This window comes from Ammospiza nelsoni, chromosome 1 (assembly GCF_027579445.1).
Source record: "Ammospiza nelsoni isolate bAmmNel1 chromosome 1, bAmmNel1.pri, whole genome shotgun sequence".
NCBI lineage: Eukaryota > Metazoa > Chordata > Aves > Passeriformes > Passerellidae > Ammospiza > Ammospiza nelsoni.
Genome location: NC_080633.1, coordinates 87,887,062 through 87,948,009, shown reverse-complemented (window position 1 = coordinate 87,948,009; position 60,948 = coordinate 87,887,062). Strand labels below are relative to the sequence as shown.

The window sequence follows — 60,948 nt, the reverse complement described above, 5'->3', positions numbered from 1 at the left end:
AACAAAACCTTAAGGATTCTGAGCTTCCTATTTTCACAAGCTGTGTGATACACAGATCAATGGTAGTTTTCTTATGCTGAAAAGCATTAATATTGACTATGAGAATAAGATATTAATTTAAAGCTAATAACGGAAATATGAAACATTAAATTTGCATCTAGCAAAGGGAAGTTAAGCAGGCTAAGATGGGGCACAGGGCAAACAAGAAGGAGATTTGAGAAAGAAAATGGCAAAGAGAGAAGGTCTAAAGGTTCAACTGTTCTCAAGCATAATCCCACATTTCTTCATACTCAAGTTTTCGGGTTGGTTATAGAACCTGATCCTTTCCTGAGAAGAGACATCAGAGCAGCTGTGTCATTATGGCTGCTTTTGAGAATGCTGTGAGGCCCCAGTTCATGGGGGAGATGGTGTGTGTATCTCACAGTTCATGGAGCTGATGGTATGTATCTTGATGAGCAAATGATTACTAAAGATCCACTCAAGTTACTCTTGTGCCAGTTGCTTTTCCAAAATGTCTACCTACCACAGGATATTCCTACCACATGTTCTGCAGTTTCTTTTAACTTTGTCATCAGAATGTGTTTCTGGAGGGTTTGCTATGTATGATACTTTCAAAATAGAAAAAAATTGTGTTTATAATAGGTGTCCAATAGAAGTATCTTGGGTTGCAAGGTAGCATTGAACAAGCTACCTACTGTGAAGTTGGGAAACCACTCTCAGTTACACTCTCCTGCATCTCAGTATCTTCAAGATGCAGCAGAAACTTTCCTTATTGAGAATGAATACGTTGCTGATATTGGTGAGAAGAGCAGGTGAAATACTGATTCTGTATCCTATGGTTCAGTGTGTAAAATATTGATATTAGCACATTCTGCGACTTTTTTCTTTATCTCTCTGCAATTTGGATTTCTACATCTGGAAAAGATGGCTTTTATACTTGGGTGTGCTTGGCTTTTGGACACTGATGGTGGAATGCATACATCATTAGAGTCCTTCCAACTAGTTTATGTATTCTTCTTCAGAGTTCTGGTGGTTATTTAGCTAGATGTGCAAAGTTTGCATAAAATATTAGATATTAAATTGATTTACTTTTTCTTGTTACTATTGTACAATTTTCATACCATGTAAATTTCATGTTCTGGGCTGATTTCTGTGAGGAGAGTAAGAAGGATAAAAATGATGCTAATGAGCTCCATAGGCTTTATTAAGGTTCTGACATCCCAGGATGCATATCAGTGAGCCCTTCTCTTTCTATAACACAGAGCAACACAGCAGTATGGAGAACAACCAAAAACTGTTTCCCCTGCTTCTGGAGTCCCCTGAAAGAACTTGGTGTAAACACCCCAGAAGGATGTTGAGGAACCTAAATTAATTGCTTTTGTGAACCTGGGACTGTCATGTTATAATGTTATAAGCCTGCTTGCAGGTTTGTGTGAGGGATTGGACATCCTGGGCCTTTTATCTCTCAGTGGTAATAATGAAAATGGATGTGACTGCCTCATGCTATCCTCTGACCTGAGGAAATCTTGCTTGGACCAGTTAAAGTAGCTTCAGGGCACCTTTCCTCTAAAAATGCTTCTTCTGTGCCTGCCATGCTTTGTTGTCTCAACGCATAAACTCAAACTGGAAAAGATCTTGTAGAGCACTGGGAGCAGTGATGCTCCACTGAGAGTCTTGCACATTCAGCATCTTTCTTCAATAGGTCCTGCTGTTAGATGAAACCCCAGTTCAAACAAGCTTGAGATCTGCTGGTCTAGGTATACTTACCAGTTTTTTCCTATGAAATGATTTTTGTCTCTTAAGTTTTATATTGGGTTCTGAGTTTTTACCAGTCTCCTTTCTTAGATTGTTCAATGTCTGCAGTATTTTTTTTCTCTCTCTCCTGCTTTTAGGCTATCTCTGCTTTTTGTTGCTTTTTAATGCATTTATATAGTATCTCCTTCAATTTTCTTCTATCTTTTTGAAGCATGCTGAATTTTAATGAGTATGTAAATTAACATTAGCCTTCCCTGTGTAGGAAGCTGGCCTGCTGCAGTTCCCTTCCTGCTCTCTTGACATTTTAAGCTTTACATCCAGATGGTGCTGGCTAGGAAAAGCAATTTCTCTCCTATGCAATTTTCATAGGGAGGAAAACATTCTGCCTAGCTTGTGGGGTGGGAAAAGTTGGAACAAGGAATTTTTTTTGTACCAAATTGGATCAAATGCCAAAAAAAATTTAGTATTTTTAATGTAGTTTAAATATTTGTGAGGAGAAACCCAGTGAACCAGTCAACAAAGAGAAATAAAGATTCTTTTGTTTAAAGCCATTCCCTGGGCAGCTGGCTTCCCAGGCCATCAGGGTGTTCAAGGTTATAGGAACCTGGATTCCAGCTTGGTAGGCAGCTGGCAGAATGCAGGTTTTCCCAAAGTTTTAAGTCAGCTTTATTTCTAGTAAATGCATAGTCATGTTTTTGCCTGCTTAAAATAAGTGGTTGTTTTAGAGCTCAATGCTCTAAATTTCCCATAGATTGATGTAAGGAATACATAGTTTTGTCTGGAGACCCATTTTTCTGGTAAGATGATGCAAACCCTTAAAATTCCTACCAACCTTTTTTTTTTTTTCCTGCATTATTCATACTTGGACTTAGCTTTGCCCTGTCTTAGGACAGAGAGCTTTATCCTGCAATCGGGCAGCCAATACCATCAGAATTACAAAACATCAGTATTTGTGTCCTGTGAACAAACTTACAGAAAGTTATGTCAGCAAGTGTTGATGGTTTCATGTTTAAGAAAGAAAGAAAAATGTAGCAGGGCCATGAAGTTTTCAAATTAAGCAGACCATGTTTTATTGGAAGGTCAAAGAACCTGCCAGCTTCCTGAGAGATACTGGGAATCCCTATGTGCCACCAAAGAAGATCCTGCCCTTTTCCTTGGTATTTAGCATACACTAGTATTTTCAAACTTGCTTCATGCCCAGCAAAACAGAAGGTTGGCTTTGAAGTGGCTCTTAGTGTTGCTGCTGGCAGAGCGACTGCAGCAGAACACTGCTCAGTGTGCAGAACAGCAAATTGTTTGTCTAGGTGTAATGAACAACACTGAAGGTAACTAAGGGCTGTGCACCACTCTGGGTATGCTGAACTTCCACAGAGTGCATCCTCTTTTGAGAGGCTCTAATTACAGTGAATTCCCTTTACATCCTTCATTGACCTTGATTAGCCTAAGGAAATTGGTGTTGACAATAATAAACATTCAAAAGGGGTAGTAGCAAGGCCATGCCAACTGACTAATTACTGCAGCACTTGCCAGAATACGAAAAATTCATATTAACCTAACCTGTGTTAGGTTTTTTGGGTTTGTTTTTTCCAGAGATCTATCCATTCTTTTGAACTCTCCATAAGGATCCTTGGCATAGCTCCAGTTAGTTCTCTTGATCTCCTTGTTCATTTTCTTGCCATTTTGAAGTAGTCTGCCTTTACAGCATTCACCACCAGAGCATGAAAAGTCCTTCTTAGTGGCTGAACTTGGATGTCAGTGTCCAAATAATCTTACTGCATCGAGTTTTGTCAACTTATTATAAAAGTATAGACCCCTTGAGAACAGTGCAGTCTTTGAAATTCTTAGCTTTTTTCCTTAAGAGTCCATGTTATTTTTTATCTTTGTAAATTACCATTTTGTAATAATTTTCTGACTTTTAACTAGCTTCTGGTCCTATTCAAGACAAGTAAACCTTAATGAATTTTTATTTTGCTGTACCTGACTTCAATATTATTTTAGAAAACAAGATGAGGCTGATTAATTTTGTTGGGAAGCTTTTACATGTTACAGTTGTAGGGTTAGCAGTGAGGATGAACTCATGCGAAGGTGACTTTCCTACAACAATCCTTTTTTCCACCTTATTTGCATTTACCTGTTATAAAAGTGTTCCTCATTTTGAAACTTCAGCAAATGGATGAGGGGGAGAAAATATACTCTATCATATAACACAACATAACATTCAAAGGAGAGTTGCTCTGTCTGATAAATAGAAGTATATTTGCTCCATCTAATAATACTTTTAACTTTGCAAAAAATATGGTTTTATAAAAAATATCACTCTTGCAATGTTTGCTCTATTTAGCAGCAGAGGCACAATGTAGAGGTTGCTCTTTACAAAGATATCAGGTAAAGCCCACCTGGAAAAGGTGTGTATATGGCTGTCTCTGTGCAAGTGTCTGATTTCTCAAGGGATAGTATAGAGCTTTCCATGCTGAACCAGAGCTTACTTTGCTCTAGCCAGCATCTCATCAAAGGTATTGAAATAGTGTATGAACTGAGGTTTATTGTCACCTGCCCTGTGACAGGTGAACAGCCTAGAAATCTGACCCCACGAGTCAGACTGTGATCTTCTCATGTGCCCTCTGGTGAAAAGTAGAGCTGTGATTACTTAGGTGCTGCCTTTGACATTCAGCTGGCTTCATTTGTCCTATTAAACACCACACCATGCTTGCAAGTCAGCTGTTCATCCCCACTTTGCACAGCAGAATGATGGCAGGCTTGTTGATGCTGAGGCTCTGTAATCACAAACTCAGACTTTTCAGACTTGGTTCTGTGTGTGTGTGTGCAGCACCAAGCATATTGCTGTGCTGTAGCTGTATTGCAGCAACACATTCGCAACTGAAGTTTGATTTCTTTGTTTGATACTTTTAAATTCTATACTTTGGAATTTATTGCAATAATGAGCCCTCCCATGAAATACATCAAAGCTATGTAGAGAAATATTTTGTGATACCAACGAGATACAGAAACCATTTTTATAATGAGCACATTAGCAGTGTGTTTGTGTGTGTGCTTTCAAACCTTTGTTTAGCTGGGTGTGTGATATTGATGGGGTTATGTCAATCCCTTGTGTGCATCAGAAAACAAAAATCTTTGAATGGTGTTCTCACCATATAACCAGACTGACTGATAGCACAGACTGTTGTTGTCAATGAATAAATTAGGTGATAAGTCTGTGAAATGCATGATTGATGGCAGTAGAGTATAGGGTATGTGGATTATTTAGTCATGATTTTGAAGTGTACTTTGATTTGTAACCTGATTGGATAATGAACTAGGAAACACACCAAAAAAAATACCCCACAAAATGCTCAAAAATATATCCTTTTTTCATCCACAGGAAAAGGCAGATGAGGCATAAACAATGGCATCCTGAGCATTAAAAGCTAAAGAAATGAAGACAACTGGTCGGTGGCCTGACATTAGCTGGAGGTGAGCAACAAAGGAGAATGCTGGAATGATTGGCCTTAATGGGAAGTGCAGAGTAAGTGTCAGTGCTTATAAAGACCTTCAGTTCCCACTGTGAAATGCAACTTTTGGTGAATTTTAAAATGAATGTGCTTCTGAAATTGAGTTTTGTGGCTTTATCAATTTCTGAAATCTCCCCACTGCTTTTGTGATGTACCAGTCTCTCAATAATTAAGGAAGTAGTCAGCTTCTCTTTATGAGTTATTTTTCCTTTTTCTCCCCTTGATGTATTGTGTTCAGAAATGGTTCTGCCAGCTTCAGCTGTAAATCTGAAGTCCATGACAATGGAAGTGATTTTGTGAAACAAATGGCAGTGTGAAAGATATGATGTTTACCATAAAAATGCCCACATTGTGCTTCGAGTTCAGATGTCACAAATCTAAATAGATGTAGAAAGAAGGAGTGAACAAAGTCATATGATATCATGAGGGAGGTTTTTTTTTGGTCTTATTAGAATGTGCAAAAGTAGTAGTAGGTCTGTGGCAAATAGGAGAAGCTGTTGCATCTTTCAAATAAAAAAAAAGTTGTCAGTATCAAAAGACCTGAATATTTGAAATTTTGTTGCTCTTCTCTGATAGCTGGGCTTAATTGTATCTTTGTCTGGGTAGATGTTGGAATCCTAAGGTGCTTCATGAAGAAGCTTCAGTCACAAGGGAGGCTGCTCATCATAAACAATAAGAGGGTTGTTATGGTTATAAAGCTGGCAATGGCTAGTGATTTTTCTAGTGTGTTTGTCCTTTCATCCTCATTTACCCATTAAATTCTAATAGAAGGATTTCTCTTTAGTCTCTTTGCTGTTATGTGTGATCTCATTCCTTGAACTTTCCCAGAAAAAACTCCACAGTTCAATTCCTGTTTGCTGATGAGGAGTGGAGAGCAATGTGTCCTGTTTGTCTCTGGAACTGAGCTTGCTCTGACTGTGCTAAGGAGCTCTGGCTTAGGTAGAAGGAAAGAAATTGGGAGAGGTTCTAGCACTCTGTAGGAGGTCACAGTAAAGTCCCTTGTGCCACTGGCTGTTCTGGGGAGCTGCAACACTTGAGAGGCTGTGAGGAGATTGGGCAGCATCTGAGAGATAAGTGAGATCAAGCTAGTATACAAGGGGCTCTTGAGCCTTGAAGTTTTACTTCCCTGGAAGAGCCAGGGGTTACAGATAGAGAAAGTCCACATCCAGCCTCAGAGGTGAGATAACATCCCCAGACTATAAATTTGCAAGAACTGGTGTATTCTTCAGTGGCAAGAGCACAGACCTTTCTATAATATTGACTTTCTCCCAGTCTGAGCTATATTGAAGCACAGGGGAGAGTTGCTATTTGCCTCAACAGCTCTGGGAAGTGTACTGAATTTGTGGCTCTGGACAAAGAATTTAGAGATGTTGACTTGTCTGCTTCAGTTGAAATATTGTTTTGTGTTGTCCAATTTCCTGTTGTCTTCTTCCTTATAAGCTTCCAATTGAAGTTCTGCTTTGTTTACGTTCATCTGTTGGTTTCTCTGTCTGTAGGTAGATAAATATTGCTGGTAAGTCGTAGCCTGGTTGCATGTCTAGGTTGCCAGTTTTCTAGACCAGAGGAAACTTGAGACTGTGCTTGTCAGTGGAAACACCTAGAAAATGCATTTTTGTAATGAAAATATATATAATTTACTGATCATGTTTCTTTTCAGTCTTTGCTGGAAGATGCGTTAAGGTGAATGATAAAAGTAAGAAGTTGTGCAGAATCTAAATAGAGCATTTCTATATTGTCCAGAATGTGTGTATTGTTAAGGTTTTCTGTAATATCAACTTTCCTTTTGAGTAGTGTATTTCACTTTCTTTGGAAAAAGTAATTAAAATGTTGCATTTAATTGTAATAGTGATATTTGGGTTCACTGTAACTGTTACTTATGGCTCCATTTTAGTCTGGAGATAGATGAGTATCTAATTTTTGCAGAATCATTGAAGTTGTCTACATATTCAGAGATTATAATAAGATCAGTTTTCTCATAACTATAGCCAAAGGGAAAATCAATGAGTGACCATGGCACATTTTCCTTGGGTATGAAAAATCAATGAAATATGCAAATAAATATTTCTCTAACATGACCTGAAACCATGTGTGCAGGAATGTGGGCCTAGAGGACATGCTGAGAAAGTGAAGGGCAAATTGTGGGGCCATGTACATTGACAGTTATCTGCGTTGCAGCAGATACAATACCAAGGACATCAGCAATATTATGATTAAAAAAATAAATCAATGACCAGACAAATTCAATTAGAGAAAAGGTTAAATTTAAAGTATGGCTATAGTTCATCCAGTTTTTGAGCAGAAGTAATGAGACATTACATTAAAAATTTAGTCATTAAACAATGTCTGGGTGGATACATGAAGAAGTCATGTAGCCAGAAAGAAAAGGTTCTTAGCAGGATACTTTTAGTCCTTTGTTAATGCCAAGGATTCTGGCTTTGCCTATGAAATAAGAGGTAATGGTGGATTATGTATCACTAGCATAAAAATTGTTTTTATGGGAGGAAGGAAGGACAAACATAAAACAAAACCATGGTTAGCACATTGTTAGCACAAGAAGCCTAGAAAATTTTAGGACTCTAGAGGACACTTAAATTTTGAGTGGAAGGAACTTTTACTTAAGGCCTTCTGTGTATCTCAGGACTGGGGAATTGTGTGCGCTCCTGAGAAAACATTGCTGAATATAATCAAATTCAAGTAAGCCTCTCGAATTCACGTACATTAGAAATTGTGTAAAATATTTTTAATTAATAGCAAGATTCTTCTGGTAAGCTCCTATCACTGCACCTCTTGGGTCTGAACATGCCAGTTTCCATACCACAGAATCACAGACTGAGCTGGGTTGGAATGGCACAGCACCATTCCCAGGAGTCACACCATGTACCCAAGAGAGTTGTTTTAACACTTCTTCAACTCTGTCAGGCTTTGTGCTCTGACCACTTCCTGGGGAGCCTGTTCCAGTGCCCAAGCACCCTCTCTGGCTGAACAGCCTTTTTCTAGTATGCAGCATAAACCTCCCCTGACACCACTTCATGCTGTTTTCCCAGGTCTACACAGGTATTTTTCTTGATGGAGGCAGATTTTTGCTCTGTCTTAACTGTAACTGTATGCTTAATTAGCAAAGCCATATTACATAGCATTGTTTGGGATGTGTACATACTGGTAGTTTTATTAATTTCTCTGCTGCTCTTTATCAAAAATTTTCTAGATGGTTATAAAGATTCCTATCAGTCACAAAGAGCTATGCCTAAATTGCTCCAGATTCTTTTTTTGCTAGCTATACAGCATTACCAGTCTCAAGGTTATGAATTTAAATATAGTTGTCCAGTGAGCAGTAGTCTATTTAATTTGAGGTTTTGTGGGTGTGCTTTTCTTCTGTGAAGTGATTTCCTATCACTTGAGGGAGACATGCCACACTTCTGTCTCTTATTGCAAGGCAAATCAGATTGTGCTCTCATTTAGAAATTGAGATTTTTTTGAGTGCAGTTTATTCATATATGGATTCTGGATTATTATTATTTTTTTTTTTTACTTCTGTATTCCTAAAAATGGCTTCATTTAGTACAGCTATAGTTTTGCTCCTGTCAGTGCCTGCACAGTGATTAGGAAGCACTGGAGTTATTTTCTTACCCAGGAAAGAAGGGACAAGTCCTGCTAGTCTCTTTTTTTTAGGCAGTGCAGTAGACTTTAATCCCTTGCAGAGGTTAGCCTAGGTCAGGCACAGGCTTACCCTGACACCAGCCCAGGGGAAGATCTCTTAATTGCAGTGACTTCATGTTGGAAGTTGTGAGAAGCCCGTGTCTTCCTGATTTTCTAGCACAGTAAAGCACCCCCCCCCCCACCCGCCAAAATGTTTTATAGGTTGTTTATGCAAATCTGCTTTCGGCAGGACTAGTTAATATTTTCTACATCTAAGGTGGTACATGTTCCTGGACACAGTGATGTGGAGGTCAGTTTCTGAAGCAGCATAGCATTTCTGGCAGGGGAAATCAGATTTTCTCGGCATGTACTTCTTGTATCTATGGATCATAGTAATGTTTTTTTCACAGACAGGGCCTTCACTCATCAGATGGCTCTTGCAAAGCAAGCAGAATCACTGTCATCTATCATAGGGAGAATCTGCTCAGAAATATGATTTTTATAAATAGTTTTGCAAATATGACTGGATTTAAAATGAGCAGTACAAAAACCTGGGACACTTGCAAGTCATTTGAAAGCTGAACTTTTAAGGAAAGCTGGGATCAAGTTTTTATTGCTAATCTCTGTGTCTCCTGTTCATCATAGAGTCTAACTACCAGGGAGTGGACTTGAAACTCTGCTTTGGTGAGGCAAAAATGAGTACAGTAGGAAAGCATCCAAACAGGAAGGCAAAAGATTGGAGCAGCTGTTTTTAGATAAAGCTTCACATAAGAGGCAAGGATGGCAGGTAGGAGGACTAACCTTAGGGAGGGGGTTTTTTGAAGCAAGAAGTCTTTTGGAATATCCGCTAATGAAGGTGAGTCAGTGCAAAGACAGCTACAAGAGAATAATGTAGGAGAAATTGTGGAATATTTTTTCACAGACACAGCATTAGACTGTTGATAGGACGACTCAAATTTTGTATAAAAGATGACTATTCCCTGAAGCTTAAACAAGGAAGTATAGTGTTCCTGTTTGTGAAGGGATTTAAGTAGAGTGTAAACAGCAATGCTCTGACCTGTTGAAATAGACAAATGGTTCCTTAGGGTTAAGATCTGATATAAGTCTGAAGTGGTGACTTCTAATTTTTCTCTTTCATTCTGACACCCAGTGGAAAGGGTGTTTGTGCAGGGGTTTGTGTTGCAGTATGATTGCTTTCTCAAGTATGATATTCACACTAGTGAATTCACTGTTTTCATCCTTAATTGATTTTTCAGTGATTTAATGCTTTTAATGAAGACTGGTGTTGTCTGAACAATCTTGGGTGCAGCTGGGAAAGCACTTGGAGAATCAATGTATTTTTGTTTTCCTTTTTTGGCATTTCTTTTGGTATGGCTATCTTGCCTTCTAATTGCTACACATCTAAAATTTTAGTTTGATTATTCTATTTGGCAATAGAATTATTCAGCAAATAACATTGTATCTGAAAAACCTAGCAAAATATTTTTTCATCATGACAGGCTTGAAAAATGAAAAATTGATGTGGTTTTTTAACTTTCTGTAAGGATAAATGAGGCAGAGACAGAGGCTACCACACTGTAAGTTTTTTCCCAGACTGCAGAAAGAGCAGACCTGGAATGGGTGCCAGAACAGATTATTTGATATAGTTCTCTTACATGGTGCAAAGTGGAGAATGATGATTTTATGTTTTTATTCATAGCAAGCATTTCCTTCCCTCATGCAGGGCTGTCTCTGTCCAATAAAAAAAAAAAGTCTGTATGTGGGTAAATGAGTTCATGCAGAAGAGACTGGCTATGTGTTGATACCTGTCTAAACCTCAAATTATCTTGGTAGTGGGAGAGTGTAATGATTAAAAGGGAAGCAACAAAATGGTTTCTTGCATGGAGGATTTTCATACAAATGAAGAAACTTGTACATACTGTAAACAATGATGAGTCTAAGTGTTCATCACTTCATGATTATGTTGAGATTGCTCTGGTTTTAACTCTAAGGGCTCCTAATATCTGAGTAACAGGCCTGGCTTTTGGAATTCAGCTGTTATTCTGGAATGCCTTTTGGGAACTAACAAAGAGCCATATTAAATACTTATCTGAACATGAGGTTTAGTTTCATTGAAAAGTCATCATCCTAATCACAGAATTGTAGCATACCATGCTCGTAGGGAACTCAAGCAGCATTTGAGACAAACTTTCTTGGCAAAAGCAAAGTCTAGAAAAGCCATCCCTTCACAGTGTCCATATGAATCTTAAAAATGTCTTATGCTGGGGAATTCACTACTTTCCTGGGGACGTTATTCTAATAGGAATTGTCCTTGTTATGAAAATTTTTTCTCTTGCCTCCAATTGGAATCTCATGAGTAACTTGTATCTGTTATCACTCATTTTTCCCCATATAATGCTTTGTAAAAATGGAGCCTACATCTCCTTTCCTGACACTCTTTGAGGATGTGATCCATAAACCTTCTTTTCTCAAGTCTGAACAAGCCCAATTCCCTTAAACTTTCCTCGTATGTCAGTCTTCCCACCCTTCTGATCAACTTTTTGGCCCTCTTCAGGACTCTTTTCAGCCTGTCCACATCTTCTTTTAGAATCTAATACTTAGGGATAACCAGAATGGAGTTTGCTTGAGAAGGAGAGGTTTAAACCAAAACAACAGAATGTGGCCATAACAGGAAGTTCCAGAACTGAGAGTGGTCTTTGTGCTGCTCCTGGTGTGATGTGTCCATGGAGCAGAGAGCTGTTGCAGGACAGTGGATGGCCTCCATGAGCAAAGTGAGATGGGAGGAAGCTAGCAAATGAAAACTTATGCAAAACTTGTAACTTGCTTTGCATGAGAGGATGGAGCATTTGCAGACTGTCAGAGGTGTCACCATCTGCCCAGAGGTGAATTTGAAATGGTGTAATGGGTAACACTGGGTAGAAAAGCAGGATGGGAGAGGAAATCTAAGAGATTCTCTCTTAAGTATCCCATTTTAAAAGCCAACAGCATGTCTTTGATTGCAATTAGAATAAAAGCATAATGTTACAGCACTTTAGTTTTCTCAATGTGATGTATCTCAACAGATCATTTGGTATAGCCCTCATTCCTGGAGCACTTGGGATTGTACTTCCACAATACATTGTTTTGGGTGGCAGACTGGCATAAATTTTGCCTTCCCTCAAGGCAAATAATCTTACCCTTCTGTCTTGAATACTTTATGTTTAGAGTATGGCCGTGTTGTGAGCCTGCTCTGGAAATTGATCACTCTCAAAAGTAATCTGTCAAAATACAGAGATGTTTTAAAGCCAGATCAGCTCACAACAAAAACTACACAAATGTCATCCAAACATAGCTATCCTATCTAGAGAGGTAGATTGGAGGAGTGATTCTAACAATACCTCAAGACAGGAATTTTGTGAGAAGCTTTGTAATGGAATATTGCAATTCTTATTATGGGCTAAGAAAGCATTATTTTGCAGATGGGAACTGACATAACATGAGGGTAAGGACTCCTCTGTACCAGGTTTTTTTGTGGGTTTTTTTTTTTAATAGAACTGTGTTAACACAATTTTGTGTCAACAAACTTAAAGTCAGTCTTCATTCTGGAGTGAATATAAGCTGTACTACAACCATAAGCTCAAGTATAATTGTATCCATATTTGCATGCTCATCAAGGTATCTGGGAAGCCTCCCTGGCAACTCACACCCCTTGCAGCACTGCTTCAAGTGTCACCCTCACGGGAAGGGCTGAAGACAGGGAGGAGGAAGAAAACCCAGACTCCCACTTGTTGGATCAGCGAGCAAACACTAACAATTGAAATATTTTCCTTAGCTGTCAGGCAAGTAATTTCCAAAAATGGTAACAGATAAATTTTTAAAAGCAAACCCATTGATCACAAGCCCAAGCTCATTCAAAGGCTGGCAGAGTTAGAGTACAGACCAAATTTGAAATGCAGTACCATATTCCAAATAACTCTTTATACAGGAGAGATTTCTCTGGTTTTTATGCCTTTGGAAAACTCCCCTTTAAAACTCAAGTGTTTAGGAAGATAAATAAGCAAGGAAATTTTATATCATTTCTGTCATCAGCATAAATACAGTTAACTTCATTATGATCATAACTTTGAATAAAAATGTCTATTCTAGATAAATTACAGCTATAAAAATTATGAAGCAACACAAGGTTGAGGTAGGATTAAGGTTAAATTAGGCCCAAGTGAAAAATATCCCCCTTGACAAGGAGTAGTCATAGTAATCTCTGACTTCTGAACAGTCTCTGACTGCAAGAAATGGCCAGTTTTGAAGAAACATCTGTTTATTATTAAAGTATATAAAATATAAACAGGAAAGAACTTTTCTGATTGAGTGGTTATATAAACAGAACTAAATTAGTATAGGAACTCCCTGTGTGAGAGACTCAGTGTGTTAATGGTAAGTGATATCATTGGATCAACAAGACAGTTGCCAGAAAACCTGGGGGTAGAGGGTTATTTTAGCACCTTTGCTCCACAGCAGGCCTGAGGGCAGATTTTGTGATGCCTGAGGTCAAGTTGCCAAAATGCAGAGTGCCTGTCCTTAGGCATCCTGCTGGAGGGCTCTGCTGGTCAGCTCTCGCCCACAACGTGCTTGATCTCTCCACAGCCTCATGATGCCAGGAGTCCTTACCTGCTCAGATACAGATCATGCATTTCTCTGGAAAAGTGCTGGGTTGAGATCTCTAAAAATCACCTTTTAAAAGTAGCAATGACTATCAGCTTCCTGTAAAGTGGAGCATCTTTACTTTGAGATGGATACTTCTTAGCATTTGGACTACATGGAGGAGGAGCAAAGTAATATGAGATGCTTACCAAACTAATAGCTCTGGATCTTGCTTTTCAGCTTCCCTGTCTTTCATGTGAAAGGCTGAAAACTCAGGATCTGATTCATGAGGAGCTGCAAAAAAGATTATTTTTATGAAGAGTTCATGTTTTTAAAGCAAAAGTGTCTGAGACTACTTAACATAGGATTTAAACGCTTCAGTAATGCTTTTGCATACTCAATTGGTAATAAAATAGATCTAGTGCAGAAGTGAGGGACATACAATTGCAAATTTGGTCTAGGAATTAATGTAAAATGATCATGCAATACAGGAAAAAATATTTTTAATGGTTTCAGACAGATGTCTCAATAGGGAATACCTTCAGTGTAGGTCTCAGCAAAAACTTTAAAGACCTTTTCCTTTAATGGTGGACCTTGTGTACCATGGTCTCAGTTGGCAATGGCTGAATCAAAGTCAGAGAGGAAGAGGCAATAAGGAGAGTCAAGTCCTTCACCATTAAGGGATCTAACAAGCTCAAAGGGCAGCATAAGAGCAGACAATGTAATCAGTCACTGGCTGTTCCAGCCACTGAGCAGGAATGCTGCGGTGCTCTGCACTGGCTGCAAAGGCAGAGAGGTCTGCTGAGCCTTCTGGCCAAAAAGAATAACACGACATGAAAAGAAAAGCTATTGGGGTCCACTTTGGAAGCAACTCATTCTTATAATGCCTCTGTCATAAAAGTATTTAAAAACCTTTTGCTATATCAAAGCTCTATGACAGTTCCAGTATTATTTGGGTGCTGTTGATGGTCAATAATCTACATTTTTAAAGAATCTGTATTACTTTTTTTAAGGCAGCATAGAAAATAGTGAGAGACAGAGCTTAGTACTGAAAATGGACCTTATGGTAGATTGCTGTATGTACACCTGTAACAAGAAAGGTATAATTTAAATAGTGCCAGAAGAAATAGTTTAGCTTAGTTTGATGTCACTTCTCTAAAAGTCCTGCATATTCTGTAGGGAGCTTACCCTGAGTGCAGTGACCATGGTATCTGTAACATCCCACAGGAGCTCAGCAGCAGTCTGGAAAATGTATGGCACCATCAGATAAAACATTAAATGGGGGATTGTACTGGAATAGAAATAAAGCTTATGTGTAAAAGGGCAGTTTCTCTACTCTTTTCACTGATAAGAACTGCCATTTCCCTTATGCTTCTCTGAATCTCAATTAGCTGTCTCAACTACCTAAAAGAAGTTGAAGTCCATTGTGAATCATATTGGGTCTGACTGACAGCGTAGCAACATGTAGCTACATCTCTTTCACTTGCTTTGCATTCTGGAAGATTTTCTTCTAAATGAGAGCTAGAAGGGCGCTATGTAATTTTAATTGTATCAGATTTTGTTGTCTGGTTGTGCAAAAGAAGAGTAGCTGTTTGAACTTCATGGAAAACTGACAACGCATGCTCTTTAAACGATACAACAAAGGCAGAACTCACATTTTGTATTGGTGATCAGAATTTTGCTCAGAACATGAGCCCCAGTTTAGACTTTCCCTAAGTCTCTGGCAATTCATCTAGGTTCTAGAATTTTTAGAAGGAACAATTTTATTTTTTTTTCTGTAGGGTCATATTTTAAAACCTTTTTCACTTGGTAAAGTTGTTTTGAGAAAGAGCAATAATTTGCAAGATATCATGTGATGTTTTTCTCCACTGCCAAGCGCTTAGAGAAAGAAAAGTTCTTATTAGACAGCTAGGTTAGAATATTGAGCTGATCCTGTAATGCTCCTTCAATGGCATATGGTTTTTGTTCCAGGATAAAATTAACCCTGCTGCTGTTTCGTGAGAGGGGAGCAATAATTACCATGCTTTCTTCTTTCTCATCAGTTTGCTGGCCTGCTGCCCTGGCTTTTTAGTACCTGGTTTGCAGACAACAGTAGCTTGGTTTTGTTTCCTGCTACCTTGTCCTTCAGCCACCAGTGTTTGCATGGTCATTTCACCTTGTGTGTTAATGGCCCTGCTTTCTAAATCTCAGCTATCTCACTTCCACTATGCTGTTGTGTGCTGATACTATGCCATTAATCATTTTCACTTCTTCCACTGCTTGGGTATTCATCAGATGTCCTGAAGTTTGCTTTATGTTGCTCTTTTCTCTGTGCTGTTTTCCCTCTGATTCCTCAAGGACCTTTATACAAGTATTAACAGATTGCTATCAAACAAGTTGCAAGTAAATGGTGAGCTTATGCTTTGACCAAGGGAAGTACAAATGCATTATTTTTCCTTGCAAGACAACTTAAAACTCTTTTTTTGTGTGTGTTTATTTGCTTGTTTCTGTTTGTTTTTTATCAAGGGAAATGTTCTCACCTCTGTACAGCATTTATTATGGTACAGTGATAGTTATTTTCTGTAGGTAGCATCATTCCTAAATGCAAAGGCATAAGATTTAATTGACTGATGCAGTGAAATATTGTGGTGAGATATTTCACTAAAGAGAACAGTCCATTCATTTGACACAAAATAGCTGGGTACTCTGTTAGTCTGGCAGATTCATACTGGTGAAATCACTATACAGAGTTTTCAAAAAGGAATTAGGGGTTCAGCATGTTGCTCATACTCAGTGTGAGCTGAAAGATGCCAGACTTTTAAAAATTGCTTTATGAGAAATGAGTTGACAGACTTTCTTTTACAGCTGTCATCTGGCTGGAAAGTAAGCATCCAGATCTTTTCAACTGTCAGCCAGCCAGGGACCCCCTTTCCCTGCATAGGAAGATAGGAAACAGACATTGGCACCTCTTCCTAGGATTTCAGCATTAGTGTTTGAAGGAAAGCTCAGTGGGTGCGAAGTTGATCTCTACTATTCTGGCAAGTCTGTGCTGCCCTGGCACAGATGATCAGAAAAGTTTCTTTTTAGCTCTTAATGAGGACTGCAAAAGACTTTTGCTTGGGGAAACTGCTGCTTGTGGAGACCCTGCCCAGAGTGAGTTCTGGTGATTTATTGTTTGAGTTTGGCGCTTTTGGGGAAGGACTGAAAATTGCAGTAGGATGTGGGGTGTAAAAACACAGTGGAGCCCACAGCAAAACAGTGGGGACAACACCTCAGTGCTAACTTCTAGTTCCCATTTGTCTCAAAGTAGCCTGAACAAGTCCAGCTGTTCTGATTGCAAGGATTCTGGCAGGCCATGATGTCTGGTGCTAGCCCAGAGCTCCTCATCATGTTGTCATGCTTCAGGCTGAAACATGTTCCTTTATTTTTCTCGGTCCTTCCAGCCTTCCCAAAACATCCAGAATACCAATGCATTTAAAATATTGCAAGGCCACAAATATTTTAACAGATTACTAGGAGGTACTGGTCTGGCATGCTACACTGTAAGAATGCCAAAGCAAATGTTGCGAGAGACTTTTTTTCTTTTAACAAGGTCTGAGAATGCTGTCTGTCTTCAGTTTGGGTCTTTTAGTTGGGCTTTTTTTTTTTTTTTGGCATGTTTTTAGTAAGCTTTCACCACAAGAATTCTGATGGAGTTCTTCTGACTTATGGTGTGCTGCAAAAGTATATCAAATGGCTATGTTCCAGGGAAAAAATATACCCAACCCAAATCATAACAGATAGACTTGTTTTATGTCTGTAGGCCCTTGATGAAGCATAGACCTGATTCAGACCTCTGCTCAGCACTGTATCTCACAATGTCCCTTTCCTGAGGTTTAGCCAAACCACATTCCCTCACACAAGATGTTGTTACCAGTCAGGTAGTGATCATGATCTATCACACAGCTGACTGTGGTGCCCAAAATAGAAATTCTGTGGTGACCTATCACCTGAAGATGTCATATTTCTTCTTAATGGGTTGTCCTCTGCTGTTCTGCTGAGATGCCTGTCTGCAGTCTGGCTCTTAAAATTCATGACCAGCACCATCAGCCTGTACTGTTCATGCTCCCACAGTGACTAACTCTGTCAGCCTGTGACATCTTTATCCTATACAGGACAAGGGGAGGAGTTTGGGACAAGGGGAGGAGTTTGTATTGGCTCACCAAGTCAATGGAGAACCCAGGCAATCACCTGCATCATTGCAGTTTATGAATATCAGTCACTGCTGTTTCCTGAGCTGAACCAGCAGTTTCCTTGTCTGTGTCTGGTTCTCCCCTTAGTGTGAACACTTCTGTTTATAAGTTTTTACTTCCTCAGTTTGCACATTCCTTTGTGCTTTGGAGCCTCTGCCTTGGCCTTGTTCATTCAGGGAAGTAGCTAATTAAAAAGAAGAAACTCTTTTTTTTTCCCCCCCTTTTTTTTTAAACTCTAGCCAGCATGGATAAAAGCTCCTTCCCATATGGGTTTTCTGGTGCCTTGAGCAGTTCAAGTTTCCATTGCACTGATTCCTTTACTTGTGGGCCTTGATGGAACCTCGGAGACCTCTACAGTGGTGAAATCATTGTTTAGGTTCTAAAGTTAGTGGTGGCAGAGAAAAGAGTAAGCAAGAAGCTTAGAAGAAAAGATACACATAGGCAAATATTGCCTCAGCCTCATTTCCATAGCAAGACAGGTTAAGTGAAGGAAAAAATAGCAGCTATTGCTTTTTTCCCCCCACTGGGTCTGTATAACTGTTTGAAAGGGCTGTTTAAGTGTTTTGCACCTGTTTTTCTTGCACCTTGGAGATTCAGTACTGAGCCTCTGTGGCTTTGAGGCGGCTGGCAGGCAATACATCCAGCACTTGTGCTGAAGCTCTGGGAGGCTGTGATTGAATTAAGAGGTGGCCTCCAGTGAGGGACTCCTTTTCTACTTATCAGCAAATAAAAGCATGTGCACTGCAGCTGAGAGAACTTTAAGTAGTGCCTTCAGAGCCATTCATCTCTTCATGCCCAGAGCTGAACCTGAGCAGCAAACTGCATCTGTGACAGCAGAGAAGGAAGGCTCATGCCAGCTCTGAAACATTGGTTCAATAGTCACTCACAGCTCTGAGAAAAAGGCTAAACTTAGATGCATTGCCAAGGATTCCTGGGGATGGAAATGCCTTACCTAGAAGATATAGTTGATTTATCACTTTCCCAAGTTTATTTTGTTTCCCACCGAGTCTTTTCTCCTCCACCCAAAATACGTTTTTGCTTTATTCCCTTGTAATTGAAAGACTATTGCAAGTAAAGTCTCTTTAAGAAAGAAGTTAAGTTTCTCCAGATGTCTGCATGGGACTCAAACCACAATTGCTCAAATAGTAAGAAGAACCCCTAGATACCTGAAATTGTCCCCTCATGCTGCTGACAGAAATTGACTAAAAGATTTTTTAAAAATTATTATTCTTTGTAAGTTCAGCATAACAAGGAATTTGGGAATAAGTATTTCAAATGTCAGTGTCTTACAGTACTGAGAACCAAACAGATCCCACACAGTTTTTCTTTTAGAACTTGCTTTAAAAAGAAGTTTAGAAGTTAGAATCCCAGATTTGTTTCTGCATGGTGAAGTTCTATGGTGGATGCCTTACTGAAATTCAGTAGAAGCTGCTCTCCAGTCTTTTCTATGGCATGCTTTCTTAATGCTCAGAGGAAGTTTTAGGAAGGGAGAAATGGCTTTTAGAGAAACTGTGAGAAGGTGGGGTGATTAACTTATCTTCAACAAAACAATGATGACAGGAAGAGAAATTATTGTACCTACTCCTTTTGAAGGAACAGAGGAACATTGGCCCATTGCTTCCTCTGGCTCTGCTGTGCCTGGACAAATGCTGGGGCAAACCAGGAGAGCAGAACATGGTGATTCCAAATGGGGAAGTGCATTTTTGGTTAGCAAGATACAGAGGGGAATCTGTTGCCTGAAATGCTTTTCAGTGACTTCAATAAACACACTTGGAGCTCAGGGTTTTTGCCTGTGCTCTTCTAAGCTGACCCATCAGTTTGTTTGCAGTTCTGCCTGTGTACAGTGGCACTGGGCTTGTTTGCATAAGGTTTCTTCTTGCAGCACTTCTCTGTAGCAGTGCAGCATTCAAACATTTCCCTGACAAATGTTGTAGCAAAGTCTTTGGAGCTAACCCAAATGATATGGGGTACTCATCATCTTGTATTGTTCTGCAACACACAAAGCACCAACAGGTGCCATTAGAGGTACTGCTCTGACAATGCTATTTTAATAGCTGCAGAGCGATCCCAGCTGCCCCCACAATGCCAAGCCAGCTTTCTGTGTGTATCCTAGGGCTGGTGAATTCACCAGCAACTTTTAATTTAAAATCCAAATATTGTCATAAATTCACCGAAGGGTAAAGCAATGAGTGTAGGGACTGCTATGAAGGAGCAAAACTTTTCCAGGGAGATGCTGGAGACTTCTTGTTCCTTGGCCAGTTTGTAGTTGCAGCCTGAGGATGAGCATCCTGCTATTCTCACAGAGGGACAGAGGAGCAGACTGGAGAGAGATTAGCATTGTGTGTCAAATATTTCTGTTTGGAGACTGCAGCCTGGGATTTTTAAGTAGTTGTACGTCAGTTATGGTACAGATGAACACATTATGAAAAGTGGAGACAAATGTTTACTCTAATGTGGTGCCCAGATTTAATAAATCCTGACAGCCAAGCTACAGGAAGCTCTGAAACTGCATACCAAAAGATCTGTGATTACTGAATTACTTCAGAGAATTTTTTCAACATCAATCCCTCCTCAATGCACCTTCTTCAATGTCCCCACAAGGATGACCTTGTAGGCAAGTAGCATTTAGAAGGCTTTTAAGTTGAGAATTGCATTTTGTGAGACACATTTTTATGTGGAGGACCTATAGCATTTCAATGAAGTAAAATGCCAAGTTAATGAAAGTGTGAAGAAAAATCTGTTGTGGTTAAAAAAGCTGGGCTATATTTTCTTTAAATGCACTACAATCCAGAAAATTAGTTCTGCTTTGGAATACATCTTCCTGGCCATAATGAAATTTGGGAAGGACTTTTAAGATGTTCAGTTTTCTCTTCCTTAACTTTTCAGCTGCCTGTTCTTGTACAAAACCTGTTCCAACTCATGCCCTAGAAGGGCTACACAGTTTTCTTCAGCCAAAATTGCTACACCCACAGGCTATTATGGAAGTGGGTTACAGGTCCCTACAACAAATTCTTTGTTTCTCATGGTATAAAAAGTCTTTGGAGAGGGAGGGGTAAGAGGCTTGTTTTGTTCACACCAAAGGTCATTTCACTTCGTGTGATCCAGCTGTGAATGGCACCAGAACTGTTGGGATGATCTTGTGTTTTTTTCTGGCAGAACCTGAGCCAACTGAGAGCAATCAGCTTTCTGGTTGTAACTTGCACTCCATGAACTGACACCATGTTTTTTACTTGTGTTGTGAAAAGGTAGAAATTTTGTCTCCCTGGGAATTATCTATCTTAATTGGGCACTAACTCTGATTGCTAATTTTTCTTTGAAATCCTTATTTAAGTACGCTGTCTTGTAGGTTTGAAGGACTCTGAGTTTTGACACAGTGTAAAAGTAGAGGACTTTTTTTTGGTTTTTGTTGTTTTGATGAGATTGGTCTTCCTGCTGTCACTGCACTTACCTCTCTATGGTAGTAATTAAATATTTGTATGGTTGGAATAGGGGATGATGTTCCTATGCTGTGGAACCTTGTGCAGGCTCACCTGAGTAACTGGCACTGAAGTCAACAGCAGGAGGTGGTGGGACAGTGCCTAAGCAGTTGATATTCCATCTGATATCTGCCCGGTTTGGGGAGTTTTGGGGTTGTGTCATGTGGATATATCTTTTGACTCCTGCAGTTCTCCTAGAAGCTCCACAAAAGGCAACAGCAAGATGTACGATACCCTATGTTTTGGAAATATGATGAAATGGCCAAACTTAATTAAAATAACTATTTGGGGACCTTAAAGGTCAGAGCTCTGAACATCTCATCCTTTTGGGATTATTGGGAATGAAGAGACCAATTGGCTTGGTCCCTGTTACCATTGCTTCCCCCCTAGCTGTGCTACACTGTGTTTTAAGTTATGGGCTGCCTCTAAGTGTTTCACATGTGACAGTGAGATTTATTGCTTCCCAGCAGATTTACTGCTTCCCAGCATGAGATACTGGGAAGCATCCAGAGATAAGCATCCACTTTGCCCAGATGCTTATTGGGAAAGTCACTGTAATTAAGTGTTTCTACTGCCTGTCAGAGCTGTGAGGATGAAATCCTCAAGGAAGGCTCTTTGTGCCACAGCTGTTGGCAGTCATGGTGCTCGTAGCCAGCAGGTGGGGATGCTCACCGTGGTGCTCCTCGTGTTTCGGTGCTGTGGGCTCACTAGGAGTCCTGGAGGAATAGCCCTGACCAACTTGTGGGGCAGGTAGAGGGCTGAAGTTCAGCTCTTGCTGAGGTGTGTTCCCCACATGATTCCTGAGATTCGTGCCTGGGTTTAAGCACCTGGATCTCACTGGTAATTATTTGATATATATTTGTAAAAAATTGAAATCTTTGAACTGCTTTCTATTCCTACACTTTTACCTCTTAAAACACTGCCTTTATAACAAAGTAGTTTAATGATAATTTGAGGAAATTGCAAGTTTAGAAATTGAACAGTTCGAGGTGAATTTTTTACTTTGCTATTAAATATATTTACTGGGGTTATATCCTAGTCTCTGCTGAGTAGCTTTGCTATTCAGCCATTTCCCAGAGGAACATATTACACTGAACATTCCCAGGGGTGCAGGGGCCAGGCAAGTCCTAGTGGTTGTCAGCACACCAGATGAGGATGTTTGATGCTTCAAGCCTGGATAAACCCTACCATTCTCTTTTCCCAGGTTTCCTGGCTTGCTGCTTAAGCACAGTGCTCTCTGTTCAGTGTATGTGCAGTTGGTTCATGATACAGCAGCCTTGGTGCCTCCCCAGCCCAGTGCAGACAGCAGTGTATCTCTCAGCTCCAGAATTCAATACAATGTGGAAAAAGAGACAAAAAGAAGTCTGATGAAATCTCCAAACCATGCAGCTTTCCCAAGCTACTGCAAGAACAGTGCATTTGTGCATAAACCAATTTAAAAATGCTGTCCCTACCTCCCTTTTGCTGGGGAACAGTAAGTGACACTAGGCACAAATTTTACAGGATTCAGATTCCCTTTTGTGGCTTCTTGCCTGAATTGCACGTTTGAATGTCTGCTGACAGCTTTTTTCTTACCTAGTGATGCAGGCAAACAGACACCTCTCAGTTTTTTCCCATGGTGCTCAACTTTCCATCATTTGTCCAAGTATTGGCCTCCCCTCACTCCCCTTCCCTCCAACCCCAACTCTTTTAAGCTCTGTGGTCTCCAAGCCTGACACCTGAGCCTTTGCTCTGCTTCTGTGGAAATATGATTTTTCAGCTTCCTCCAGATAAGTTAGGGAAAAACAGCTTTATCAAGGATATTGCTCCTCTTCGTTCTCCCCAGGCAGCATTGGTTCAGGTAGTGATAATCTTTAATAATCAGCCTCTTTTGAGACAGATCTTCCTACACACTTCCTCCCTTCTCCAAAATGTGTTGAATAGCACACAGAACACAGTGAAAGGTTTAAGAAACAGACTGTTTATAAAATCAAATTGAAATTTATGTATTATACAAAGGTAGATTCCCCAAACTTTCTTTCACCCACGCTAATTATGGAAAAAAGGGGTGTATTTATACACACAGTGTCTCTCCATAAGTAAAATGTTTTCATCATAATAAACTGTTAATTAAAGTTAGTTAGACTACCAGGTATTGCTATTCTGATAAAGTTAATATTTAAAAAAATCGTCATTTACATTTGACTAATCTTGAGACAGATTTAAATGGATTATTTTAATTTCATGTAATTGTCACACTGAGGTATTCCCTAGAGCTACAAAATTATGTCTGTGAAAAAATACAGTCTTATTGTCAATAGTTAGAAGAAATTAAAATCCTGTATGCTTATTATGTCTCTTAGCTCAATAGTAAATCTTACAGAAATAAAACCCCAGGAGAGCTGAATTCATAATTTGGAATGTTATGCAAATGGAACAACCACAGTTAGAAGTGGAAGAAGCACTTCATGCTCAAACAATGAAAACACATTATAAATATGACCAATTGTATTTCAAGCAGAATATGTAGAAAAAGAAGCTGGCACAACAAATCAAAATAATGCTAAGAGTAATTAATAGCACTAACTAGGAAGATATTTTGGTAACTGCTTTCAAGGGCTGAAGGATCTGAGAAAGGCTCGAGCAGTCTTCAGGTAGCTCAGACACAGCTCATGATGGCAATATGCAAATGCTTTGTGCCGTTAGCAGAAGTTAAACTACGGATAGAATAAGGGGTATATTTCATGTACCTCCTCCAGGTGAGCTCCCACAGAGCAGAAAGGGCAGCTGGCTGAAGAGATGTGCCCTCCAATGTCTGTGTTAGATTCAATTCATTATGTTCTGCATGTAATCTAAAATGCAGTTGTGAGGGAGATTAATACCCTGAACTGGGCATTTTTCTATGCAAGGAAGACTTCATTTCATTAGAGGAGGAACAGAGCAGAATGGGAAAGCCTCCTCTTGCAGTTGTTCAACATATGCAGCTGCTAATGTGAGATTTATGCGCAATTCACAGGACTGCAGTCAAAAGTGCATGGCATTGCCAGCAGTGGGATCTACTGAATGAATAAAAGAAGAGGCAGAAATATTGTCTCTGAATGCATTCTAGAGCTAGATTCAGACTAAAAACTGATGGCAATAATACAGGGAGCAGTCATGACTGTGGAGAGAAGACCGAGGGAGAAAATTAGACCAGAAGTACCCTTAATTTTTTCTAGAATCTGTAGGGTTTTTTTTGATAAATAAAGCAACTTTGTAGAAATGGTCACAGAGACTTATTGATCAATGGAAAATTTAATTCCTGAGGGAGTAGAAAAAATCAGTAATACAGGTTTTTCTGCTTGAAGTACTAATTTTAATAGCAACCTGTTGGATTACTATGTTGCCATTGTATGTTTCTGGTACTAATCCAAAACAAGCATGTATTTTGTGTTATCAAGGGTTTGCTGACTAAGGCTGAAATTGGAACCACCTGGGAAAAGTATATTGTCAAGGAATGTCATAGAAATTGGAAGAGCATACTTGAAAATTGTGCACATCCCTGTGTCTCTCACTGAATATAAACATTCTTCCCAGCTTTGCTCTCTGCCTCTTCTCAGCACCCTTAGGCTCACCCTTCATGTCATGCCCTTCAGCTCCTTCACCACTCTGGGCCTGGGGACCTTTCCTGGCTGTTCCCTGGAGCCTGGCTTGTGCTCCTTTCTTCCTTCTGTCAGCTAGAATGGCTGCCCTGGGGGAACCCATGGGAATCCATGGGAATCATTTCTCTCCTTTGTGCTGCCTTGAAATCCCCTGTAGCACTTGTGGCCTCGTAAGCTTGGGAAATGTTAGGATGGTAAGGATAAAGCTTTGTCGGTTTTTTGTTGTGTTTCTTTTTTTCTTTTTTTTTTAACATAGCTCTTCAAAATACTAATAGCAGGTCATATTTTTATGGCAACTTAGTCTTCATAAAGTTCAGCCAAAAATGTTTAAATTCTAAAGTGTTGTTGACTGTGGGAGATATAGTGAAGAATTTCCTAGTAGGTTTGGTATGTGGAACTGTGGGGTTAGACCTTGAAGACAGAGTAGATTATTCTTCCATTGCTTTTTGGTTGCTTTAAAATAGGCAGTGTGAAAAAACTCTTAGCTGGTGTTTTTCTTGTTCTGAAGAGGTTTACTCTTGCTTTGTGTTGGGGTTTGGCTTGTACTTTGCACACAAACTGAGGTGACTTAGCACAGCAGACTCCATTCATCATGGAACGTCATAATTGAGAAGCTATGTATTTTTTTAAATGGTATGTTACAGGTGACCTATAGGTTATAATAAATAATTTTGGTCTGTTTTTGAACTTGTTTGCTTAAGATTTTATCACAATTATGATATCAGTGTATCTACATCATGCTTAAATTAACATAAGGTGGAGAATAATCAGACTTTTATAGAAAGCTACCATGAATGCTGGCCTTTTCTTTGAGAGAACTTCATGGAACATGTTGTATTATTTTAAGAAGGCAGTGAGTACTAAAATATTTCTGTAAATAGGCTTGACACTCAAAGCTGCGATCTTCAATGGCCCCCTGAGACCAGCTGCGCTGGCTGCCTTTGAGCAGGAGTTCCCTGAGCAGTTCAGAATAATACCAGCTGCAGATCTTCAGGACTGGTCAGGCTGTGGTTTTTTCACTCATCCATCTGTGTTCTGTTCCATGGCTTTGAAATTCCTTATCAGGAAGGAACTGACATTACTGCAGGGCTTCAGTTGGTGTATGGGGAGCTCTTTGCCTGTGGCAACAAAACAAGTGCAATCGCACTTCTCCCTTCCCTCTTCTTTCCTCTCTAGTTATTCTGTCCTTTAAGGACAAGTCTAGGATTTGCTGGCATACATGCATGTCCCCCTCTTTTGAGTAAAGCTCTGGCAGTGAGTAAGAGAATAAATTAAAGTTTGAGGGGAAAAAAATAGGAAAACCACTGTCTCTGAGCATGGCAGCTCATGCTTATTCTCTCAAAATTAACAAGTGAGATTAAAACAGCTTCAGTCATCATGTTTTCTTTCCAAATTCTTTGTTTCACAGGAGACTGTTTGTGCAGTGCAGAAGTGATGAAAAATCAGAGTGGAAGCACCTTCCCAACCTTTACTTTGTGCCAGTGCTGCACAGTGGGGGGTCAGCCTGCTTCAGACCTCAGTACTTTCCTTCTTTGAGAAGAGGGATTGTCATGGTTTCACCCCAGGCAGCAACCAAGCCCCACACAGCTGCTCAATCACTGCCCAAGGAGCAGGATTGTAGAGAGAATTGGAAGGGGAAAAACAAAAGAACTCCTGCATTGAGATAATGACATTTTAACAGAGAGAGAAAAAGCTGAGCATTACAAGCAAAGCAAAACAAGGAATTGATTCACTACACCCCTTGGGCAGGCAGGTGTTCAGCCAGCTCCAGACGAGCAGATCCCCTCATATGCAACAGTGACTTGGAAAGACAGATTCCATCACTCCAAATGTCCCTTCTCCCCCTTTCTTCCTCCTGTATATACTGAATGTGATTCTGTATGGTCTGGAATATCCTGTTGGTTGATGGGGTCACCTGTCCTGGCTGTGTCTCCTCCCAAGCCCCCCCAGCCCCCTCACTGGCATTGCAGTATGAAAAGCAGCAAAGGCCTTGGCTTTGTGTGAGCCCTGCTCAGCAATAACAAAATCATCTCTGTATTATTAATCCTATGTTCTGCACAAATCCAAAAGGCAGCCCTGTACCAGCTTCTCTGACAAAAATTAACTCTATCCCAGCCACAACCAGCATGTGGGAGTTGTTACCTTCAGGAGCCATGCCGAGCTTAGTCTGAGTCTGTTTGCCTCCAAAATAGTATTTTGTAATAGCAATGTGATCAAATTTATTTGTAAGCCATATATTTTTGACAAGTTTTCTGATTGGAAGGGACTCTGATCTCATTAGTATGTGGCAAAAAAAAGGATAAAGAAAGTGGTCCTTTCTTGAAGGAACTTGGATAAACTCGTGTAGCCCTAAAACTTACCAGAATACTGTCTAGTGTTTGTTTCTAAATATTATTTTTAGGAAATAATTGATTTAAAGAAAACTACATTAGCCACTTTTGAGTAGAACTAACTGCATGCAACTTCCAAATTCAAAAACAGTCAGTCAAACCTACCTTATTGCTTTTCCTTTTGTCATCTCCAGCAGACGTCTGGTTGTCAAAACTCTCTTCTTTACCAGTGTCCACAGACCCTCACCTCAAAGCAGACACACAAATGGTCCTGTGTGGTGCTTGACTGTCTGTGTACATGCACGTGCACACCCTCACACCATTTGTGCTCAGGATTTTATGCACACACATACACAGGACAGGGCACTTATGAGTTAGAGTCACAGATCCCACTTTGCACGCTGTTCATATGGATATCTACTTTTGAGAACTTAGTTCTTAAGCTTTGGAAATCTACAGGAAAATGAAGCAATGATTAATGACAAACCTAGTTTCTGGATTGTTATTTCTGGAATATATATATAGTCCCAGTTTATTTCTTAAATTAGTTTAACATGCGTCACTTTTGCATAATGCAGTTTGTAAATTATTTTTTACAGTTTAATAAGTTTTGTTTTATCCATTTTTGGTAATAAAAAAGTACCCATGATTTTCTAATTTCTCTGTAGTTATTATTTGTTTTACTTTTTCTTCTGTGACTGGCTTACTGTTTTTTTCCTGGTAGGAATGCAAAGTTATTTAGCCTTTGTTGCCTCAGCAATTAAAAAGCATTAGGTCATGCTCCAGTCTTAGTCCCCTTGGATCTCCTCTTCAGTGCTACTGAGTTATTTCCAAATATAATGGGTAATCGTCCTGTGTTAAGAGAGATGGATTCATTGTGACAGCCCTGTGCTTATTTCTTCATAATGAGTGGATTTTAAATAATTTATGGGCAAAAACCTGCTCCCTTGAAATTTCTGGCAGTACCTGTCTCCTTGACATCTTAATGAAGTTTTGATTAGTTGAGGACATATTAAATGTGAGCCAGGAAATGTCAGAACCAAAAATCAGGAGGGAGAAAGAGAGCAATATTGTATCACTGACTAAGACTTTTAACTGCTTTAGTTCTCCCCGAGTTTACAGGAAGTCAAGCTAGTGTCCACTCTAAACAAACGTTTATTTGGGATGTGCATGTAGGGTAAGATAACCCTTTCCTGCGTGTTTTGCACCAAATCCCTATCCTGTGCACCTACTTCTGTGTTGGTTTTATGTGTTGCTTGGCCACATCTGACAGTCATGGATCTAAATTCTGTTGTTCCTGCCTGAAAATCTGTACAGATTTTTTCTTTCCTTTTTTTAACTTCTAAAAATCTCTCTAGGGTGAATTTTCCCTGGTAATATAAAACTCCTCCAGCAGTAAATTAAATTAAAGTTTGCTTTACAATCTCCCTGTTGTGAAAAAGTCCCAGGGCTGCCTTTATCAGCTCTGTATGATTATACAAAAATATCATTACTTTAAGACATCCACCATGCTTTTGTTGATTGCCTGACAACCTCTGAGGTTTTCTGTGAGTAGATTACTGGTTGCCTTTTGTGTTGAGCATTTTGCCTTTTTGCTATACCTTCTTGGGAAAGAGAATCTAATCTGATCTGATCATGAAGAATATCCTAATGGTACCTGCTGGTGAAATTACAAAACAGAAGATTTCTTATTCCTAGAGATGACATCAGCAAAGCAGTGAAAGTTATGTACAGTGTGAATTACTTCTCTTGACAGTGTGCAAAGAAAATGGTCACAAACTTATATGCAAATGTCCAACTGTGTCCAAAATGAGAGATCAGCCATAAATTCAAGAAAAATACCCCTCTCAGTAAATTTGATGTTTCTTTTCAGACATTATCAAGTAGAGATATGATGAACTAGCCTGTCTCTGCCAGTTTTCAAGGCTTCTGTGTGGTGTTAAATAGGATTTTGACATTTCAGAATTTGTGGAGTTTTTTGCTCTGAGTCAATCCAAATTGTTTACTTTCCATAAATTGATGTTTCAAAACTTTTCTTTTGGAAAAACCAGCAAATCAGCACTTGTCTGATGGTATTGGTCTGCCTGAGAAGCCATTTGCCAGTATGTAAGGCAAGAAGCTGCTCCCTTTATCAGTTGTTTGTGAGAAAAGTGACCCAAGACTTCTGTGGCCGTTGCAGTATTTGTGAACTGTGCAGGAGGCAGGCTGAGAGGACTGACTGGTTTGTGCCATGACCTTTGGGGATTTCTTGATTCTGACTTTAGTGTCAGGACTGAGAGAGCTGAAAACTGGACTGGATAGTGAAGGTACTGAACCTTTACTAGATCCACAAAGTTTTTTGAGCTCCCAGGAATAACCTGAACAGAGGAAAATGAGTTGTCAATGTAATCAAAAGTATTTTGGAATGCTGGTTTCTCTTCAGGGCCTCTTATCATCCATTGGGTTTTTCTTTATCATCCATTGGGTTTTTCTTTATGACTTGTCCTTATGACTAAAATTATGTTTTTATTTTAAAAAGCCCAACTTTGTCAAATACTATGTGTTTTCTTTTTCTCCTGTGGGAAACTTGCCATCACTCAAAACATGACAGAAATTTTAATTTCACTGTCCAGATTTGGTCAGTCAGGAATTCTTGCACTGTGCAGGTTCCTTGCAGGGAGACAGAACAGTTGAGAGACAGGAGCTTTACAGTTTTTTCTAGGTCTTCTCAAATTCTTTGTGGAGAACAAGCTAGCTTCAAGCTGTCCCCAAAGCTGACCACGTCACTTGAAGGTTCTACTCCATTCTTCTAGCGCCATTGCTGAACCATGTCAGTGAATCACGCCAGGGGCCCTGAACCATGCTGGACTCTGATTTCCCCTCCCTGCCACAATAGTCCAGTGGCAGCCAAGTGTGTTGGTGCTTTCATAGACATTTGCTGTCACTTGTGACCTCCACAAGCTGGTTTCTTAAATGAGAGGCTTGGTACTCTTAGAGAAGAGAGGAATTAGCTGGCTTTTCTCTTTTTCACCTTTACGTGAAGTATTTGTATTGAAAAGCCCAGTCCTTGCTCATTTAAATGGAGAGATACTAACTTGATGTTTATTAAGCAAATAAGCTGAAAGTAAGAACCAATATGAGTATCTTTTTCTTGTTTAAATGTTAGCTAGCTCAGATTAAAGGTTGCTTCTTCCATCCATTTTTGCTTAACAACTTGTTAGAGATACATGCAGTTTTGTGAAATGGGAAGTAATGATTCTTTCCTCATTATGCAGTTTTAATCTATACTGCCCTCAGAGATCTGAGTCTTGCTTTATCTTGACTTCTAACTGTGAACTGCAACACAGCAGCAGAAAGGTGTATGGAGAACCTTCTCACACTTAAGTAAGGAGTCTTTGGGCATTAAGCCTGTGGAGCTTTTAGGAGAACAGAAACACTGGGCACCCTCCCTCAGGATGTCTTTTGGTAGTGTTATAATTCCCTCAAAACGCACTGCACCTTAAAGCCATGCTGCACACCAGAGAAGTTAGGCTCTGGTAAGGATGACAGAGATCAAATTCTTTCCTCCCACCTCTCTGGTATTCTTCTGCTAACTTCCCACATCCAGGCTGCTGTCTCCAGGAATTTTGTGTGTCAGAGTCTGCCACAACCTACAGCCAGCTGTAGAGGTTCTCTTTACACATCTAGATCCAAAAGTGTGTGCCAGAAATGGGAGAGCTTATTTTTCTACTTTGGAATAGCTTTGCCTTTTGGTACAGAATGCAATGGTTCTCAAAAATACCTTGCTTAGGTTTCTTTCCAGAAACATTGTGATTTCAAATAGTCTGTATTTGCTCATGCAAAAATCATTGTTTTACAGCTGATTAAGAATCTCTTGACCTCAAATGCAAGGTAAAGTAGCCTATGGATGACACATAGGCTGACTCAAGACAATAGGTGAAGAGTGTGTCTTGTTACCTTTTAAATGCAATATGGATCAGTCCCAGTCAGCTAAATTGGATTCCAATGAATATATGTGGTCAATTAATCAGAATAGGGAGACTTGAGGTATTTCTGTAAGGCAAGGTACTGTATGTCTGACTGTGTCAGCTATTTCTGCTGGTGAGCTGCAGTAGATTTCTCTGAAAAAGCCACTCCACTGTTCTTTTTTGCAGACTTCTACCTAGCCATTGTGTTTGAGAAAAAGGGCTGCACTGCATCTTTAGATATTTTTCCCAGGACAGGCAAAGGTTGAACATTTATCATGAGAATATAAAACCTAAGGGATGCTGTCTTTAATTACAGTAGTGCATGTTGTGATTCGCTTTGTAGGAGCAAGGGAATGGGGTGGGTGTTGGAGCATCCCAAACTAATATGAACTTAGAGCTTTGGTAAGAAAGGTATGTCTTTATGTTTTGTAAATATATCTGTCATGCAGACTTTCACACCAAGTAACTACTTTACTAATGGAGAAACCAAAAATAACAGACTGGTTTCTCTTTCAAACAGCATCCTTGAACTAACATTTTTTTCTTCAAAGGCAGCAGTATAACATGGAGAGGCAAGAAGATCCTTTTGACATTTTGTGAATGTTACAGGAGTGTAGTAGCAAGGTGAGGTTTGCAATGTTTCAAAGCCTTATTTGTTCTTCAGTATTTATTTGTCTCGTGTCTGTGCAAAGAGGCAATGTCAGGGGAAAAAGTAAGCCATTAAGTATTTTAAAGTGTTCATTTAGGATTAATTTCTGAGACAACAGAATCCTAAATGTCAGATGGTGTTTGATTGTTCCCTGTAAAATCATTATTAAGTATTAGCCTTGTTTGATATTTTAAGCACTTACACCTATCCAAAGAAAGTCAAGCAAAAATTTAGATTAAATATTTTTTAAGTTTATCTGGAAAAAATATCATTATGCCATTTTTGAATACTCTTATGCAGGCTGCATTGAGTATTAATATATCCAAAGCATACAGAGGCTTCACTTTGACTTCTCCTTTTATGAATGTTTTAGGAAACCTCCTAAAATATTATTATAAGGCATCACTAAAACTCTGCTACTGGTTTAATCAGTAATCAACCAGCCTAAACAAGTTTCTGATGTCTTAAACTGTGCTGACTAGCAGTGTTTGGAACCACAGTCATACTACAACTGCGTTGTGCAATGAGGCATAGAGCAGAGAACCACTTAAATAAATTTTCTGCCTTTCATGGGTCCATGCTTATTGCTGGCTTTTACAGAAGTGAGTTTTGGAAAGTCCTCTCCAGCAGTGCCTGTGTGTGCAGCTGTGAGGATCAGTTCTCCCTCCCAGCACTGTCCTTGCAGGTGTCTGTAGCCAGACACAGAGAATTTAAACAGGAACTTCCAGAGATTAAAACATAACAACTGCTGAAACTCCCCCCAAAACCTTAATCCAACCACTCCTGCCAACTTTCTGCAGCTCAAATAAAAGGTCTACATATAGTGTGTGACATTTCCTGTCCTCTGGGAACTGTGTAAAGAAGTGTATCAGTAGTGTTCCTCTATGGAGGGGCTGGGCAGTGTTCATAAGCTCTGCAGACAATGGATATAGCACAAAAAAACCAGCAAAGGCAGTGGTTTAGTCCAGTGGTTTAATCCATATGCTCAAGAAACTGTGAAAAAGAAGAGCTATTAAAAAGATTTTATCTCTACCTTTCTTTTGTCTTTTTTTCCCCTCATTTTAAAAACTCTGTAATTGTGAAGGCTGTTTTATTATAGGAAAGATTTTATAATATTAATTATATTCTATGCAGAAGAATCATAGAAGACCTTAATTTGGTACAAGGATATTCTTCCAGAATGTTTTAATTCTTTTTGTTATGGCAGGTATGAGTACATGCTGAGGCAAGGTAACCACTTGGTGGTATTATTTTTTGGTATAACTCTTTCTATAAGAGGTTACAGATGAGGAGAGTTTTGGTTTGACATGATTTTTGTTTTGGTTTGGGTTTTTTGGTTGGTTTAGAGTTTTCTTTTATTTTATTGTTGGTTAGCAGGATTTTTTAGTTGCAAAATGGCTTCAAGATTCCTATTTCCTACTGAAGTGTTTAAGAGAAGTAAAAAGATTTGGCAACCTATCATCGTCCTCTTCTCTGTCAGTAGTTTTGTTACTTGAAGGAAGCGATTTGCAAATCATATCAAGTGTAAATTGGGCAGAGAAGGTCCCTTGATTGCTGCTCAGTCTGATTTTTCTACATCTTCCACATGAAAAGCTTGTGCTGCTCTGACTGACAGGGCAATTTCAGCAAGTAATGAGTAAAGATGGATGTCCCTGAGCAGTTAATCAAATTTCTTTTTGGCAACACTCTCTGTCAATATTTGAGGCTGTCATTTTAATTGTTTCAGATTCCAGGCAAAGGAGGATCATAGTCATGGACTCCCATTGTGCTAGATGATATAAAACATGGTGATAGTAATAGATGCCCAAAGAAGGGGACTTCTGAAGTTCATTCTATTAATGGGAGTCTGTGTGCTTCCAGCTTCATCAGGATGTTTGCAAATGGCTTCTGCTCTTGCAAAATTGGTTGTAGAACAATTCTTGTGGTAAAATTTCTTGCTGCAACTGTAAAAAAATGCAAGATAAAGGTAAAATTCTTACTAGTCGTCTTCTTTGTTTCAAAACATCTCCATTCTGAAATGTTTTCTCAGATCTTCTTTGTATTCCATGTTGTATTCTTCTTTATATATGCAGTAGTCCTGCTGTCCCACTGACATGAGTGGAGGAGAGCTAGCTCAAACCTCTGCCTGGCTCTGAATTGGTTTGGATCTTTTCATTCTTTCAAAGTGGACAGCTGACCTTGGAGGGAGTAACAGAGATCTGAAGCAGCAGTGCAGTAATTCAGCCACTTCTGTCAGCAGTTTCCTACATTGCAGAACCTGACAAATCTTACTGCCAGCATTCAGAATTAGTCTTTGGAAGATCCTGTCTGGCAACAGTGCACCAGATGCACAGCCTTTGCTTTGCATCAAGGCAAAACTGCAAGCAAGTTTTTTGTGCTCCTACAGAGACACGAGATTTCCTATGTGCTGCAAATACCTTGCTGTTTAATTCTATATATATTCAAATATATATACATGAATATGTATGCATATGCTCAGAAAAGAATCACAGAATGAAGAAGTCTCCAGGAGATGGAGTGAAGAGCATGACACAGTGAGAATGCCAGATATAATCTTTGTTACGTGCTCATTTAAAACACAGTTTATCCTGTACAGCTTTATATACTTGTGTTTATGCATGCTTGTGTGTGGGCATGCATACTTATATTTTATCTATATATGTGGCTTCACTTACTATAACTTGGCATGTGATTTTGCAAAATTTATGGCTGAAAATGGCAGAGGAAATGGAAGCATCAAGAGGAAAAAAATAAGAGTTACAAAAGCTCCAGGAAACTCTTATGGGACATGGGAAGGTACAAAAAGCATTCTGTCACTACTCAGCACCTGATCAGGCCTAGCAGACCAATCCCTCTCTCTTTGTTAGCAGTAATCTATAAATCTGTCAGAAATACTGAGGGTTCATGCATTTTTGCTCAGCTCTACCCCACAGTCTTGTTAAAATTAACTTGAAGATAGAAGTTAGCCCTAAGAAAGGTGTGTCAAGAGTCAAATCTGGCTTGGTAGTTTATTGGGGGGTAAAGCATGGTTATACAGTGAAACTTTTGTTGCTGGCATTCAGAACCATTTGGACAAGCATAGAATTTCATGAATGTAGTTATGGTCCTGTTTATAGGTGGATTTCACCCCATATGCTCTGAGTGCCTGTGACGAGTTATGTTAATTACATTGTGTTGGGTTTGCATCTGAAGGGAGAATGGGGTATGTTTAGGGCAGTATATTTTATGTTTAGTCTTGGTTGTCTCCAAATTCATAAATGCTCTCACAACCATGCAAGAGTTTATTTGTAAGGTTTTAATCTTCTCAAGAATGAGAATTTCATTGTATGAGCAGAAACGCAAAACCCAAAATTCACTCTTTTCCAAGATATAAACTTTAACATCCTTTTTTTTTCTTGCAGACAGAATGTTTTTCTGCTGTCATGCTTCTTTGGTTCTTTCTTGCTCTTTACATCTAGCAGCTGAGCCCTCAGCTTAAGGTTGTAATATCACAGTAAAAATATTTAACTTCATATACTGAAAGCTTTTTTTGCAGTTTATGGGCAACCAAAGCCAATAGAATAAGTCAGAGTGTCAAGTGAGCAGCTCCTAGCAGGGTCAGAAAGCACACCAGATCTTTTACTAGACATTTACTCACCTAAGTTTGATTTCTCTCATGAAGGGTTCTAGATGAAAACCTCATTTCTTTCACTGAACCTTTCTGTCCTGATGCCAACGTGTCAGTCCCTGCTCTTTGGTGTGGGATGAACTTTACTCATGTCCATGCACAAAGGGTGAGCAAGGGAGGAAACTTTAGGATATTTTGCTGCTTGGAAATGAGTGTTTTAGCTGGCCCACTTTGAACCTGATGCTGTGGTAGGAGATATATTTCTTCTTCAGTTTGGTATGGTAACATCTCACTGGCCCTGGACCAAGTGTTGACAGAACTGCAAATAAGCTGAGATACTGAGCAGGGAACAAAAGCAACCATGGCACAAGTGGGTGTGATGAGAGAAGTGAATCTCTAGCTAGTGCTCACAGGTGCACATGAGGGATCAGCATTTTGCCTAACTTCTCAAGACTTGACAGATGGTGAAGTGCTTGTGCAATGAAGACTCAACCCTGGAACATTTGTTCAGAGAAGGGGAATAAATATTTTTCAGCTGAACATCCCTTTGAAATGCAAACCATTATCTTTGCTGGATTCAGTTATCTCCTTTATGAGCCTGTCTGTATAACAATTCTTCTCAAGGAATGTGACAAACACAGTGGATAAGTTCTAGATCTGAAAGGCAAACCACAATCCTTTAAAATAAACACTCCAACAAACCTAAGGAAAAAACCAACAAAGAACAGCAATATGAGTAAAATTAATAAAATATGAAGAAATGGAAGCAATCTCCTGAAAGTTGAGAGCTGAATAGATGTGTGTAGTAAAATAGCTATAAATGAGACATATACATTGCTGCAGTTAAAAGACTGAAGATATTTCAAAGTTAGGTTCCACAGGCAAAATATTTTTCAAAGTCAATGGCTCTAATGGCAAGGAAGAAGTCTCCAAAGTTTGAGAGAAAAATATTTCCCCCAATTTGGAATGTAGTTGAAAAGGAATGAAGCTTATCACCCAAGGATAAGGAGCAAGTTAAAAAACACCTTCAGTCCTTGCCTGCTGCAGATGACCTGATTGACTTTGAGACACTAACAAAAGGTTAATCTTGTTTGCAGTGTATTGAGAGATGGCTGGGACAGATTGACTGTGAAAGGGTAGTCTCTGAGCTGAGCTCAGAATGAAGCATGAGAGGTAAATTGTTTTAAAAGTTCCAAAAACCATTACATTTTCCCTTGTAACTTTGCTTAAACCTTTTAAATTCTTGTCTACCCCACAAAGGCACAAAGCAAATGCAATCACTTTGCACCCCAAGGAAAATTTCAGGAGTTCTATTGGGTAGATGAATGTAGATGGGGAAGGATTGAAGAATTCAGCCAGTGAGAGCAAGCATTCTATCTCTGACACAATGAAAAAAAAATATTAAGAACTAGAAATACCTGCAGACAACAGGTATTTACTGTCATTAACAAGTTGGATTTTAATTGGTAACCAGTCCGGCACCCAAGCTCATTACTAAAGACACATTCCTAGAGGAAAAAAAAAAGAGATTTCAACAAATTTTGTCAGCCCCAGGAGAGTAGAGAATGCATTTTCCTCACAGGAGTTCTTGGAAGCTGCTGTCATTTTTCCTTCTGTGAGGGAAAGAGGGAAGTTAGCTGTGGTGGCTTAGCAGTGTTACTGATCAGGGTAGGTTTTATGTTCCCCTAAGTAACTCAAATGCATGCTTAATGAAAAAATAAAAACTAATTAGTCTTTCTTTAATGGCATGGAATTGCAGCCTTGCAGCTGGGAAGAAACAGCATGGAGTTAAACAAGCCTGCCTCAAATCTGACTTGTACTGGTGTTTACCACTGCCTCTGGTAAAATACTGCTCTTAGCCAAGCTTTGTATCTGTTTTTATGGCAGTGCTGTGGAGTTTGAGGTCTTGACCGGCTAAGTGAAGACAGGCTTTAATGTGTGGGGAGGTGCGTGGGGAAGGAGTCAGGGCAGTGAATGCCCAGTAGAGTCATTGCTCTGTCTGATCTGGGACATTGAGCATAGGGCAGATTTACAGGGAGTTTAACAACCTTCACACTCTGCTGTACAGTGCAGGCACATTTCCTTTTCTACCTTAGGATGTTTCCACCTCCACTCAGTGTCTTTTGTACCTTTATGCCTCAAATGCCTCTTTGGAGGGGGCAGACCTAGCCATGCCAATCAGGGTCTGCTTTCAGAGGTCCTATTAACATACCTTGCAATAATGAATAATTATTTCTCTTTAAACTTTTCTTGAAATTTTCCTCTCTTTTCAGAGGTGTTTTATTTATCAGAGCATGAATTTATACATCTGAGATGAGAGTGCTTCATGCTTTGCTTCAACACAGATCCTTAGCAATTAGAAACTATAAGAAAGGCAAGTATAATTGAATTCTTGCCCTGGCAGTCTACTGGCTTTGTGGTTCTCCCTTTGATTCAGAGGTCTTGTTTTATCTATTGCTTTCAAGGTTTTTTTCATTTTTCTCTCCAAATTTGTTACTTGTCTTAAAAGGCAATACCCCTACCTGATGTTGCTTTCCCCCCAAAACCATACCTACTTTCTTTTCTTTTTCCTATCCTAGTATTAGTTTAAGGCAGAAGTGCTTTAAGTATTTCCAGCCAAATAGCCAAAATTCAGTTTTTTCTAACAACAGAATAGTTTTTCTGAGCGCTTTCCCTCAGCACTTCAAGTGCTAAGCCCAAGGCAGTTCTCTCATTCCTGTAGCAGGCAATGCTGTTCCCACTGTCTGTTCATCTAACCCTGCTCTGTGGTCCCCTCTGCCCTTGCCCTCCCAGCAGCACTGGGGGCTGGAATATCATCACAAAGTAGAAGGTGAGGAATGGCATGGCCTCATTTCCTTCCCTTTGCATCAGGGAGGAAGAGGAAGGGTGAGGCTAAAGTTGGAGGCGAAGATGTGGTTGAACAAGTTGGGGTCACCAATTGTCTGAGCACCTTGGGGGCTCCTGTGAGATTTAGAAAGTGCTTGAGTTTGCACACTCCCATGTCTGTCCTTTTCACACACACATGTAGAAGTGTAGGCAGGCAATCATTGTCCATCTTGCCATACTTTTCTGTCCCAAACCCAGCCTGGAGCCCGCTGAAGTAATGGAAAGAAGTGATCTCCACTAACACAACTTAGATATTTCATCGCTGTAGCTCACACAAGCACTGTTCTGTTTTTACTTTGGATTGAAGAACAGCCATGCTGTCACTCTGGGTCACTCCTTACATCCATCCTCTGGATAGTATTTCAGCATGATTTGTGCTTGCATAACATTGCAACTTCTACTTCTTTTAAAAGAAGAGAGAAAACAGAATTAATACCACCAGTTTGTAGTAACCCCCAGAGAAACTCTCTCAATGTTTTACACTGCTTTCCATTTTAAAGTTGTATTTTTTTGGTGTTGATTTAAACACAGTAAGCAATGTATCTGCTGTTTCTTTCATTTAGTGCCTATTACAGAACAAGTTTTTTTCCTATATATTTCTTATCTGATCTGGTTTCCTGCTGTGATCATCTAATACCTTCACTTCTCCAGAAACAGTGACAACCCTTCAGGAATTACATGTTCTGATTTTAGAGAGTGGCTAATAAGTATGGCTAGATTTAAAACACTCAATAAATCCAGTCAGGGCTTCCAGAGAGTTGATGATATATCAGGTATTTTTCCTCTCTTTGAAGAGTTTTCCTTCCTTTGATCTTTGGAATGAAAATCATGATTGTATTAATACAGCCCATGGGAAGTTGAAGTATATAAATTGCATAATCTGTGAGTATAATCAGGGAAACATTTTATTTCAGATAAGAAATTTCTTTCTTTTCTACTCTGTTAGGAATTGTTATACATAAAGTATATTTTATCTACATCTATAAAATAATTGAAGTTTACTTAAAATTGTCCCTAATTTTTCTTTCCTGTTTTGTGATGATCCTATTCCCTCCAGGCTCCTGTAGGCACTATGTACTGTCACTGTGGCTTCCATGTCATCCAGTAAGGACTGGCACCTTTGAATTTTGTCTTTAATAAATTCTTCCTTCATATCCAAACACATGCATGCACATAGTTCATGTTTTGGGCATGCTGTCACCACCATGGATGCACACACCTCTCATTTTGGGGGTTGCTACTTGCCTGAGAAATACTGGAGTAGCATGAGGGGGAGTGCAGAGCAGTACAGGTTTAGTGAGAGCAGAAAAGGTGTCCTAGGCTGTGAGGGGCCTCAGCTTGCTATTTCTTTTTTCAGAACATGAAATTTGTGGACTGTTAAGGCATTCTATTAGAAAGGCTAATTTTAAATCCTTGACAGTCTGGTGGTTTTAAAAACTGCATTTCTAGAAGACATTATCTCTTTGACTTTTCACTTTGAAGCCCAAACTCCAATCTTAAATGTGTTTTTGTTTGAGTATTCTAAAATTTTGTGGGATCTTTCTGTACAATAATGCCTTGTTTTTGTGGGAACACATGATATAGAGATGTCTTATATATTAACTAGAAATAAATCTTTCTTTCCTTTTTTTTTTTTTGTGTTACAATACCACCTATAATTTAGATTACCAAAGAGGAAAGACAAATTTAAATTACCGAAGGAGAAAAGAAATTGCTAGGCCATCATGTTAGTGGAATCTATAATTTTTATTTCTTTTTTTAGCCAGAAGGCTTAAATTTTTTAGGTGTTTGCTAATGCAAGATGGTCCATCAAAGGACCAGCATCTCAGTAATAAACTGTTAAACCTAAATTGAATGGCATGTACTTTCAATTTCATATTCAGTAAAGTTTGAGATCATCAGAAACTTTTCTAGAAAACCCTCCAGGCAGCTGACTAAATTAAAGAGGGGAATTACTCACAGGCTTAGAAGACAAGTAGGGACATCAGCAATGAAGGATAAGTGTAAAGCTGTCTCTCTCTGCATAATAATTTTATTGCCTGGCTTGATGTATCATAATGTTTGAGATATATTACCCAAAGTAAGTAATACAGCGCACCATTAAACACATTATGTTGTAAATAATTAAGATGTGCAACATTAAAACTTTTGGGTAGAATGTAATTACTGTATTCCATGAGAAATCAATGGCTACTCCAGCAATGTAAGTAAACATAAAAACAGTGTTTCATGAACACACAGGGTTGGCAATTGCTTTATACAATTATTTTAGAGGCTGTTTATATATTTTAGAGGCTGTTGTTTGCTTTTGTCTGATGAGATGTAGTGGTTCACATGCAGAAATTAATTGTCAAAAATTTTGTACCTTGAAGATTTGCTCTTTGTTTGAGCAATAATGGATGCTTCCTATGTCAGCCAGCAACGGCAGAATGCAGAGTTTATGCCTGAGTGAAACGTACAGTGCTTGGCAGGATTGAGTGCTTTTGGGAGCTTCACAGGACTGAGCATCCTTCACAGCTTGCACCCCACTTCATCCCACAGGTTTCTTGCTAGTATAAAACATAAGGCAGGCTTACTCCTGCACTTAAAAGGTGAGCATATCATGCACTTACACTGGTGGTAAAGTGTGAGCACAGGTGAGGAATGAATCCCTTACGATTTTTATTCTCCTCTGAAGAACTGGGAGCTCAAGAAATTAAATCTGCAAAAAGCTGTCAAGATCATTCAGTTGAACCAAACAAGGTGATAGGATTGAAATATGAATTTAACACCTAGTCTACCCAAATCTTCAGGCAGAATTATGCTAGAAAGTTGTATGACTGCATTATATATTAGGTCCTGTCTAGAAGCATTTGTAAAAGGCACCTCACATGCATATATAAAACAACAAATATGTCAAAGATGAAATTCTGGCTTTCCATTTACTTTTGATGAGAGAACTATTTCAATTGTGGTTTATGCTGTGAATCTGTTAGCTTTGTCTTTCAAAGACTTTTAAAACAGAAAACGCTAGGAAAGCCAACATGCTGACCTGAACATCCACTTAGCATTTTGCTTTCAAGCACTTGTTGATTCCCAGGAAAGTGGTCAGAGGAAGAAGATGGTGTTGCAGGAAGCTTATCCCTGGAGAATGTGATGTTTCCTTTCTGAAGGAAGTTGTGGGTACACAGCTCACAAGCTTGAGGCTGAAGAATTCCTTTAGAGAACTGTAATCTTGGAGTGGCCCACCAATACACTGAGAAGGTGAGGAATTCTACATGCAATGCTCCACAGCATTCAAGAGAGTTACCCTAGATCCCATGTAATGTGAAATCAGAACCAGTCCCTTTATGTGTCTTGCTGCAGGATATCTACCTTTTGAGGCTTCTTACTTAGAAAATTGCATTACCTGGGCAGCGCATCAGTGCTTGGGCAACAGAGATCTTCAAGACACACTGGAAGCCTCTTCTTATCTCTGGCCATCTAATTAAGTTGCTTTTCTTTGTTTATAATTGTGAGCGTTTTTTTTTCCCTGAGCATTACTGTTTGGAGATTTACACTACTGGCTCTAATAAATAGCCATGGTAACAGGTGTTGTAGAGATTAATCAGATAAAAGATACATTTAGTGATCATTCTTTTGTGCAATTCCATTAATATGAATAACTCTAATAACCACCTGGCAGGCATCTTTCAGCATTTGGGTAATATGCCAGAAGTACAGTGTTCTGCTAGAGAATAATTTATTTCAGCCCAGGTGATGAATTCTTTTCTTTTTTTACTCTGTGAAAGAAATAACTGTTGCTCTGCTGTTTATCATTTAGAAGTCTCTTTAAAAGAGGTTTTAAATGCAGTTTTGCATAAGTTCCTCTGCAGCCTTTTCCCCAATAATTTGAGTACCTTGCAGTTGTCCATTAAAAGAATGCATCTCAGCTGTCGTGGGATATTCAACCTCTCCTGCATCCCAATAATTTCAGGAGAAGGAATTGCACAGTGAGGAATTTTTCCTGGGTTTAAATAAATGATCAGTTTCTTATTGAAAGATATTTTCACGAAAATGTGTATTTGTGTTGCCAAGACACCATGAAAGGTTTTGCATGTGAAAGATTTTTTTTAAGGGCTGTATTCATGGTCAGGTTGTTGCACAGATGACTTCTCTGGATGGTCTCATTGACAGTCCTGATTTGCAAACGTGTGAACATTTTTTACTTTTTGAGGCTTCAGTATTAAGTCTTTTCTTTTTTCATCTGTCTGTGAATAGGTGATTAACATAGAGCTCTGAAATATTTCATACCTGTTGCCGACATCACCAAAATAAAAAATTCTTGTAGCCTCTCTTTTATTTTTTATGCATGAGTGGTTTTCTTCTTCTCCAGTTGTTACTAATTTTATTTCAAGTGGCTAAAGAAATGAGGATTGACATTAATGTTTCTTCATATAATTATTTTTTGATTACTGAGACTCTGAAGGAGGGATGGAGGTTCGTGTCAATATACTTTACAGCTTTATTTCACAGCATAAAATACTGTAACCTTGATGATCATATTCCTCTTGAGCTTTGTAGCATTCAACCTTTCAAGTTGCTCACAACAGAATTACTTTGATTTTATTTAATAAAGACAAATATATCTTTCATTAGCCTTTGAAATACATGAGTTTGTGGATGGTTTTTCTTAAATAATTGGATTTTGTTACTTTTTTGTCCTTGTATTATTCCTTTTTAAATTTTATTAATACAAAATTTGAGTATATTTTATTAAGTTAAATCTTGTGAGCCCTACACTTACTCTAGAGGAAGAAAAAGCCAGGTTTTGTAACATTAGACATTCTGAGGTCATTTGGGAGGCATTTGATTCTGAAAGTGTAGGTGCATGCATGAACAATCATTTTTAACTCAGTAATTAACTGAAATCATCAATTGAACTTGAATTTAGAAATGGACTTTCTACAACATGCAGGTCTTGGTCTAGTGCAGCATTTTATTTGGGCACAAAAAATGTTTGTTTTCTGCCAGATTCTTGGTAGTAGTTTGATGTTCTGAACCTAAATTTCTCAAGGAAGAAAGAGAAAAACATGACCAGATTTACAAAGAAAGAGAGAAGGTGCCTCACTCATATTTCTCAGGGATAAAAATCTTTTCATGCCAGTAACCTTCTGGTGCAATTAACATTAGGTAGATGTTTTATATAGGTGTTATTCCTTATGCTATTCATGTTACAGAACTTAACTAGAGTCCTGCTTTCACCCTGAGCCCTGAAGTGTGGCAGGTTGGGTGAGGGTCTCCTCCTTTGCTCCCCTCTTAGGGAATAATGGGCTATGTGGTCTCTGATGATGGTTTCTGTGGGTCTTTGAAGACAAAAATGTTATATAAAATACAGTTGATCATATTCACATTTAGAGAAATCTGTCTGTAAGAGAATATATAAAGCTTTGGTTTTCAGGCAAATTTATCAACTTCACCTTTGATACATAGAGCCAAAGACCTACAAATTAGCCTGAGAGGGAAGCTGCATGTTTCTCTTAGTTCAGATACTTTTATTCATGAAAGCTGGGTGACTTTCAGTATGTTTCAATTGCATAACAGGAAATGTTTTCAACTAGGAATGCTGTTGGAGTGATCAGCTAATGAGGCAAAACCAAATTCAGACCAAATTTTTGTGTATTCATTTATTTGCTGCTTATAGCTTAGTGCTCTACATCTATTCCTTATGATTTATAAAATCTACCCATTTCTAAAGCAGTTCAATGATGAGTAAAGTGCTGTAGAGGACCAGGCTGTGAAACTGATAATATAAATTGGCAGTGGATATATCATATCATGACGTAGCTGTCATGGGATACAGGGCTTGACTCAATTCACATTAAAGTCATAAATATCCATGGTTTTGCTGAAGGCTAGGATTAGGGACTGCAATGTGCCTTAGACCTGTAGGGATTTGAGAGCTTTTTGGGTAGTGGTAATAAACTGTGTCTCTTGAGTGGGAATGTTGAATGCAGTGGAACACTTTCCTTAACAGTGGCGATTTTGAGGCTTACGAGATGTGAAAAGCCTCATGTCTCTTAAGTAAAATGAAAAAGTCAAAGCTTGCCTTATTGCTGAACATAATGTATTGTGAAAATAGAAATCTGCATGTGGATTAGGCAGCTGATTGGTACAATGCAGTGAATCCAGTGGAGAATTTAGAGAGGATTTCATGCTGTTTGCAGAATACGAGGGGTATTTGATGGAATTTGGCTCTGATTTCTATAGTCTGACCAATTATCTGTATGTTAAGTGCAATGCTCTTTCTCTTGTGCAATATAATCTGGTTTTTAACTGATTGCATATACTTGTATCTTTTGCATATAATTTCCTTTCCTTCCTTGCCTAGCAAAATTAGAACAAAATAAATAACAAATAGAAAAATAGGAATAAAATAGAAAATAAACAAATAGAACAAATATACTGCAGATTCTTCTTCTAGTGGATGATTCATGCTGTGTTAAAGGGAAGCATAATTTTCCTCACACCCTTAGAAAAATACATCAAAACAAAATTTAGAAAAAGAGATATAAAGCACCTCCCAGCCAAACAAGTAACAAGCATTGATTCATTCAGCTGCAGTCAGTCTCTGAGAGTTATATAGGTACTATTGATGCCACTTCCAAACTGTAGCAGAAGTGAACTTCATAACCTGTCTTCCTAAAATAGGTTTTACAAAAAAAAAATTAAAACCTTTCTTGCCACCAGATCATGTTTAGGCTGACCTTAAGACCAGGCTTTTGACCCGGATGTGGCCATGCCCTATACTTTCTTGGCATACCCTTTATAGTAGATGTTTGTCAGCACCAAATAAGTTAATGGGATGTAGAACCCTGGTCTGAGGCAGTGAGTATGCCTCTGGGAAACCTGATTTCATTGAAACTTAGGAATACAAGAATAAGTGTATTCCAGGAAGAAGGGAAAGTTAGTTCTTGGTCTAAATTCACAGTAAGAAACAGGGATTATAGCAAAGCCCTGGTCAGAGGCATCCTGCTGGCTCAAGTGAGTTTTAAAGCTCAAAAATATGCACATTTTCAAATGACAGTTCCCTTCCCTCACAAATACTAGGAGTCTGGGAGGTAAGAAGATAAAGAAGCTGATTTGCATTTATTTTTCTGTCAAAAATTGCTAGAAGTCTTCCCTCTGTTCTTAAAGATCAGAAAATGTTTAGGAGGAGGATTGATATAAAAACTGCAAATGTTACCTTTCAGACCTGCAGCAATTATCTATATTTTCATTGCAGTTATTTTACTTGAAACTGTTTTTGCTGTTTCCACAAAGTCACTCAATTTTAGATGCAATGTCTATTTAAAAGCTGGTGTGCTATCTATTTAAAAGCTGGTGTGCTAGTTACTTTCAGGGATTTTACAGTGAAACAACCTTGTAGTTACAGCTAAATTGATTAGATCAGAGTGGACTTATGGGCAATAGGATTGCAAAAAACTTTGAGTCACCCTATGGTCCCCTTAAAGAGGAGAAGTGGAAAGCATGCTCTAAAGGCTAATAAAAATTGCAGTGAGAACGTTCCAAGCACAGAATGAATGACTTCATAAACAGGTTTACAGTGTAACTGGAATTTCCAGGCCATATAATCAACACTTAGCAAGTCTTTTTAGAACTTTTTAGATGTGTTTCAGTGTGCAAACACCTTGAGTAGAGTTCTATGGTATAAAATTATCTTTTCTACTGAAGCTGCTCATCCTACAAATCATGTTAGTACCAAAATGAGCAGTCTCCATCAATCCAACTGTTCTTGTTCACAGCATAGTTTATTTTCACTCCTCACTTTTCATTTGTGTGTTCCCAGAGTGCTTCTGGCATGGCTGGTGCTAATGAGAAGTACCACAAGGAAAAGGTAGAAGTGAATTTGTGAACATGGAATTTAAGGAAATTGTACTGTACAGAGTGGTAAAATGCAGACAATTTGGCACTATGATTACTTTGGTGGTGTGGCCTAACATGTTGAATTATCTTGGCAGCAACAATGTAGTAGAACATGAGGGGAATAAAAACCTTTATGCAGAGGATAAGTCCTGTCTCCCTGTTTGATGGAATTAACTAGAGACAAAGAAAAATTAGTCAATTTGTAATTCTGATGTTTTTGAGCAGTTTATAATTGCTACATCAGTGAAGGTGTTTGTAATAGAGCAGAAGATGTGGAGAAGTCTATAACTAGCAACATTTTGATAACCAGCACTATTAGAGATGTGGCAAGATATTGGTGATCATTTGAGTGCTTGGTTACAGAAGTCAAAGAACGGGGTTTATTATCATCCGACATCAAGAAATAGTAAGAGCTGGAGCATGAGGTGGGAACTTGATGAAGCAAAGTCATGGAGTGTGCAGAAAAGGATGATTTGTTGGCACCACTGGTAAATAGAGATGGTGGGAAGTTGTTCTTTGAGCCTGAGCTGGTCTGAGGGATTGGGGTTGTGTGGATAGGAAGAAAAAGATGGAATGTGAAGCTGTGGGCTGAAGGCTTTTACAGGTAGGTTTAGGTCTAAGTGAAGTGCAAAATTCACAAGTAGGGCAAAGAAGAGAAAACAGATGGTTTGGGAGAAAGATTATGACAACTGGAAAAGGGCATTGAAGAGTAGCTGCTGAAGGAAATTATGTATTTGTGGTTCTGGTTTTGAGAGAATTTAGCTTGGAAATAGTAAGACTGCTGCCAACCACTTTCAGTTCTTGCTCTCTATGAAAAGCACAATGTAAAATTAGTGACAGACCTGTATATTTTCAATCATTATTTGAAAATTAATAACCTTAAAAACAAACAAACAAAGCCATTAAAAACAACAAACAAAAACCCACACCAAAACCCAAGGTTTTAGGTAAAAAGAGTGTCTTTTTAAGACAGAGAAGTAGATCCTGACAATGGTCTTTTGGGAGAAAAATACCACTTATAAACAAAGAGAAGATAATTTGTCATTAAGAAGGCCAGGTTTTTGTGACTGGCCCATCAAGCCAAGTTTTTAGCTGACATCAAAGAGAGCATCCATCCAACTTACAAGCAGCCAGTTTTTCTAGGAGGATGCTGTGGGAGACATTATCAAATGCTTTCCTGAAGTCCAGACAGACCACAGCCCTCACCTCATCTATTAAATAGGTCACCTTAGGATATAAAGGAGATCAGGTCAGTCAAGCAGGACTTGCCTTTCATAATTCCATGTTGGCTGAGCTTGATGCTCTACTTATCCTGCGTGTGCCTGATAGTGGCACTCAGGATGATGTCTTCCATAACCAAGGTAAGGCTGACAGGCCTGTAGTTCCCCAGATCATCCTTCTGAGCCTTCTTCCCAATAGGCTTTATATTTCCAGCCTGCTGGAACTTCACCAGTTAATCAGGACTGCCGGTAGACTGCTGAGAGTGATTTGACAAGTTCTTTCACCAGTTCCCACATTAGTCTATGTTGTGATGCTATTTTCATAACTTTCAGAGGAATTCCTTCCAAATTCCTGGTTTCATTACTATAAAATTCTTTTATTATGTAACAATGAATTATTAGATTTGGCTAGCCATGTTATCATTAAAGTGGACTATAGTAATGTTGCTACATATTAGGTCTATCACATAATTGCTTCAGTAATTCCTTGTCACAGGATTAAATACTTTAGTTACCAGTAGCAGTGTCTAATCAGGTGTTTTACTTGAAAAAGACCTGATTGTTTGACTGAAGATTCAGTTACTATTTGGGGCTCTTCTCTTCATCTGCCAAATCTCTTTCCAAACCCCAATTTAAGGCATTAGACATTTGATAATTTTAAAATTAAATTTAAAAGTTTTTAGCAAAGTATATTTAACAAATAAAGTTCTCTAACTGTTTTGAAAAACTTGTTTCTAAATCCTTAATTGTGATAGGAATATGATTAGGTAAACCAAATTCAAACATCACTGAAAATGTTTGGTTAATATCTTGTGTATGAATCAATGAAATAAGCTCATAATTGTTACATTTTCTGTATCTGCTCCTGGCTTACAAATGAGGAACTCTAATAGCATTCCTAAGTGGTCCTGGCAAGTTATCATTCATTGACATAGTACTGTGTAATATAGTGCATAGAATCTTTAAGCCAAAATATTTTTGCTTTAACCTGAGATAGTGCCAGTCACTGTAGCTCAAGTTGAAACAATTAAATCTAGCAGATTGATTAAAAAATGACAGTGTTCTACCAAATTAAGCATATGTTGCTGCTAGGGCTTCTACTATATCAACTAAGCTTTCAAAAATTCTCTTTCATGTAGTGTTTGGGAAAACCCTTTAGTAGGAATGCTGTCCATCACGATATTGGTAGGAAGATTAATTACTACACAGCTGTGTTAAGTGCAGATATTAATTATTAATACAGAAAACTATTTTGCTAACTATTTTGCTATTTAAAACTTAGACATCTCAACTTCCTGTATTTTTATTTTAAAATCATGATGAATGGTTTATTTTAATATCATGATGAATGCCCCCATTGCCATGCAATAAATGAGCACTAGGTGAATACTCCGCTTCTGCTTTTAGAGTACAGTTTTTTTACAGACATATAAAAGGCACTTCTGTAACGACTTGCAATAAAAATTCTTGAGACTTAAAGATTCACTCACATAGGTTTCAATAAAACTCATCCTAAGTCTGTATATGCACATCACTTATTCAATGTACAGTTCCTTTGACTTTAATGCTCAACCAGTACCTGGGACTTCTGGAGAATCTTTACCTCAGAGAAAATTTTTTTCCTTGTTTTTTGTTTTCTTTATAAATACCTTCCTTTTCCTGACAGAATACAGAAGGAAGCAATTGCAGACAGTTTGCAAGACCCACAGAACTTACATGTCTGCAGTGAGTGTCTCGATTTTTTGTGAGTATCATGATGACTCTTCTAGCAAATGGCTCCCTAGCAACTTAATTTCTGCCATACATGCAAGCTGTAAAAACCTTTGCATCTTGCAAATAAGTTCCTTATTTCTCACTTGGATCTACAGTGTGCTAGACTGGGGAAAAAGATGCTGGAGAGCAACACTGGAAAAGGGCCTGGAGGCTCTGAAATGACAAGTTGACCATGAGTCAGCAGTGCCCTGGCAGCCAGGAGGGCCAACCCTGTCCTGGGGGGCATCAAACACAGCATCACCAGACAGGAAAGGGTGGGGATTGTCCTGCTCTGCTCTGCACTGGGGCAGCCTCACCACCAGAGTGTTGGGGGCAGTTTTGGGTGCCACAATATAAGAAAGACTTTAAACAATTAGAGAGCATCCAAAGAAGGGCAACAAGGATGGTGAAAGTTCTGGAGGGGAAGAGTGCATGAGGAATGGCTGAAATCTCGTGGTCTGTTTAGCCTTGAGGAGATGGAGGAAAGATCTCCTTGCAGTCTACTTTGAGAGGGGCAGACAGTGATCCCTTCTCTGTGGTGACCAGTGACAAGACCAAGGAAATGGCCTGAAGCTATGCCAGGGGAAATTTAGGTTGTATATTAGAAAACTATTTTTCTCTCAGAGGGTGTTTGGACACTGGAACAGGCTCCCCAGGAGAGTGGTTACAGAACCAAGCCTGCCTGAGTTCCACAAGCATTTGGACAATGCCCTCAGGCACATGGTGTGGTCCTTTGCAAGGCCAGGAGATGGACTTTGATGATCCTTGTGGATGTCTTCCAACACAGGATATTCTATGATTTGTTCTTGCTTACTTTAACTTCTAATTGATCACTGGTACTTCCTTTTTAAAATATGTGGAGAGAAGTACCTCCTTCTCTCCACTGACTGCAAAGAGAGGTTATATAGTTTTGTCAGTAGCTGCCTGCCATGAAGAACCCTAAAAGCAGCTGTTATAAACCTCATTCCTACGAAACCTTCAAAGGTCTGTGGTATCTTTGACTTGGAGTCACTAGGTGGCAGGCATTGCCACCTTCCAATGTAATTGTGAGCACTAAAATTGGCCTGCTCTAGCCTTTCCTGACTGCTTCTCAGTAGTGACAGCTTTGAGATTTCAGGAGCATCCCTTTCCCCTAGATCTCTCTGCCTCTATCAGTGGGTCGAGCTTCACACTGGCCAGCTTCAGTCCTTGCTGATACTGGGTTCTAGGAGTGTCTGGATGCTTCTGTCTGCTTGTCTCTCTTAATCTCTAGTAACCTCATTCTTTGTCTTTCTGTAGTTTGTTGTGATATGAGGACAGATTGGTGTCACTCAGACCTGATCACAGGCAGCTGGGGATGTCAGTCACACTATCCCACCAATGTTAATCACACTCCACTAGCTGCACTTCTCTTCCTTCTCATGAAGAACTGAATGGAACACTGTCACCTCCTTGTCTCTTTGCTGTTTTCAACATTTTGGCCACTTCTCCAATATGTGTAGATTCATATGCATTAGAGGCATTTCCCCTGACACAGATGCCATCTGCTAAGGTAAAGTTAAGATGTGCAGATCTGGTTCATGTCTCTGGTATCTGGTGTTCAGAGTGGGAACAAAGTCTTCTTTGTATTAATTATCTTCACCTATGACTGCCACCCAGTCTTGTATCTGTCTTCACACTGCTACATCTCTTCTGTCTCCTAACACTTGGGCCCTTTTTCATATTCACCACATCCTGCAGTTCTATCATTTCAGCACAGTACTCATTAGAGAAGTTTTCTAGCAAACCCATCTAATATCATACTGTTTCAGTAGGTTTTCATCTTTTCATCTTGCTGACTCACTGTGGTGTTTGACAGGGTTGGCTACTGAAAGTGTCATTCATCACAAGCCTCTGGACTGGAGCTGATGCAAGGCAGGGTGCCATTTTATTCAAGGTCTGGTCCTTTTCTGGTGATTGAAATACTGCCTCAACAAACATTTTGACTTTTAGACAGTGGTGTAGTCTCAGAGATTTGTGTATCTCTTCAGCAACATTTCTCAAAAAGATGTAAGTGTTCAATGCATATATATTTTCTGACCCAGCTTCTTCCTGTAATGTTGTAGCATGCACCAGTTCTGAGAAGGGCAGTATCTTCATGTTGCCAGCAGCCAAGTGCTAGAATTGGACTTTTCGTATATAAATGCAACATATACTTGAAGGACTTTTTATTTGTTTGGCATGCAAGTGAGCAAAGTGCATGGAGGTGCAGTTTTATTCTAGTGTGAGCAGGGATCACACATTAACTATGGAATCAAAATGCACAAATTTGCTTGTGATGCTAAGCTGACAGTCTCCTTGATGGTCTCTATACATTACTGTTTCCTAATCTATGGTCCACATAAGAAAAAATGCTATTCCAGCAAAAATTGCAGCCTTAACATGCTCTGAGGTAACCTCAAAGCACTTTTATAAAAGCCTGTTTTATTATTAATTGCATTCAGATAAGAATTTTATATTTGTGTTTACTTGTGCTGGCAACCAGATAAGGCACTAAAGTATTACAACATTGTCTTTTGTTTTGTGGCTTTTTGTTTTTTTTTTTTTGTTTTCTTTAGAAGAGGGAGTGTGATGGACATCAGTTGAAGGGATTGGATAGGAGTATGCTGCTTAGTACTTTAGCTCATTTTGGGTAGACAGTCTACAAAGAGGAAGTCTGAGGTTATTACCATACCAAGCAGGTGACTGAATGCATCTTCTCTGGAAGACTGAAGAATTGCACTGCCTGAGCTGCTGGAGGTTTTTTATTCCTGGGGCAAGAGGAGAAGAAATTGGAGGTGTCCTAGTCTGTCTGTACTTTGCAGATACCATTGCTGCTGTTTTCTCATGTTTTATGAGAGAAAGGGACCCCAACAATGCTGGGTTGTTGCCAACAATGTGACTGATGCACCCTATACTTTTTTGCCACTTTTCTAATCTGTAGCCTGGAATGACTAAGCAAAAGGTAGCTTACTTTTTTTTTTTTTTTTCTTTTCTTACATGAGTACTGTAATTTCAGGAGGTCTAATGCATTTTTGTGTCAGAAGTGGTGGAGGATCTCAGGTCTCGGGAGGAATAGTATTTCATGGGTCATTTGGTTTGCAAAACAGCTGCCAATAAAAAGTCTCATTGTTTGTATGCAACCTGCACATATATCAGACTCTGTCACACAACATTTTCAGCGCAAACAGACACGGGACAGGAGAAGAAAGAGGCACAAAATGTGTTATGTGATCAGAATGTCCCAGAGTATCTGGGAGAGACAGGCCATCTGGGTTCCAGATTATTGACCTGTCTGTGAAATGTTCCTTCAGTTGCAGAAAAATGCCTAGGGAAAATAAAGAAAAAAATAAATCTGTGTGAGACACGATCACAGCTTGCTTGGCAATTGCAGCTCTTGTTCTGCTATGGAAAAGATACGATGGCTCGAGTTCAGAAAGAGGATTGTTGGCAATGCCCTTTTGGATTAGCCTTAGATGGATGTGTTGTTGCTGTTACAAGTGGGGGTTCTGTGCATTGAAAGGTGATGTCTCTTTTGTATAATTATTTTTAATACACTTTGTGACATTACAAAGGGAAAACAGAAAAGCGATAGACATGGTAAGGTGCCACCACTTAAATATAATGCTTCTGTAGCACAATAAAAAGTAATGGAAAGGTGTTAAAATGAGGTGGAATCTCCTGAGGTCACTTCATGCTTATCTTTTACTATCATTTCCCTAATTGGATTTTTTGGCAGAAGACATAGCCTCTGTGTATTCTAGTTCAAGGAGATTTTTCTGTCCTCAATATGGGTCTACATTTTATTACTTCAGCTGAACAGCTACTCCTAAAGGAAAACAAAATTGGATGTATTTTTTGCTATCAGCCCTCTGTTATTGGCAAAATGAAGGAATGGTATGTTCCAGCAACATTTTGTTTGGCTGAAGACTGGAAAGGTGAATAGCATTTCTCTAGCAGAAACAAATATTCTCTGTGCCTTATGTTGTGTATTTATGCCAAGCAGTAACTGCTGAGTCTGCAAGCATCAAATCTTCTTTACCAAACATAGCATATTTACCAAAATGAAAAGAATTAAGATGTTATTTCAGCAAATGATTGTGCATTTTATTTTTTGCCTTATCTAGGAATTGTTGCCTTTCAAAAATTTAGCCATTTTTCTGCATTTAAGATTCCTTCCAGAGCAGGAAGCTACTGTCTTTGAGAAGATAACATTCTTAAGATTAGTAACTAATTAATTCCCAGTAACTGACCTAAAGGAGGCAACAATGTTCTCTCATGAATTTAGAAGTTGGCACCAAATTTGGGAAGAGCTGGGATGATTGATCATAGGTTTGCCATTCAGAAGAACCTAGGCAAGTTGGAGTGGTGTGGTCCTTAAAAATTCCACAAAAACAAATTCAAAGGTTTGGGGTTGGTGTGCTCCTTAAAAATTCAACAAAAACAAATTCAAAGTCCTGCTCATGGAAAGGAAGAATCTTCTGCAACAAGCACAGGCTGAAAGTTCTGGTGTGAAGGATCTGGAGTTGAAGGTAGACAGTAAACTAAATGTGAGTCAGTGGAGTGCCCTGGTAGCCAGAAGGCCGACAAATCTGGGACTGTACTAAGAGGATGTTGAGGATTAGTGCTTTAAGGTCACTTAAAGAATCACCTGCAAAGGTATAGGCAAAACCAGGTTTAATATAAAAATAAGAGAAAGTTCATTGGCAAAGTTGGCTCTACTTCTTACTAGATAGTTAAGACGCGTGAAGAAAAAGCAAACAAAAATCTAAAATCAATCAATCCAAACTGAAATAAATCCCAAACTATCTATGTGGAGGCTGGAGGAAGAGAAAAGGCTAGGAAAAGATAAAGATAAAAAGGAATATGGAAGAACCTCCTGTTGAGTCACAAGGCTCAGAGTAGACTCCCATCTACTAAACTGAGCCCAGACTTGATCAACTGTTTACACTCAACAGCAATTAATTTAACTTAAATTTAGCTCAAACTTAATACATAACAAATTAAGCAAGTTAGCAAAGGATTCACACAAAATGTACTGTACCATAACTGTAATTTACAAATCTAAAGTACTTCGGAATCTGGGAAAGAAACGTTCCGAGTACATTTGCTATGGCATATGCCTACACAGAGACATGAAGAATCTATATGAGCTACATGTGAAAAACTCCCCTTAAATTCAGTGAAATACTCATTTTGGATGCCTTTGTATCTTCTCGGGGTGTGAAGGACTGAGTCTCAAGGAGTATCAGCCTAGGATCCATCATCACTGTTTGGCAATCTTCCAAGTATAGCAACCTTGAGAGTGCACTGGCTCAGAGAGGTGTCCAGCTCGGAGGGAGTTTGCTGGTTGCAGCCCATGGAGGTCCAGGGGATTTCAAAGGGTCTCATTTTGGACCACTGTTTAAAAGGTTGCAAAAGAGTGGACTTTAGTCATAGTAATTTTCCATCCAGGCTGCAATTTGGGTCTGTAATTTTCTTTGCAAGTTGAGTAACGAAAATATTCCACTTGGGCTGTTATTCAGGCAAGCAAAATAAGTTATCAAAGCTGGTTTTTAACAAACAGAAGCTTGTTAGACAGCACTAGTTCCCTGGGAACAGACAGTGTTTCTGAGAGGCTGAAGAGCTCAGCCTAAGTGCAATTCCTCAAGGCTGAGGTGTAATAAGAATTTCTCAGATCATAGAACAACCTGGAGGGGGAGTGAAAGGAATTAGGGAAGATGCCCCACCACAGAGGAATACAGCCAGAAAACTGAAGGAATTATTTACTCCCTCTTTACTGAGCTCTTGTCAGTCCACATCTACACCACCAGGATTCAGTTTTGGGCCATTTAGCACAAGCAAAGCACAAAGTGGAGTAAGCTTAGCAAGGATCATCAGATAGTCAGGGGGCTGTAGGATATACCTTCGAAGAAAGGCTCAGTGAACTGGGGAGTTTAGCCTGAAGAAGGGGGCTTTGGAGAAATCTAATAGTAGCCTTCCTCAATAGCTTTGAGGAGATCATTGCAAGGATGGATCCTCTCACCATAGCCATGCATGATCAGAAATTGAGAGGTGAGAGAAATGAAATTTGAGAGAGTAAACTGCATAGAAGGAATTGTTCTTTCATTATGGTGGTGATTAACAGTGGCCCAGAATACCCAGTGAGCTTGTGTAGTCTCTACCCTGTGAATATGTCAAGACCTGAGCAGAGAGAGCTCTAAGCAGCCTTGCCTGATCTCACAGCTGGCCCTATTTTGAGCAGCAGGTTGAACTGAATGACCCCCTTAGCTCCCTTCCAACCTAAATTATTTTATGATTTCACTATATATTTCAGCATTGACCTTAATGGAAAAAACTTGCCATGCATTTGAAACAACCTCAACAGGAAATGGAGTCAGGGCTTCTAGCACCGATGAATGGGATATTACTCAGAAAAAAGGAGTATGCTGTAACTTCTGTGGTTGTTTTTCTGAACATGAACCAGCTTGGTGTAAGCTTTTCACTCTAACCTGATCCAAAAGGGTGAAATATTGCTTGCTATTTTTCCTTTTGGGGCCTGCCAGGTTTTGAAAACCTAGTCAAGAAGAAACAAACCCAATACTAAATTATCAGATCATCATCTCCAAATTTAAGAAATGAAAAGCTTTTGAGAGAGAGAATACAAGATCTACAGAAATGATTTCTAAAATAATTTCCATTTGTCATAAAATGAGGTGGGTAATGATAGCAGAAGATAGATTATCTTCAAGCCTGAGAGATAATAGAGTGTAACAGAGAAGTTCAAAGATGACTATGTTAGATGATAAGGCTTGATCTGGAGCTCTGTGCTGACATCAGCAGACATGACTAGAGCCCATGACAAAATCACATGCAGCTGGAAAGGGAAAAAAATAAAAGCAACCCATAAATTAAGTGTTGCTCCTACCAAATGCACCTTAAATTTCAAGATGTACAAATGTTCCCTCCATTATGGAAATTTTTTCCTAAGATTTACATTGCACAGATGATTTTGAGGAAAGACATCTGTACAAAGAGAAACATAATTGGCATCTTTTCATTTTGAGTCTAAATCTGGTCATAAGAAGAACTGTGAGGATTTCAGAGGTTGGTCAGGAAGCAGGTTGAATGAACAGAGGCATTTATAACCCTGTAAAAGATGTAGCACCTTATATAATTACCTCAATGTAATATTTGTGAGTTTTCCATCTTCAAGAAGTACTGTCTTAATTAAAGTAGGTATAAAGCAATTGCCTCCTTCCAGGATAAATAAGAATATTTTGATAAATGTTAGCATGGATTATATTTCTGTACAGCCTTAGATTTTTCTTATAAGTGGATTCTCTCTCTTATCCTTGAGAAAAATAGGAAGATGTGCCACAGCTTTTATGTAGAAAATTTGAAGTTTTCCTCTAAAGCCTGTTGAAGGCAATGATTGACTTTGTGGTAATGTAAATGTATATCAGACCAATATTTGTGTTTCTCAGAAGGAGTTGCTATAATCTAAGATAACTGCATGAAATTGAGATGTTCATTGTATTGAAAAGTTTAGTCAATATTTCACTCTCTCAGCTAAGAACAGAGATAATTGTGAAGACAGAAGTTTTCCCTGCAAAAAAACTTGAATGAAAAAGCTGATTTTTAGGTTTTCCAAGGAAAACATTGCAATGATTCTGGATAGAAACAGTTAATGTCACTAAAACTGTGTATTCAATATTGAGGAGAAAAATTAAAATTAAAAAATGAAACATGGAAGTGAAGTAAAGGCATTACTCTAACAGGAATTATGCTTTCAGATGGGAAAAACTGTTTTTGCAGAAGTACATGGACAGGTCTTAACTGACTGGCAAATATATGCAATTCTGATTTGCCATCCATTGTTCCTTGAGAACAAATTAACTAATAAAAGAAAATATTGTTGATTTAAAATATTTTGTGGCCTATTATGGAGCTACCTGGTTGCCTGAATGTCTGAAGTATGGTGCTGCTGTTCCAAATAGAGCATTCCTTAAAATACTGAGTTCCAGCAGAGGTGTGCCATGGGCTGAGACTTGGAGCAGAGAGAGAAAAGGAGAGATAGCCCTGTCTCTGACAGGCTGTGAGCACAGCATTTGGTCTGTGGTCTTATTCTGTCATTCCAGTGTGACTGCTGGTTGAGCTGAATGCAGAGGACAAGTATCCTGTCATTTTCAACTCCTATTCATCTGGTTCTAATTAGGGTAACTCCAGGATTTATTGTTTTATAGCAGCAGTAGTTTGCAGGGAAAATTTGAGTTGTGTTACTGTTGTGATGATGCCGTTCAAATAGTGTTGACTTTTATTCAATTCCACTTCCTTTTCTCTCTCTAGCAGTAATGAATTTAAGGGTGGCAGAGATCCCTCTAGTAGCTTCATTAACATTTATAACTTACAGAGGAAAATTAGGAAGGAAGAAAATGAGGCTTCCATGACTGATTATCTTCCTGTGGCTTCCCTGTTTATGCCTTTTATTATACTGTGGCCTTTCTTTAAGGTTTTTTTTTATTTTTTTTAACAATGAGTTAGTTAATCTGATCAAATTAAATTCACTTCCTATTTAATCTGGAATAATTTAAAGCTATTACCAAATTTTTTCCTAAAATATATCAGTAATTCGAGAATCTTCTGTAGTGGTCACTGATAGAGTTTTCTAACTGCCAAGTGATTCTTTGGGTGCAAGGAATTTTTCTGACCTGCTTCTGCAAGCGAGAAATCACCTTGAAAATACAAGTAGCATAAAAAACTTAGAGATGTGGTTGGAAAAAATGTTGAAAGCCTGTTATAAATATTTATGGGTACTGAAAATTTAACCACAAATCTAACTTCTGAGGATAACAGCGAGGGTGGATTTTTTACAGGGTCACCATAATGAATTCCTGTTTGTTTACTTGTCCAGTGTTAGAGTACATCAGAATAAATAGCTAATAACTGCAAATAAACCAAATGAGTGGAGAGAATTCCAGCTACTCCAATGTAGTTTGAAACAGAATTAAAGGTTTCATGGTATTATTTGAAGTGTACAAAGCTGGCTGTATTGAGAATTTGGTTGCATAGGTCTAGACTGCCTGAAGCCCCCATGTGACCATTTGAAGGTGTGGAGAAGAAAATTCCTGCAATGCTTCCTTCTAAATAATCAGCTTTGTCTTCATGTTGCCTGCATTCTGGGCTTCAAGGCTCTGTGAAGTGCAAAGAGGCATGCTCCTGAGCATATGCCTATGGAAATTTGATATAGACCCTCAAAGAGTTTGAGCATTGGTGCATGTATCAGAAAGAGGCTGAGAATTTGGCTAATTGGTTACTCTACTTCCCTGTCTGATGGTGGGCAGCTCACTTGCAGCAGTAAATACGAATGAAATGGTTTGGAATTTCTGTCTTGGATAGCAGAGGTGCTGTTGGTTATTTCTTCAGCTACAGCATTAGGAACAGCCAGATCTTCACCTGGCTAAATAAAAAGGGATTCACAGCCTGGACTTCAAACCACAGATGAAAATTTCTGAAAACTGTTTCAAATTCCTTTTTACTTTCCAGTTCTCAATGTGATCCCAGAATATAAGTGGTCTGATGGAGAGGACAGTCAGTAGTCTGTGCTGTCAGATGATTTCAGCATATAAACATTCCAGGCATAGAACAAAAAGAGGAGATGAACACTCCACAGGACTATAGTGCTCTATATGTGATTCCTTCTCCAGGGAAATCTTTCTTTCTGTCCCTATTTTCCTCCATAAACCTGGATTAGATGAATATAGAACAGCACAGCTGCATTCTGGTCATCTTCAACTGCATGAATTCTGGGTTGGAAAAAGGGACTGCAATTCTTAATCATACTGAATGTTGCTTGGCCTGTTTGTTTCTGTCTCAGGTGGGAGTGAAGTCCCCTCACTTTCCACTGGGGATGAATAAATAACAGCATTAAGAGGAGGTGGAATCCTCTGTGGAGTGAAGTGGGAGACCACCCGAGGGTGAGCAGAGGTGGATGTGCCATCTCCCATAGAAACTGCAGAAGGCTTTTACAGAATTAATTCTGAAGTGTGTGGGATGGAGAATATTTCATGTAATATCTGTCAGCTACCCAGTGTTGTGACCTAAACTCAAAAGCAGCACACATACCCTAAGAGCTCAGGAACTGCTTGATGCCTGTTTTAGAGAGGATACTGGTCACGCTTGGTATGTTCGAACCAGGATCACTTCCCAAGGGCAGCTGCTAGCCCTGAACATTCATGACTGCTGAGGCAAGAGTTGTGCACACAGCATTTTCTCATTGCATTTTCTGATTTGCCTCATACTTTTTTTTAGGGCATTTGATATGGATGTCAAGGGGCTCAAAACTGTGGGATGCTGTGCAAGACCCCAGTCATTTAGGTATGTCTGCAGTAGCTGTCTGTGTCTCTGCAAGAAGGGGTAGTGTCTCCCCACTTCAGAGCAGTAACAAGAAAACAAACACAATAAATTTCTAAGATTCAGTACTCCTTGATCATAGGAACAGTGAATTCTCTGTCCAGTTATACACAATTGCTTGGTCTCCTGTAATGTGGATAACTAGTCATATCTCTAGAGTTACAGCATGGTCCTTCACAAAAGGACAGGAAAGCAGTTTCCATAGAAAAATGAGATGGGAAAAGAGAAAAGTTCTGTCTTTAAGTGAGAGAGTATAGGTAAGGGGAGGAATAAGGACTGCTTCTAGAGACCAAGAATAGAATATGAGGTTCTTGTCACAGAAAGACTGGGACTGTGTCAATCACCGTGTGAGATGCAGAGAATCTCCAGCTGTGATGTGTACTTCAGTGGGATGCTCTCCAAGAGATATTTTCTTAGGTTATTTAATCAAATTTGAGAAACATTAATAAATGAGATGAGATGAGACAGCCTGCTCTGACAGGGAGATATGCTGGCAGGTCTTAGCAACACTTTTTAAACTGAGTCATTCTTAGATGCCTCAAGTAGGAGTTTTGGCCATCCCACAAGTGAAACTGGAGAGATCTGTGTAGTTCAGTGAAGCCGCCTTTGCTGATGACCTATTTTCCTGTGAGAGGATCATGATTGATGGCATTGCCTCTGCTACAAGGCACGTTCTCCACCTTCTGGATGCTCCTCTTTATTCCTCACAAAGATCCTTTTAAGGCCTAATGTCACTGGAGCAGCCCACAAGTTAAGCCCAAAATGCATGGGGAGCTGAAGAAGAGCTGGAAATGGACCAGCTAACTGGGGTGGTAAAAGCAGAGGCAGAAGAAACAGTGCCTCTGAAGGAAGGTGGTGTAACTGGGACAGGAAGTCAGAGGTGTAATGTGGAATAAAGTAGGTGTTGGAATGTTGTTTCTCCAAGGATTTAAAGCTTTGCAGTGCTGAAAAATTCTTCACCCAGTTCATTTTCTTATTGGTTTGTCAGTTGTGATTACATGCCAGAACAACCAGGCCTATTCTGAAGCTGGTTTCCTTGGCCAGAAAGTCTAGATTTATCACTGAACCACCTAAGTCAGATGTGTGAACATAAACAGTGTGATTTTCCCCTGTAGACAGCAGTAACTGTATAAAGCGTATAAAGGTGTAAACAGCAACACTTGGAAGAAGTTATATTAGTTGTCTTAGCACTCCACCCCCTCCATTTTCCCCATTTGGAGAGCTTTGGCTGAACACTTCTACATGGGAGGTACTACACAAATCCGGCAAAGCTGTTTCCTGTGACCTTGTTAGCACAAATTGTCTTCAGGCTGTGTCCTGGCCGTGAAATCCAGTGTTCCTCAGTTAGTTTTGGGAATGTCAGTGTCTCTGGGACGCAGAAAGCTAACAGTGTGGGCCACATCACAGCCCTTGTGGCATGAATTTCTCTTAATGAAATTTGGGAATGACCTAGGCCGGGG

General features: G+C 39.1%; 1 long non-coding RNA gene across 1 annotated transcript; it reads left to right on the top strand.

The window, feature by feature from the left end:
• The first annotated feature begins 5,156 nt into the window (after nucleotides 1-5,156).
• On the top strand, nucleotides 5,157-42,122 carry LOC132084617 (uncharacterized). The gene is made up of 3 exons (XR_009420085.1): nucleotides 5,157-5,278; nucleotides 41,323-41,486; nucleotides 41,589-42,122. It is a non-coding gene; the product is annotated as an uncharacterized LOC132084617 (long non-coding RNA).
• Nucleotides 42,123-60,948: the final 18,826 nt, after the last annotated feature.